The 72,089-nt window shown below is 43.0% G+C and overlaps 1 protein-coding gene across 3 annotated transcripts; it reads left to right on the forward strand.

The window, feature by feature from the left end:
• The first annotated feature begins 19,632 nt into the window (after window positions 1-19,632).
• On the forward strand, window positions 19,633-56,713 carry LHX9 (LIM homeobox 9). Of its 3 annotated transcripts, none has more exons than XM_087719185.1 (5): window positions 19,633-20,385; window positions 23,605-23,807; window positions 28,192-28,562; window positions 47,906-48,108; window positions 49,412-49,745. In XM_087719185.1, the coding sequence occupies exons 1-5, from the start codon at window positions 20,212-20,214 to the stop codon at window positions 49,667-49,669; spliced, it is 1,209 nt and encodes a 402-aa protein (XP_087575311.1). In that variant the 5' UTR covers window positions 19,633-20,211; the 3' UTR covers window positions 49,670-49,745. The 3 variants fall into 3 exon arrangements, with proteins under 3 accessions (XP_087575311.1, XP_087575312.1, XP_087575313.1); XM_087719186.1 differs by having other exon boundaries at window positions 28,195-28,562; XM_087719187.1 differs by lacking the exon at window positions 49,412-49,745 and adding an exon at window positions 55,230-56,713 and having other exon boundaries at window positions 19,637-20,385.
• The last annotated feature ends 15,376 nt before the right edge of the window (window positions 56,714-72,089 follow it).

Here is a 72,089-nt window from a genome sequence, read left to right on the forward strand (position 1 = left end):
CAGGCTGCTGCCTTCTTTGTTGGGTGGCAGCTATGGGTGATTTTTTAAAAATAATCTTGAGGATGATCCAACATTGGCCTATTTTAAAAAAACGAACTATCCTCAGCCTAGAAACTGAGGGTCCATTCAACTTACTAGCCTTGCAGTGGACGTCCTTTTGATTTCTGCCCAGAATGGGAAAAACGTGCTTCCTTTGCTTTCCCAGCCCACAGTATATTACAAAGCTTCTCTCCCATTTTCTCCAGCTTTTTAAAACATCTTTACCTAGAAAACAGCAAATAGAAATATTGCTGTTGAGTTTTGGTGAAGTTTCCATTGACCTAGAGAGGGAAGAACAAGATCTCTATATCTTAGATTGCTGTAGCCTTGTTCCTTTTTCCCTGGTGCCATTAAGGAAAAAGAACAAAATAAAAAATGCATGCAAGGAGAGAAGGGAAAGGAGAGGAGGAAGGAAGGAAGGAAGGATAGAAGAAAGAGAAGAAAGGGGGGTAGGAAGGAGGGAGGGAAGGAGGGAGGGAAGCAAGGAGGGAAGGAAGGAGGGAAGGAAGGAGAGAAGGAAGGAGGGAAGGAAGGAGAGAAGGAGAGAAGAAAGGAGGGAAGGAAGGAGGGTATGTAGGAGAGAAGGAAAGGGGGAAGGAAGGAGGAAAAGAAGGGGGAAAGGAAGGAGAGAAGAAAGGAGGGAAGGAAGGAAGGAAGGAGGGAAGGAAGGAGAGGAGGGAAGGGGGAAGGAGGGAGGGAAGGAAGGAGGGAAGGAAGGAGAGTAGGAGAGAAGAAACGAGGGAAGGAAAGAGGGAGGGAGGGAAGAAGAAGTAGGGCCGTTGTAAGATAAGATGGATCTATGGGATGGTAAGAAAGCAATCTTCAAGTATATTGTCAACTGTAGGGAAAAAATTGTTATAAATACATATTACGAATAACAGTTATGAGATCATATAATTGTGAATGCATATATGAAATTGATAAAATAAAAAAAAATGCATGTTGGCAAAGACCTTCATGTGCTCAAACATTGTTTGAAAGCAAAAGGAAGTCACAGGGGCCAGGAGAAAGGGAGCAGCCCCTACAGAGGAAAGGTTGGTACTAGACCCAGCTGGTGATGCCTTCCTTGCGTGGATGGGAAGGGCAAGAAGCAGAAGAACGAACCTCTCAGGGCCTGCAGTATTTAGAGTACAGCTCCACTGCCAGCCCCCTGAAGTCCAGGTTGGAGTTTCTGAAGTTTCTTTAGCAACAGCTGGATGGAGCTTGACAGTTTAGAGTTGCCTTCAGACACTGACCGAACCCATGAAGGGGAAGTGCTTGCTGCCTGCTTAAAGTGGGAAACCATGGCTTCTCATTAGAGCAGTGTTTCTCAACCTTGGCAAGTTGAAGATGTCCGGACTTCAACTCCCAGAATTCCCCAGCCAGCATTCGCTGGCTGGGGAAATCTGGGAGTTGAAGTCCGGACATCTTCAACTTGCCAAGGTTGAGAAACACTGCATTAGGGCACCTTGGCTTGGCTTGAAACCACAACAGGTGTGGTTTGGACCAAGGATGAGATGAAGGCAACATCAGGAGAATGTGACAGAAACAAAAAGGCTTTCCAGGGCATGCTCAGGCCAGAATAAGGATTGAGAGCGGAATGGCTTTTCGAAGGCTCTTCCTTGTGGCTGCAGACATTCGCATTCTTCCAATGAGCCGAGGTGGCGCAGTGGTTAGGGGTGCAGTACCGCAGGCCACTTCAGCTGACTGTTATCTGCAGCTCAGCGGTTCTAATCTCACCGGCTCAGGGTTGACTCAGCCTTCCATCCTTCTGAGGTGGGTAAAATGAGGACCCGGATTGTTGTTGGGGGCAATATGCTGACTCTGTAAACCGCTTAGAGAGGGCTGAAAGCCCTATGAAGCGGTATATAAGTCTAACTGCTATTGCTATTGCTATTCCATCCTTCCGAGGTGGGTGAAATGAGGACCCGGATTGTTGTTGGGGGCAACATGCTGACTCTGTAAACCACTTAGAGAGGGCTGAAAGCCCTATGAAGCGGTATATAAGTCTAACTGCTATTGCTATTGCTATTCCAATCTTTTGAGTTGGCAGGAAAGGATGCAGACACGAAGTCAACTGCCCCAACTACTCAGCTCTATTCCGCTTTAACAGCAAGGCGGGGAAATGATGCGGCCCTCACAGTTTTGATGAAAGTGGTTGGTGGGTTATCTGGCTTCATTTTCCCACCTCCATCCCCTCCCCCTTATCACCTGGCAGCAGACGAAGAAACAGCCTCCTAATAAATAGGGCAGAGCCAGGGCTGAGCCACAAGGTTAGCCCTCTGCCTGAATCTGCTAGGCCTCTGCTCAGGGGCCTGCAGATATTAAAAAGGAGCCCATTCATTTCATTTTCATTTCATTTTATTTGTCTTGTATGCCGCCCACTCCCGGAGGACTCCGGGCGGCTCACAACAGACAAGGGAAAGGGGATAAATAGACAAGACGACACTTTAAAAAAAAAGACGCAACATTCACAGTTTCCGTGGGGCTGGATGTTTCACAAGCCCCGCGGCCTGCTGGAGCAGCCACGACTTGGTGGCTTTGCGGAAGGCCAGGAGGGTAGTGAGGGTCCGGATCTCCACGGGGAGCTCATTCCAGAGGGCTGGAGCTGCAACAGAGAAGGCTCTCCCCCCGGGGGGTCGCCAGCCGACATCTGGAGGATTCTCTAACCTGTGAGATCTTATCGGTCTGAGGGAGGTAATCGGCAGGAGGCGGTCTCTCAGGTACCTAGGTCCGATGCCATGATGTCTCAGCCCAGATGAGTTCCCTTTTGACCCAGGGGGTTGGCAGCATTCTGGGATCATTGTGTTCTGAACAAAGCTGGCATCTTAAGGTGAGGCAGTGGCAAAGTCCACTAGGAAGCTTTCCTACTTCGCCTCACAACCAGCATCTGTTTCTTAAACCACTCTGGGTTTGGCACTGATGGGTGGGGTAGGTAAAGTCTCTCCACATCATCAGATACCTGGTAGGTAAAGAATCCAACTGCTACCTCTTGCTATCTTCTACACACACACACACACACACCTCAAAAACCTTGGCAGTAGTATGTGGCTAGAAAAGCAAGAGAAGTGAAAAGTGGATGGTTTAGCTTTGATCACATTGGAGAAACTGTGGTGAGATTGGGGAGTGGAGCAAGACAGCCCAGTTAGAAAGCTGGCTGGATTCCCTTGTTGCACAAACCAGAATCGCCCTGGAAAATGTTGCCCAGGGATTGAATAGAAGTGTCTGTTTCCTAAAAGTGGGGGAAGGAAGGAAGGAAGGAAGGAAGGAAGCCAAACTCTTCCTGCCAAGGGCTGAGCATGATCAAAAGCATTAGAAGTTATGTCCTTGTAAAATTGTCAGTGGCGCATCTCCCTCCGCCTGCCATTGTCTCTTCACACGGTCAAGAACTCGCAGGCCTATCCCCCCCCCCATCCACCCACCCACCCATCCTGCCGCCACGCGATCCTAATTGGGTTTGGCAGACCCTGGGCTGCTGCTCTACGAGGCGACTTCAGAGCCTCAGCCTCGACCGCAACGGGAGATCCCTTTCCCTGCCAGTATGCAGGAATACCGGGGCTCCTGGGCAGATCCTGGGCGGTGATTTGCAGCCGCAGAGCCTGAAATGCCTTTCCCCGCCACTCTTGGCCCCCAGCCCCCCCCCCCGGCTCCCTCGAAGGCAGCGGAATTGCTGGGAGGGGAGGGGGGGAGAGCGGGGCGCTTTCGATCCTCGGCACGTCTAAGTTTGTTGGGATGAATTCTCTTCGGGGGGGGGGACGTTTCTGGGCCTGGTGCCCGGCTGGGGCAACTTTGCTTCTCGGACCCGGTTCGCGTGGGGGGGAAACGCCGGACTTTTGTTGGAGGTGAGCGGTCAGCCCTCTGCTCTGGGGAAGGTCAACGCAGCCCCCGGCCTTTCTGGGACCGCCGGAGCGCCTGTTGGCTCTGCCGAGCCTTCTTCCTCTGGTCGCCGGACAGGAGGGGAGGAGCGCGGCGGCAAGCGCGGCCCGGAGTTAAGACAAATGCGGGCCACGGAGGCTCCCAGCCCCATCCTTAAAGCCACCATCCACCCCAAGACGTAGTTATCGAACTAATCGAATTTTCCGGGAGGAGAAAACCAACCAAAGGGATTGAGGCCCAGCCGCCCACCGGGCTAAAAAGGCCATTCGCTGATTTGTGCGGAAGAGCAGAAATTAAGCGCGTGCTGCAAAGGGAACCAACCAAATTTACCTGCCCCCCCCTAAAAGCAAGTAGTTGGGTCCAACTGGTCCTCCGGTCACTCAGACATGGAGATCGGCTGAACCAAAGTCTGGAGGGAAGAGGGGGGCTTCCTCGGCTCCAGCCGCGATCGCGCGTGCAGCGGCCAAGTTGCCGCAGAGGCCGAAACGGATTGGAATGAATTGGCCTTAAGTGTTCCGGAGTTCTTAGCAGTGGGAAACGCCGTTTTCGTTCAGTCTTAAGTAAAACCCCAGAGGCATCCATTGCATTTAGCTTTGGTTTATTCTGGCCAGGCGTGGAATAAACTTTATAGCCGCCCTAAGCCAACCACGCTCTGTTCATGTCAAATCAACCGTCCTGAATGGGCTCACACAGAAAGACTGAGCCATAAACCTTTACTTAAAACCCAAAACGGCTGGATCAGTGGTGGGAGTGAAACTTTCTAACTACCGGTTCCGTGGGCCTGGCTTAGCGGGCGTGGCTCGGCAGGGGAAGGTTACTGCAAAATCCCCATTCCCTCCAGATCAGCTGGGACTCGGGAGGCAGAAAATAGATGCGGCCAAGACCAGCCAGAGGGGGTATTTACCAGTTGTCCGAACTACTCAAAATTTCCGCTAAGGCTTCTCCAGAACTAGTCAGAACTTGCTGAATACCGTCTCTTGGCTGGATTCATTCTTTACATTAAGTCACACACAATCTGTCTACCTTTTTGCACAAGGAGTTAACCTAGCCATTAATGAGTAAATCTACTAAAGGTAGAAGCCCTTCCCTTTGAAAAGGCATGAAGATAGCTGTGAACGTGTGGCTGTCACCCAATATGGGCCCCAGCTCCTGTCATCATTAGCAGCCTGTGATCATTCTGACTGAGAATGAAGGAATTCCGGCCAGGCGCATTCGGCTGGCCCAAATGGTAAATTAATACACACACTATTTATAGCACAGTTTTGCATATGTCATTTCATGTTAATAAGACATTTCAGGCAAGTGGTAGAAGATGGTGGTGTAGCTGAATTCATACAGCATATTAAGTCAAATTATAGTATGTTGTGTGGATCTACAACATAAACTAACAACTTAATGGGTTGTGTGAATCCTTCCAATTTACTCTTTAAAGCATAGTTAAGTCCTTATTGGGTCAGGAGGAGAATCTATTTACCATATCAACTAACTTTGTCTTAGCATGCTGTTTTTTTAACTATGGGGTTGTCTTTTCAATAAGAAAGGGAAGTGTATAAAGTCCGAGGTGGCGCAGTGGGTAGAGTACTGCAGCCACTTCAGCTGACTGCTATCTGCAGTTCGGCGGTTCAAATCTCACCGGCTCAAGGTTGACTCAGCCTTCCATCCTTCCGAGGTGGGTGAAATGAGGACCCAGACTGTGGGGGCGATATGCTGACTCTGTAAACTGCTTAGTAGAGGGCTGAAAACCCTATGAAGCGGTATATAAGTCTAACTGCTATTGCTATTGCTAAGTCCAATGAAAAACTTCTTGAGATCAGTCTGCAAACATCTGCCAAATTAATTTCCGTTCTAAAAGCTTGCCTGTGCCCTGGAACAATCAATTTGTATGCCCAAAGATATCCAGCTCGCTATTAGTAGGGGTGACTTACCTAGTAAGCCTCATAGGTGTTACTGTCCCATAGGGGTTGTGCCTCAGATTTTGCTGCAAGGACGTTGAACCTGAAGTTAAGCTTTTGCATGCCGGTTATTACTCTTTCAATACTGATTTTTACTTATCTTTCATCGTACGCTGAAATCTATGGGCATGGAGCTACCCACTTTCCCTAGAAAAGACTCTATTCGCAGTGTTTCTCAACCTTAGCAACTTGAAGATGTCCGGACTTCAACTCCCAGAATTCCCCAGCCAGCGAATGCTGGCTGGGGAATTCTGGGAGTTGAAGTCCGGACATCTTCAAGTTGCCAAGGTTGAGAAACACTGCTCTACTGCATCATTTTCCATTCATAATTGTAGATCTGTTTTGCTCACCCTCTCCACATCTGCAAGGCTCTATGTTAATTTTATCATTTGATAAGTGCGGTTGAGAATCGACGTTGTCCAAAGTAACTCAGAAAGCTTTGACAAAAGAAAGAACAAGGTTGGGAATTCTAGCACCGTTTTCCACACAGTTAAGAACACATTTGGATTAAAGCAATTCCCCAGGTTTAAAGTAGCTTAGATTCTCATAAACATACCTAGGAAAATGAAAATATCCACTGAAGTACTTCGGCGTACTGTACTTTCTGGTGAGTAGTAGCACACAGTAGAATGTGTCACCACCAAGTCCTTTGATGAGAGGTAAATTTTTCCTGTAGCTGGAAAAAGAATTTAAATAAATAAATTCCATGTGTTAATAATATTCCTGTAATGACATTCTGAAATCCAAAATGACAATAACTGAACATCGGAGAAAGGTGAAAGTCTCCTTGAAGAAATACAAAAAGTTAAATTGAAATTTATGTATGTATTTTTCTCCTGCCTTTAAATTATTTTTATAAAGGTTCGTGGGCTCACTATTTCTAACAAAGCAAATGGATCTGGAACCCTTGGTGGCTCCCAAGGCCATAGGTTTCTCACCTGAGTAAGATGAGAGGCATGGAGATCTGAGGCCTTCCCGACTGTCCGTTTATGAAACGTGACTTTTCTCTACAGGAAAAGACCAGCTTTTTACGAGTTGAAATCGTGGGGAAACTCTCTGGGATGGAGATTTGGCTGGTTATAAATATTGTTGGATATTGAAGGCAGCAAAGACCTGGCTAGAATCATAACTAGATTGTGAACCATAGGAGTTGTTACAAAGCAGAGTGTTTCTGTAGGGAGTGGACCAACATACTTGCATTGCCTTTTATCCTTCGGAAAAGATGGCCAAAAGCCTTCACGGAGGACATGGGCCAGGATTTAATCTCAATGTACATGTCAGCAAACTGAATGACTAGCCAACCCGATTTAAGGATTGTCCATTGGGGTGAATTCCGCAGCAAGCCCAAAGCAATGCTCAGTGAACCAAGATGGGGTAAGCGTGCCATAAAACCACAGAGGATGGCTTATCCTTCCCATTGGACTCCATTCTTGTCGCTTCTTAAAATGATATTTCCTTGAGGGTATCTTTGTGGTGTTAAAGTGCTTCACTTTGCATCAGTTGGGGAGTTCACTGTGTGTCTTCTGCACAGCCCCATCTGGTTGGAGGTGATAGAATTATGGTATGTGTAACGTATATTCCATTGCTTGAAATATGGAGAAATACATAGAGAAGCACTGTGAGTGCTTCCTATTAGCAAATGCAGCATGTTAGAAAATATTTACTACCTTCCAATTAAGCATGGGAATATTTCCAACCCATGAAGGTATTTACTACCCCCCAATTAAGCATGCAAATACTCCAGTCCATGAACCCAGCCCTAAGCATACTTGCAAATGAAGCCCAGAAGATCCAGATCCTAGCAGGGTTTTATGCATTTCTCAAAGGAGCAATATCATAGATCTGTTGGATCCTATTGGCAGACTGAGGTCTGACACATAGATTATGGCTCAAGCTATCCAGAACTGCAGTTTGTGCTACCAGTGGCACTTGGCTCCAGGCATGCTCAATTGCACCTAAGCCACAGTTGTCTCCCATTGGAAAAGATCCTGATATTGGGGGAAATTGAAGGCAAAAGGAGAAGGGGGTGGCAGAGGATGAGATGGTCAGGTAGTGCCATCCGTGCAATGAATACCAATGGGACCGAGCTCCAAGAGACAGTCAAGGGGGACTCGGCTGTGGTCCATGGAGTCTTAAAGAATCGGATATGATTTGATGACATAACAACAAACAACTTGCCTTACTCTTCAATTTAATCCAAGAATGAGATAAAGCCTGTCTTCCTAATCAGATGCTTCACAGCAACAACGACAAAGCCTCCATGTGTGGAAATACTATTGTGGTAACCCACTGCCTTCTGCACAAAGCTGCCACGGATTGCTCTTAAAGCACCACCAGCAGTGGTGGGTTTTCTGCTTGCTTCGCCTGGGCTGACAACCGCAGTTAAGTGGGAATGTCCTCGAAAAGGGAGAGGGACGCACAAGGATTTGTCTGTCCAGAGAGCTCCAAGAAGAGATTTTTTTTTCTAGAAGAAAGTTTAAGGTTCTTCTTGGAATCTAAAAAGCCCAAATGCCCTTGTGATTTTTTTCTTATCCTATTCAAAAGAGGCGCCCATCACCTAACCCTGCAGGGTTTCCAGCAAGCGCCCCGCTTTTATTTCACAGAAGGCATCCACTTCCACCGTTCCCTTTTCAATGCTTTCTCTATTGCCTTCCCTCTCAGTTCCTCTACTCAGAGCGAGAAAACGTAAAATATTGCAGGGTGAAATCTGTAACCCCCCTCCCTCACTGTCCCAGGATGCTGTCCAATCTTGTCTCCTTAACAATATCTTCCAGGGGAGAAACAATGAGAAATAGATTTCTGCTTCCCCTCTAATGCCAACTTTACCTTAGACAGCGATCTCAAGCGATTAGCTGGTTAAATGTAAGATGGGACATTTAGTAACAGGAAGGTGGTTTAGTCTGTGTGTGTGTGTGTGTGTGTGTGTGTGTGTGTGTGTGAGAGAGAGAGAGAGAGAGAGAAGGTAAAACCTCCTTCTCAAAAGGTTTTTGATCTATTTTTTTAAAAAGCCAATAATAATAAAGCATTGCAAATATGGGCATAATCTTCCTTTTATTTTTAAAGGCGCCGAGGATCGCCAGTGGGGAGTCGGTTCCCACAAAGAAGCCAGAACCGGGGAAATGGGGCAGAGTGGAGGCGCGACCTCCCGGGGGGGGGACCGCTCGGGGCTCCCACGGGAGTTCGAGGACGCCACGTGACGAAGGAGCCGAGCCAGCAGGAGCGGGAAGCGGTGGGTTTGAGCGGTGGTGTCATCTGAGAACGTACCACTTCAGGCTGCAGGTGAGGGGTTGCCTTGGAGAAAGCCCCCTTCTCCCCACACCCCTCTTTCCTACCGGCCCCTCTGCTGCCTAAAACAGAGGTCTGTGAAGAGTGAAGTGATGCACCCTGGAAAGGGGACGATGCTCGGTGGGGCTGTTTGTTTTATTTTCTGGTTTTTAAATTTTAGGAACTGTCTAAGAGATGGGATTCCCCGGCCCACCTGGGAGCGAACGGAAGTAGTACAACCCGCAGCCGACTCCCTTATTCTGGCTGGTGGGTCGAATTCATTAGGCGGGAGGGGAGGGGGCGCCGAGAGGAGGGGGAGGGAGAACCTAGCCTGATTCTTCAGATATTCTGACTAAGGAGAAGAGCGACGGAGTCTCAAGGCGGCTTTATTTTCGCTCGGCCTCTGACTCTGCGTGCGTACATTTCTCTGTGGAACGCAAACGCTGGGGCTTTGGAAATGGTTTGGAAATGGTCCCGGCCTTTCCTTCCTCTTCTCGGTCTGTAGGGGTTTGTCCTCAGTGACCAAGAGGACCACTAATTTGGGGGCTGGTGGGGAGAAGAGAAGAGACTTTGGAGGAATAGAGCGAGGGGAGGGGCGGAGGTCTTTTCTTGTTTTACTTAGTATACACCAAATCGTTACCAAAATAATTAGATGCCTTTGAGCATTTATTTGGGTTGAAGGAGCGGGCTTTTTTTAGAATGACGGCCGTTCCATTTCTTATGTCGCCCCCGGAGGTTCTAAGAGTCATCAGATGCGATCCTGGCAAAGTCAAGACCCCTCAATCCCGCCCCTTTAAAATTTAATGAGATACCACAGTGCTAGGTCAAGGCTACACCTGGCCTTTTGATTCTGACATCGGTGAAGTAGGGTGACTGCAAACGGCAAGAATATCTGGAATATGGATTTAGGAAGGTTGAAAATAAACAGGCCACTTAATTATATTGACAAGTTTCCCAAGAAATGTGCTTCTCCCACAAAACCAGAAGAGACCCCTCTCTCTAATCCCCATGAATACATTCCCTACTTTTAATTTTATTTTTTCTGAACAAGCTGCTTGAGGAAAACCGAAATATAAATGAATTTTTAGAAAACGAAGCTGCAGGCGGAACTCTTGAGTGCGATCTCTTTCATATTCACTTGGGAATTATTTCCCCTCAGTATTAATCATTTATCCTCTCCCACCATCCCTCAATCGTGTTCGGGCAAAAAGCCCGTATTTTTCAAACCGATACCAAATGGGAAGCGGGTTGCTTTGACATTTGTACTTGTTTCAGGGTTAATCCTATACACCCATGAAAAACCGAAGTTTCAAATTAGCGTCCACGCGAGGCCCACGCAGAAGGAAATCAGCTGGGCTGACGCCTGGGTGAATGGCTAGGATTGTTGCCTTAAAATCAGGACACCCACTCGTTGCGAGATTGATAAGGAAGAATGAAGTGGGGCTGTCGCAACCTAACCAATTCTTTCACCGGGGTTTTGCGCAGTCGATTTTCTCCACCGCCCGGCAGAAAGGATTTCCCCTTGGGTGGTTTTAGGGGTCTCTGTCAAGAGGGAAATCTCTTGGCTTTTTCACGGCGTTCATCCCTGTTGTTTTGCCACAATCAACGGTGTCTGTAGCCCTAAAGAAAAGGCCGCCGCTCCCTCCACGGAGCTCGGGGGGGACTCGCTGTAAACGAGGTCTGCCGGGGGCGCGTGTGTAGGCGAACAACGACCCCATAAATAAGTTGCGCTTTAGTTGGCCGGCGAGGTCTCCTCCGCGCATCAATAGATCAGCCCGTATTAGACTGACGGCAGCGGGCGAGAGGTGTGGCTCGCTTTAGACACCCCGCGATGCTTCCCCCTGGTTGCCCCATAACGCCCGCACCCTCTCCGTCCAAAAAGGCAACGGCCGGGAATCGAAGCCGCGGTTCTTCCGTCAAGGACCTCAGTCAGATCTCGATCCTGGCAAACTGAAGGAGAGACCCCCCCTTCCCCCCCCAAGGAATCCCTCGATCCCTCCCTTCGATCCCTCCGTGGGAGGGGGAAGCGGGCTGGGGGAGAGCGAGAGCGAGATTTGTCATTTCCATTCATCCGTGGACTCCGACCATGGTGGCGGCTCCGCTGTTCCCCTTCGCCGGCAGGGCTGCCTTAACACCCGGTAGCTGACTGCGGACTGATCCTTCCAGGTAGGACGCCGCCTCTCTACCGCGGGTTTTATTTCCTTTCTGACGGCTCTGAATGGGATACAGGATAATAATAGGACTGTGAACAAGGAAGAAGCTGGGAAGGGATGGAAAACTGGCCCCAGTTTAACGCGGAGGAGAAGCATCTAAGGGGAGGGAGGGGGGGGAGAGGAAGGCTGCCCCCTATTTTGTACCGCTCTCCAATTGTTGATTTTAATTAGCAGAGGAATCCTTCGCGAGAGACGAGGACCAGCCTCCATCTCCCGGTTACATCACCGCTTCCTGCCCTCCCCTCCCTTCCACGCCACCCCAAACCCTCCCCTTTATTCCTCGTTAAGAAAGAGCCGGCTGGGGGTGGCGGGGGGGGGGGCGTGAGAGTTGCCAAAATCAGCCCCTCTCTTGAGTCGCTCCAAGTAAGTCTTGGCTGCTGTTCTGGAAACCTAGGAAGAAATCCTAAGGAGCAGCGCATAGTGCAATCACCCAGGCAGGAATCTGTCCGGTGCGGTTCGCGTGTAGATAATGAAGCTCATCTCCTTGATCTGAACCCGGCTGCGGAACTTCAACAAGGTTGCGATTAGGCGCCGTCTGCCAGGGGAAGGGTCTCAGCCCCCCCCTCCCCCTCCCGCTCCTCCTTGGGGTTGGGAGATTTTGCTCCCCCCTCCGGTTCCCCAACCGGGCGCTTCCTCAGACTTGCGCCAAGAGAGAAGCAGATTCTCTTCGGCTGATCCGTTCTGGCTCCTCGGGAAGACTCCCTGGAGAGGCGCTGCTCACGCTCCCCCCTCCCCCCATTTCTCCTCCAGCCCTTTTCTCTTTTCTTCCCCACTCTTTCCCCCCCGAGCCCTTCTCCCTTCCTCCCTCCCCCACTTTTCTCCTCCAGCCCTTTCCTTTTAGCGGGCGGGGCGCTCGAGACGCGCTCTGGGCACCGCGGACTTTCGCCTCCGGTGGGCAACAGGCGCCCCTCCGCTCAGGCGCATCCCCGCTGCGAGGGGGGAAGCGTGGGGGGGTGCTGGGAGACACAGGCTTGGACGGCCCCCCCCTTCCTTTCTCTGAAGCTGGCAGCCGCGGACGGCTCCCTTTCGGCCGCTTGGGGTTAGCGCTCCCGAGCGAGCCCCCTTCTAGCCTGGGCCAGCTCCCCTCCGCCAAAGGGGGAGGCGAAGTAAGCGAAAGGCGGGCAGGGCGGGATGTGGCGGCCTGAATCCCTCAGGATCCCTTCCTCAGGATCTGCCCAGAGGCGGCGGGTGGAAAGGAGACTTCGGCCGCCTCTGCTCCGCGTGGAAAGCGCACGGGAGGGAAAGGAACCGCGGAGTCCCATCTTCTCCAACCGGCTCCCTCCTTCAGGACGCCGGGAGCCAAAGGGGTTCCCAATAAGAGCGCGGACGGGGCTCTGGAAATAACTTCTCGGCCAGCCAAACTAGGACCGTCGGGAGGAAAAAACCCGACCTCGGGATCGCTTCTTCCTGCGCGCTTTGGAGCCCCGTTGGGCGAGCCCCGGTGGCCAAGGGGGAAGCGGGGGCTCCTCGGGGCGCCCCTCGAGGCCTTCCAAGCGGCTCCCCTCGAGGGGAGAGAAAGGCCGAGAGCCGCCAAGACAAAGCAGCGGAGAAAGAAAGCTCCAATTGGACCGAGAACAACTGGGAAAGAACCGCTCGGATCCCGATGAAATCGCTGCGCCCCCGAAGTCCTTCTGGGCCCCTTTCAAGAAGGCGAGGAGGGCCGCAGCCGAGCCCCTCGCTCCCCGCCCTTGCCTCAGTCTCGGGTGGGGAAAGGGAGACTTGGGCGGGATCCCCGCGTGTAAATACCACGAGTGAGAGAGGGAAACTCTTCTCCCGCCTCTCCTCTCCTTCTCTTATTGTTATCATTGTTATTTTTGGCGGCTCTTAATCCACTCGCGAATATTCCTCCCCCCCACCCAGCAAAATGAAGCTGCCGCTAGATCCGCCCGCGGCTCAGCCCTTTGTGTCCCCGACAATCTTCCCGATCTGTCTGTCTGTCCACTCGGAGCAAATGTCTTTCCACCCCCACGGCTGGCTGCCAAGTGTTTTGTTCCGACGGTCGCTGTGAGGCTCACCGTCCGCGGCCCCCGAGCTGCCGCCCGTCTAGGGATTTGCCCCTCGCTGTGGCGACCCCCTCGCCCCGCCTGGAAAGACCATTTCTCCCCTCCCTCCCCTCCCCTCCCCCGCCTTGATGCAACGCCTCTTCCCTGCCGAGCTCAAGTCCAGCGATTTCGCCGAGACCTCCGCGCCACACGGCTCTCCGTGCCAGCGGTTCTCCCGTCTCCACCGGTTCCTCCTACAACGCCGAGACTTCGGAAGGTCTCTGACCCCCAAAACTGACCCGTCTGCTAACTTGGGAAGCCCAACAGGGGCAGCTGGGGCTACCACCAGCTGAGATGCCTGCTGTGCCATAACTGCCCAACTGGACGTTTGAAAAGCCCCTGGTGACCCTCTGCTCCCTTTCGCCCTTTTAACGCGGCCTCTTTGTAGAACACTTGATCCGGACCTTCTAACGGTGTCCAGAAAAGGTCCCCATCCCTCCCCACCTGAGACTAATTGCAACCAGCGGCCCCCATGTATCTATGGCAGTGTTTCTCAACCTTGTCAACTTGAAGATGTCTGGACTTCCACTCCCAGAATTCCCCAGCCAGCGAATGCTGGCTGGGGAATTCTGGGAGTGGAAGTCCAGACATCTTCAAGTTGACAAGGTTGAGAAACACTGCTCTATGGTGACCAGGGAAGCTGCGTTTCCTGTAAGAGCCTCGTCCTTTCTGCATCCACCTGTCTTTTGCCTCTCTACACTCCGCGGTAGGGGAGGGAAGGCCTCCCCGTTGGTCTCTGGCCTCCCTTTCAGGCAACCTTTTTCTGTTTCTTGCCACCACGCACGCACACGCGCTCTCTGTCTCTGTCTCTCTCTGGCCATTTGGGCCGCTTTTCTTCAGAGGCGGCTCCTCCACCACCACCACCACCACCACCTCCTCCTCCACCTCCTCCTCCTCCTCCTCCTCTTCCTTCCCAAGGAGAGAAAAAGAGGAGGCGAACGAAGGGTTTAGAGAAGAGGAAAGGTGAGCAGGGGGGAGTTGCTTTTAGCTGTCAACAAAGGCAGTTGGAAACTCCGCCCCGGAGGCAGGGAAGTTTTGGAGTCGTGGGGGGGGGGGGCTGGAAACCAATCTGCGTGGTCCCAAAGGCGGGTTTACCTGCGGACAAGCTGTACCTCCCAATCGGCTCCGTGGGGGCCAGGCAGCCTCCTGCTCGCTCCCGCCCAAGTTCTGTCCGGGGCTTCCCGAGGAACCGATCGCACCCAGTATGCCCAAAGTGGAAGTGACTATAAGCGTCCCGTCTTCTCCCGATGTTCACAACGACCCTGCCAGGAAGGCTGAATACTCCAGACGTCCCAGAAAGAAGTTGTGTAGTCGTAAAAACCGACCCACAATTATTCGATATAGCGAAATATGGATATTCGGTTCGATGTGAATAGCTACAATACATTAAGGGAGAAGTCTGTTCTGTTCTGGGGGAAATGGACTTGAACGCTTTTGTCCCCCATTCTCGGGCAACATTTACGGCGTAATCCAGACAAAGGGATCCCATAAACCCCCCTAAAACTGGCGGTGTTTTTTTTGAAAGCTTTTCCTTCTGCTCTTGCCATTGTGTTAGTTTTACTTTAACGCGTTTCTTCTTCTTCTTCGAGGGGGGGGCAAAGAGGGGAAAAGAGAAGAAAAGAGGAAGCAAGAGAGATACGTTCCGTGTTCCTACTGTGTTCTTGGGGGGAGGGGGACGGGGGGCGCACAAGGCATCTAGAGAAGGAGCGGGGTAGCTTAGTCCATTAGACCGATTTAGAATCTGGGTATTCGCGACCTTTGAAAGACGCCCCGTTGTTTACAGGGATGTGGCCCACAGTCAGAGGAAATGCTCAGCCAGTCCTCTCCAAGGCTGAGTTGCTACTCTTGTTTGAGTAATCGTTCTGGATCGGTGTGTTGGGTGAACTGGGCCCGCTTGCTCTGTGCATGGTTCAACATAGTCAGTGCGGCTCATTGTCAGTGCGGCTCATTGTCAGTGCGGCTCATTGTATACAGCTGGGTCACCCTTTGTCCTTAAATCAGGTAAGCATGTTGTACCACATACGTTCTTTGCTGGCACAACATGCTTAATCAAGTAAGCATGTTGTGCAAGCAAAGCTACAATGGATGCCGTTCATTTCCCCCATTTCTCCCAGCCTGTTCCATTAGGGAGCCTCCTGCAGCTTCCGCTGGGAAGGGGGGGAGGGGCTCGCAGTTTCCTCCTAAGGTTTTGCCCTGATGACACCGCCAAGTTTCCATAACTGACAACTGGTATTGATAGGGAACCATCTCCCATTACTGGTGTCTAATTGGCTATACCGAAGGCGAACAGGCTCTGACCACTAATGCTCTCAGTGTGGGGGCTTTGGGCCTTTGTATGAGCAGCGAGTGAGGCCCTTCCTCTGATCCCGCGCATTCCTTCTGGTGGGTTTTGAGGCCCTTTTCTGATTATTTGCCTCGCAGGCAGAGAGTCTGCAGGGGTTGAAAACGACGGAGTCCCTTATGAAGAGAGGTTCCCTTTGGGCTAAATCTTCCCAAGGGAAAGGAGAGAGAGAGAGAAAACTATAGAAGAAAGATTAGCTGAGAATTGATTAGCACAAGGGCAGACAATTAGTTTAGTCTCGGTTTCGGGTTGCCCTTCATTCACATCAGCACATTTGCTAGCCGGGACCCGATGTTCAAACGGGATGTTGGTTTCAGTAGAAGTTCAGATATGGGGCTGCTTTCTTCTTACTTCTGCAAGCCAGGAAGGTTTACACTTAAAAATAATAAGCGTTGGGTTTGTGTTTCTTGGGCTACTTTCTCTCCCGGTTCAGATGGGTAGAGGAACATTCCTCATGGGGGGGGGGAGCCCTTTGTAGCACAGATCCAGTTAAGAATCTGGTTTCCAATGGTGCTCAATCAGGACAGCCTTGCATGCACCGTACGATTAATATTGATGGAAAAGAATCTTTGGATGGACAAAAACAATGATAAAAATCAGTAAACCGACTGAGCCATTAATTCCACTTCACAACAAAATTCCTTCAATACTATACATTCGTTTTTACTTTTTATTATGCAAGAAGGAGGTGTCTAACCAGATGTGGCTTGTCCAACTCTTAAATTTTGCTTGGCCTAGCTTTATACTTCAGCTAAAAAAAAATAAAATAAGCACCTTTAACTTCTCTTGCATAAAGTCTTTATGTTCTCCCCAAACTCTAACCTGGCTTTCCCAGCCTGGACTCTTCCAGCTGGCTTGGTCTACTATTCCATCATCACTGGTCCAGTAGTTAGTGACCCAGTAGCCGCTGACCAGTAGCTCAGAAAAACTGGAGGGCAGGAAATGACAGAAGGCCGCCAATTTCTCTTTCCCTGCTCCTGCCCTTCATTCTACTGAGTCTTAGTCGCAAGGCCTTGACCAACTCTTCTCCAAGCTCACTAAAAGAAAAACAATCTGATTTAATGCTCTAACTTGCATGTACAAAATCCGGCATAGATAATTGTAGATCACATCACCCAATTATCTGGGGATGGAAGTCATAAAAACAAGTTGGACTTACTCCTGAACAGTCAAGAACAGAATGGCACTCCGATAAGATAGGATTGCGCCTACCAGCACATTCACCGTACTTGCATTGAAGCCCATTAATTCTCACCAAGCACATTGGACTTCATAATTAGCATGCACTAAAATTAAACCGAACGCATTTCTGAGCAGGTGTGCCCAAGTTGACAAGGTAAGGTCGCTTTAGTTGAGCACATTCACTTGGACACAATTAGAGTCCATTACTGTGTAGACCAGCCAGGGTAGGACTTGGGGGCAGAAGCCCCAAATCCCGCTGAGCAAAATGAGCAGGAAGGGGCCAAAACAGAGCAGCCCTTGATTGTTGCGCGTTGAAAACAATTAAGTGATTTCATGCAAGCCAAGCACATTTTTAGCCTGTTTATGATTCCACAGAGAAGCCTGAACATTGAATTAATTCAGTCACCCACGGTAAAGCTAACTGGGGGTAAGCAAGCCCTGCAAACACAATCTCTGACATTTAATTGGGGGGTAGGAGTTAAGATAATTAAGCCCGGTTACCCAACTTTCCTGCAGCTGGGTGACAATTTCTGCTCTGTTCAATCAGTGCAAATTCTGTTCGGAAGTTCAAGAGGAGCAGAGTCGTGACCCTTCCGCCATTTCATTCTTGCAGCTGACTCCTTCTTGGCCATTCATTTTGGGGGGATATTGATGTAGATGGTGGGCAAAGGATCAGATCTGTATTCTTAATTTCCCCCACAGTACTTCCTAGGACAGTGTTTCTCAACCTTGTCAACTTGAAGATGTCTGGACTTCAACTCCCAGAATTCCCCAGCCAGCATTCGCTGGCTGGGGAATTCTGGGAGTTGAAGTCCAGACATCTTCAAGTTGACAAGGTTGAGAAACACCTAGAACATTTCCTTGGGATTCCTTTTCCCCCCAACTCAACCTTTATCTCTTGATTCCATGAAGTCAACTTGAGTTTTCATTGACTTTGAGTCTTCATTTTTGGTGACTTCGTGGACATGTCCGTACAGTTTTTAAAGGAACAATAAGGAGATTATTTGCTACTGTCTCCCTCTGGGGTGCTTTTTCAACTTCTCAGACTAATCTGAGTTAACATCAGCAGACAGTCCTGCTGTCCTGGGCTTTGAGTTCCAATAGAAAGAAAGAAAAGGAAGAGGCACCAGTAAGTTCACACCTGCAGGTTTATTTCACTTGCTCGGATTTCCCTGCCCCGTAGTTCTTTCAGGTTCTCCTTAAATGACGAAAGAGAGACTTAAAGAACTAAAAGAACACTTTCCCTGACTCTCTCTTGCTTTTGAACTTGGATGTGTGATGGACAGGTGCATAAAGGAGTTTCTTTTCCTTCATCCCTAAGTCAAAAGTAATGTTTTATTTTTAAAGCAACAAGAAAGAAAAAAGTTCCACCTCCTGTCCTCCTGGGCAGAAAAAATAGCCATGGAAAAATGTAGGCAACCAATGGTGTGGTTTCCTGGAATGGTGATTTCCAAAATCTGGATTCCATCCAAGGGGGTGGTGTGTTGGTCCAAGCCTCAAAGGGACAAAAAGACAGCAACCCAAAAACAGAAGGGGCGGAGTCTCTCCCTCCCCGCCCCCTCTCTGCGCCTGCCTGGAGATCATCAATGCTTTGTGATTCTCAGGTTGAGTATCAGAACCATCCATCCAGCTCCTCCAATGAGCAGGCCCACCTCAACCTCAAGAGATTACGAGCTGAAGCAAAGCACTTCCTACTCAATCCCTCCTGTCTTTATGGATTGATATTCTTCAATCTTTTGCTAAGAGATTACAGCCCTGAGTCTCTTTTGGGGTTAGCTCTCAGTTAACTTTCTTCTGATTAGTTCCGTCTCCCATCCTTCTAGCATCTTCAAATATTGTACCCGTTTGCTGGGTTCTTTTTGGAGCTGGGTAAAATCGATTAAACGGGGAGATTCTAGAGAACGTTTCTCCCTAGAAGAAAGGGGAAAGGCCACCTCAGTCCATCTGCCAAGGGTTCTTCCAAAATGACAGGAATTGGTGCAACGGCTGTTTTCTCTCATTCTCGCTTCTTAGGTGGAATTCTTTGCCCTAAAACACTTCAGAGATATTAGGACTAGGAAAAGAGCTGGCACTTTAAAATAAAATATTAATATAAAACAGCATTGGCTTCTTTCTGAAAAGTAAACTTAACGGAGTTCCTTCAGCAAGTCTAGAAATAAAAGCTTTGCCTAAGTTTAAGTCTCCTGTAGTCCTTGTCTTACGGAGAAAGTCCGTCTACCGCTTCATATCTGTCCGTTTCTCCATCCCATCCACTAAATCTTCTCCCTTCGGCCACGGACAGCTTTCCAACCAAGTTCCATTCAAAAATCCGCCTGGCCTAATCCCCCCCCCCACTTTTCATTGTTAAAAATTATTTGAACTTGAGGTCTATATGGCGGGGGGGGGGGAGGAGGGAGAGAAGCTGGAGAATGGGCGGATGGGGCACGGAGTACAGAGTCTAGACCCCCCACCCCCAGCATCCACTTCTCTGAAAGATCCCCGGAGGTGCCTCTTATCCCCTCCCTGCCGTCGGTAGAAAGAAGGAGTCTAAACCCTCTCCCACCCACTCCTCCTCCGGAGTATTTGTCACCGCTTGCCCATCGCAGTGGGGGCTGGCGAAGTTTGACAGCTCTTTGTTGTCTGTAGAGCAGGAGGAGGAGGAGGAGGAGGAGGAGGAGGAGGAGGAGGAGGAGGAGGAGGAGGAGGAGGAGGAGGAGGAGGAGGAGGAGGAGGAGGAGGAGGGGGCTGGTGGCAGCTCTTGGGCGAGGACTCCTCCTCCTGAATTATCCAAACTGGGTTGGCTTCTGTCTCCAACAAATTGGACGGAGCTCCGGCAAGCAGCAGCCCCACAGCCAAGCAAGAGCAACTGGAACTTTCTAGCAAACGGAGATCCCTGTTTTAACCTGCCCCCCCCCCCTCCACTCATTCCCCTTCCTCGTTTGCCTTTTCTTTGTCTTTTAACCTCCCCCCCTCATCCTCCCCCCCTTTTTTTGCGTTAACCGTTTTTTCGTTATTGTTGTTGTCTCTATTTGCTGAAGCCTCAACTTCGTGTCCCCTTCTCTTCCTTTCTCTCCCCCTCCCCGCTTCCCCTTCTCTCCCCCCTTTGGGTCCGTCCCGTCCCCTGCCCGCCCTTTCTTCAGGAAGCAGCCCAGCCTTTTGCACGGGCCAGGCGGGGGAAAGACCCCCCACCCCCCAAGATCATTCCCGCCAGCCGCCACTCGGCAGCCTCCCCCCGGTTTTCGGCTGCTACCTGCCTTCTCTCCGGAGCCACGAAGCTTCTCCTGCGGGCTCGTCCCGTCGCCCGGCGATTCGGATGCTCTAAACCGAGACTCTGGGGCCTGTATATGGAAATAGTGGGGTGCCGAGCCGAAGGAAACGCGTGTCCCTTCCGTCCCCCAGCCATGCTTTTCCACGGCATCTCCGGAGGCCACATCCAGGGGATCATGGAGGAGATGGAGAGGCGGACCAAGACCGAATCCCGCCTGGCTAAAGCGGGACAGATGAATGGCCGGGAAGCGGTAAGAAGCGGCGGGAAAAGTCGGGGTTTTCACAGGAGAGATGAAGGGGGTGGATTTTGTGTGTGTGTGAGAGAGAGAAAGACCCCCACCCTCCCAATGCTAGAAGTAAGGTAACTGGAACCTCCCGGGGACACTGGAATGTCTGGTGTGTGTGTGTGCGCGCGCGTATATGAGAACGCCCAGCGAGGCGCCCCTCAAGTCTTATTTCCAGGTATCCTTTTCAAAGGAGCAGTTTCCGCTTGTCTTTTAAAAAAGGTGTTAACCACCGCCGCCCCATTTTAAAATCACAATTGTTTCTTTGCATCTGGGTTATTTTTGTTTAAAAAAAGACAACAAACAAGCTCAGATGGGCATCACAGCGCGGTCATAAAGATATTTTATTCAGGAGTAAATTCTATTGAGTTTTTAGGGCCAGGCTTTCAAGTCCCAATCTATTTTGTAAAAGCGGGGGTGTTTTGTGTGTGCGCGCGCGCGGGCGGGCAGGAGCCAGGCGCAAGATCTCCCAAAACTTCCCCAGGGAAAGGGAGGTGTTGCTCCCGAATGAAACGGATTAAAGTCGATTTGCCATCCTCCCCCCTCTAGTTTTCCCTAGCTAGCTTTCCTCTTGAAAAGTGTTTATAAGGTGACTGGATTCTACCCAATTGCTTGAATATCAAGTTTTGGTTCTTTCAAGTCCGTCCCCTGTCCAGATTGGGAAGCAAGTTCAGGAAAGTTCGCCTAGTCGAGGATTGAAGCCGCGATTTGCCATCTTGAAAACGAGGCATTTGGAAGCTGGCGAAAGGAGAAATGAACCTCGCGAGGCTCCACGTCGTTTGCTTTCTGCGTTAAGTTTGGAAGAAAGGCTTTTAAGAAGAATCCTTCAGAAGAAAGGGCTCTCAAGGGCCAAGAGACTCTCAACCCAACAGGCTTAAGAACGAAAATGTTTAGAGGATTTGGGGGCTACCAAATTGACTCCCGAATAAGTTCAATAGCGTTTGGGAAGACTCCGATGTCTTTTATCTTCCAAAAAAAAGTGCAGCAGATGAGAATTAGGCATTTTGATGACTTTCGAACACATTAATTTTAGTTATATTGTTCAGGTGCTGCTGAAGATTCATTCTAACTTCTTGTGTTGGAAAGAAACGAAGGTTTATCATCGCTTCACTTCTCTGTGTGCTCTGAAGGCTACAACTAGTAAAAAGTAGCACTGAGGCTGAGCCAAATCGACAAAACGGAACCAACAATTGGGACTCAGTCTCCCTCCCACCCCCACCCTCCGATTTATTTCTCTCTTTTAAAAGGCCCAATAATTGGAGTCGTTCTGAGCGTTAAGCAGAAAAGCAGAAGAGTTTCTTACTAGATTTCAAAACTCTTAAATTAAGTTTTGGAACCCCAGCGGCAAGAAAAGGGACTTGGTATGTGTGTTTGTGTGTGTGTGTGTGATGGGTAAACAAGGACATTTATTTCCTTTGCTCAGAAATCCCAGGAGCTCCGGTGCATTCACGAAGAATACAAGTTAAGGTTCTACCGAAAGTTATAATTCTTTCAACTGGACTCTCCCTTCAAGCAAAGCAGAGACCAAATTCATTAAGGCAACAGTTTCGTTATCATTTCAGTTTCTTTGTCTTATGGGGGGGGGGGGAGAGGAAGAGAAAAGCCCCAATAATGAAGAAGACAAGCGTGGGGGGGGGGGGAGACCAAAACCATTGGTTTCATTTGTGATTCTGCCACTATTCCTTGTGCTTGATAGGTTCAAACCTTTATATTTTTAATCTGTGGGGAAAAAAATTAATTGTTTCCCAAGTGGTTTAAATCTTCCTCTTTCCTCTCTTAAATTCAAAGATAATCTGGAAAAGATCTTTTTCTTTTTTTGAAAATAATGATTAGTTCCTGAGCCCAAATAACAAACTTACAACCTGTTTTAATAGGCCACGTGCTTGAACTGTCTTTCTACCCGTTGGCCTTCCTAGTGGGCATTCCCAAAATCCAGGTAGTAAGGACTTTATATGGATTATATTCCTTCCCCCCCCATTTTCTTATTAAGTAAACAACACCCTGAAGGAAGAAAAAGATGAAACGAGGCTTCCTACTTTCCTTCAGGAGCCTGACGCTTTTTCAAAATGTGTCCTGGAGTTGAACCAGGTCAGGAAAATGAAAGTGAATGGCTGGGCAGTAGATCTCCCCCCCCGCCCGCCCTCAAGCACCCTGCTTCAAGCTCACATCTCAATCTGTCCCGGGGAGGTTTGCTCGGAGATAAATCCCCGAAGCGCGCTTTGAAGAGGAACCAACTGGAACGCGGCCTTTGCGTTTCCAGGAAGCGAAAGCAGCGGAGTCGCCCCCGCTAGATTTTCTGCCTTGCTTTCGGGCGCATCCCTCGGCTGCCCGAAGGCCGGAAAGGGGATTTTGGTCCGGGACGAAGGAGCCGAATGTAAACCCCACAGTTGAAACTCAGCCCTAGGATTCAGGCCGCCATCATCACCCTCCAGCAACCAGCATCTTCCGCGTCAAAACGCCGGCTTCTCGCAGAAGCGACTCTCTACAACGTGCGGGAGTGAAAGGCGAGCGAAGGAGCCAGCGGGCGCTCCTGCTTGAGGGAGAGTCTGTTTTAGGCTTGGGAAAATCCAACCGTTTCTTCCAGCAAAGGTTCTTTATGGGAAGCCAACCTAAGCCAGGAATATTGACTGCTAGGGCGGTCCTCGGTATCCGGAGGGTTAGGCTTAGGGTTAAGCAGCCTTGTGTGAACCCGGCTATCGCGCTTTGCCAACGGAGGGGGGGGGGAAGATGATTGAGCCCGAACAATTGTGGTGCATTCGGTAAACCAGAGAGCTGAACGTTGGATAAATCCAGTCGACGGAGGGGATCCGGATTTATTGTGCAGCAAAAACGGCTTATATCTTTTTTTCGAACTTCCTATCCTATAATAACTTCAACAGGACTTACTCGCAGGTACAAGGAACGAAGGCAGCGCCCGTTAAAATCTAGGGAACGGAGATAATAATTCCTAGTCTCCTTAGGTCTCCACAGAAATGAAGCGGCACTAAATACTAAATCCAGGAGGTTTGTGTCGGATCGCGTTGTAAACCTTCAGCTAAGGCCAGTTACGCTGCCTCCCGAATTTGGTTAGAAATATATCTGCTATTGGTTGTTTTTTTTAAAAAAAAGCCGAAATAGTCCCCCTAATTGAGATGTTGAGCTTGCAAGATTTTTGCCCGGCCCGCTGACGTTTCCTTCCCTCCGCAGAACATGCCTCCGCTGAGCCCCGAGAAGCCGGCCCTGTGCGCAGGATGCGGGGGCAAAATCTCCGACCGCTACTACTTGCTGGCTGTGGACAAGCAGTGGCACCTCCGCTGCCTGAAGTGCTGTGAATGTAAACTGGCTTTGGAGTCCGAACTCACCTGCTTTGCGAAGGACGGCAGCATTTACTGCAAGGAGGATTATTACAGGTAACAGCTCGCCGGTGGGGGGTGGGGTGAATAAAATGGGGTGATTTAGTCGCGTGAAGGTCTCTGGGCTCTGGACTTCCTTGAGAAAAATCATCTCCTAGGGAGCGGAGCATTCAGACATAATTTGCAGGACATAATATACTTTCCTCTCTTGGTTACCTGAGGTTAAGTTTATGCAGGTATGAACGTCCTTGGCACTTAACTAGATGCACTGCGCCTTTTTTTGGGGTGGTAAATTAAACACTATAAGGGGATATCAGGGTCTTATCTCCCACTAAAAAACATGCATCCAGCGTGGACTCAATGGCCTTGTTGGAAATTGTGGTAAAGGCAAAAATGCACAGAGGTGCTCTCCTCCCCCCCCCCCCGCATGCTTCAAGACCAAATGTGTGAATTGCCTCCATCAGAAAAACAAACAAACATTTTCCCCCTATTGGAAGAAAGGGAGGGGGTGCTATCAAGTGATTTAAAATCCTGCCCCAGATGCGGTACTAAATCTGTTCCCCCCATCATTTCTCACCACTTCTTCCCAGAGAAGCCTAGATTATGGTGCGTGTTTTACGGAAGAACATTTGAACACGAGCACATCCCCCTTTGAATTGGGTGCGTGTGAAAAGGCCCTCAGAGGCACGGGGCGGGGGAGGGCGGGGGGGGGAACCCAGGGCAGAGATCGCTACTGGGCTTCAGGGATGCAAACATTTTACTTACTGCTGGGAAGTAACTGACAAGCAAGGCCTTCTCTGCCCCATCAAGCTTTACAAAGCGCCCCCTTCCTAGACGAAGACCCCGTTGTTTGGAACAGCGACGGGGGCAAAAGTCAAACCGCCAGGAAAGCCAAAGCTTGCCAAATCCTTTCCCCAAGAACCAGCGCAGCGTCTCTGCAACACGAGTGACCTCTTCCTTGCGCGGCACCTGTAAACTCTTACAGATTGTGTGTTCATGCAGTTCGCTTAATCGGGTCAGGAATGCGTGAGCGGAGGGATTCGCACAACCTGTTAAACTGGATTAGTGTTAACGTTAGTCAAGGCTGGGTGAAGAGCGCACACAAAGAGCGCAGGGCGTTTTGAATAGGGGGCGTTTCAACGTATTTTTTCCTATTCAGGAAAAAAAGGGTTAACTAGGTAACCAGGTTAAGAGTCGGTTTTCCTACCGTGTCCTCCGCAGCTCCTCCTCCTCTCCGCAGAGGGGCCCCTGCTGGGGTCTTTCCCGAGTTATAGTTGGAGCGCTGTTGATCTACCCATCCCTCAACTAGGGCCTCGAAGGAAAGGCTTGGCACGGAATCTCTCCCGCTGGGCACTCCGCTCTGCTTGTTAATGAGAAACTGCCCTTTGAGTAGCCTGGCTATATAGCCTATCCGTTAAAGCAGCGTTTCTCAACCTTGGCAACTTGAAGATGTCCGGATTTCAACTCCCAGAATTCCCCAGCAGTGGTTAGGACAGTGTTTCTCAACCTTGGCAACTTGAAGATGTCCGGATTTCAACTCCCAGAATTCCCCAGCAGTGGTTAGGACAGTGTTTCTCAACCTTGGCAACTTGAAGATGTCCGGATTTCAACTCCCAGAATTCCCCAGCAGTGGTTAGGACAGTGTTTCTCAACCTTGGCAACTTGAAGATGTCCGGACTTCAACTCCCAGAATTCCCCAGCCAGCATTCGCTGGCTGGGGAATTCTGGGAGTTGGAGTCCGGACATCTTCAAGTTGCTAAGGTTGAGAAACACTGCGTTAAAGGGATATATTCAAAGTTTTATCAGCCTCCCTTCCCAATGTGCTGAATGAGTATTCCCACAGCCTCAAGGGTCCTTGGAACCATTTCCTATTGATTTCACAAAAGCCTCTAAGGTGCCCACAGAATGGGACATGCTCCTTATTTACTCAGCACTAAAATACCCCTGAACTCTGTGGAATCTATTTCCAAGCAAGGTTGGGTTAGAGCTGCCAATTTTATCTTAGACCTACTGAAAATAAGGAAGGAGCCAAGGTACACTTCGTTTCAGCTTTATTTCTGATATTTTCAAAAAGATACTCTTAGAACTAACCTCAAGCTTTATTTCCAGTGTTGTCTTTTTTTCAAACAACCAAAGAGTGACTTTGTGTATGTATAGACACCCCACACAGATCTCTTTCAAAGATCACCCGTTCATTTGAATGGGGCTCCTCTGCCAAGAAGATCCCCAAGGTTTGTCTGGGCCCAGAATAGCTTAGGGTCCATATTTCGTACCCCCGGGCCAAATGCCTTGTTGTGGTAATAAATGCCACACTGGGGAAGGAGCAAACTCTGTATGCAGCCCTCTTTCGCCCGGAGGGGACCAAGGCTAAGCCGGTGGGTAGAGAGGCCCGGTTTCTTTACTCTTCTTTGATTTTACGCTGCAGGAAAGGAGCTTTGCCTCTCTCTGGCTTCTGGGCATGCCGGGTGAATGCGCTCTCTCCCCACCTGAGAAATCCCGAAGGAGCTTAGTTATATCGAGCCAGGAAGAGCATCCCCAAGCGCACACAGAGAGCATATGCGCAGACCTTGGACTGCAGCTAATAGGGATATTTGGGGAGGTCAGTTTGGGAGTGGAGAGAATGGGATGCTGAGCTTCCTCGTGTGCCTGAAGCTCTGGCCTCCTCCCTCATTTATTCCGGGATGCTACTTTGGGGGACCCAGCTGACATTTCTGGGCACCACCTTCCATTATAAAAGAACCCAGCCTCACCGCAAACTTCATTAGACTCAGTGGGTTCAATTATTGCATAGGATGGTTTGTCCAGGCAAAGGTGACCGAAAGATGGTTTCCCCCCATCAGCACAGTGCAGGACATTTGGGTGTGTGTGTGTGTGTGCAGAGAGGAAACTATGGCATGATGGGCGTAGCCTAAATATGAGATCCTAACTCCATCCCGCCACAGTCAAATGCTAATTTATTTTCAATTTCTGGAGTGGTTCAGCCTTAAAAATTAATTCGTTGATTTCCTTAATAAAAAGTCATTGCTTCACAATATACACTATACAAACTTCACTACGCAAAACGGTTTGTGTTGAAGGTTGCCATCTTGCTTAATTTTTTCGGTAGATGGAAAAGGCACCTACTTATAGTGAGAATTATCCTTGATTGTAATAGTAGAATCCTAATCCTTGTAAATTCAAATGTGGCCCCACTGAGTCCCACAGGTAAGTGGGAATAACTCTGCAAGACCCACTACGGAGTCCCCCATTAACCCAATTTTCTGGGTTATTGGAGTACAGAGAGGCAGCATTTACAAGGCAAACTGAACCATCAATTAACCACGCGGGATGGGTGTGCACAATATGCTTGGCCGACTGGTAAATTGAGGCTATGTGATATCCCAAGAAAACAGAACTTCCCCCCAGGGGAAATTAATGGGACTTATAGGGTTTATCCCAAGCAGATTTCAAAAGTAAATTTTATAAAATCCAGTGGGATCAATTCACAAAGAAGGTTCAGTTGAGCCCAGTTTAATTTCCATCACGCAACGGTCTTTTTCTTCTGCCCCCCACATATGTGGAAGTTCTCTTAGTCTTTTTTGTGTACCAGATTATGAATATAAAAGAAAAGAATTTAACGTTTAAGAAACAGCCACAGCACTTAAATCCAGGGATCATCTTGTTCTCATCCTCTTATTTATTTATTTATTTGTTTGTTTGTTTATTTATTTATTTATTTATTTACTTACTTACTTATTTGTTTATTGATTCATTCATTCATTCATTCATTCATTCATTCATTCATTTATTTATTTATTTATTTATTTATTTATTTATTTATTTATTTATTTATTTATTTATTTATTTATTTATTTATTTATTTATTTATTTATTTATTATTTATTTATCCCTCCCTTTGAGTCAGTTTCGACTCTTCTGGCTGTCTGACCCAGTCCTTGACGTTTCCTGGGAACTGTTTTGCCACTGCCTGCTTCCTAGGGCCAAGTGAGAGTGGCTGGTTAAGATCACCCAGCTGGCTTTGGGCCTAAGCTGGGACTAGAACTCGGGGTTTCCTGGTTTCTTGCCTGGCACCTTAGCCACAACATCAAACTGGGTGCCCATGCAGCTTTTAAGCCATGGGCTACATCCTCCCTTTGTCTGCCCAACTTTAGACAGCCTTTCCTGTCTGATCTGTATGGAAATTGGAGTTCAGGGATAGAACTTACCCGGAAGGCCACTTCCCCCTCACTTCCTCTGGATTTAAAGAGTCTTGCAGATGCTTTCTGAGGCAATTGTGCCACCCTCACCTGATCTCTAACGGCTGTGTTACTTTTCCTTGGCCCAAACTCAACCAGGCTCAAGTAACCTTCACCCTAAGTCAATCAGGCCTGAGGGGCTGAGGTGCCAGGAGTCCCCCACCCTCCTTGGCCAGTCTCCACTAACCCCCGTGCTCTTTCCCCAGAAGGTTCTCCGTGCAGCGCTGTGCCCGCTGCCATCTGGGCATCTCTGCTTCGGAGATGGTGATGCGGGCCCGGGACTCGGTCTATCACCTCAGCTGCTTCACCTGCACCACCTGCAACAAGACGTTGACCACAGGCGACCATTTCGGCATGAAGGACAACGTGGTCTATTGCCGGGCACATTTTGAGAGCCTGCTCCAGGGCACCGACCCAGCCTCCTACCCGCCGGCCTCACTCAGCTACACCGAGCTGGCAGCCAAGGGTGGCGGCCTGGCCCTGCCTTACTTCAATGGCACCGGCACAGTCCAGAAAGGACGGCCCAGGAAAAGGAAGAGCCCGGCTCTGGGTGTTGATCTGGTCACCTACAGTTCAGGTGGGTTGATCCTCTTTGAAAGACCCTCTCGAGGGCTGCTCCCCCACCAGGGGTCTTAAAGGTACACCGGGAGGGGCGCTTGCTGTTTTCCTGAGGGATGCTGGACACCAGTTGTTTTTTTTCCCCCTTGCAACCCAGTTTATGAGCAGGATTTTTGTTACATCATTTCAGAGTTTCTAAGCTCCCCCCCCCAAACAATCTTTTTACTTTAACATTTAACAAATATCTTGGCAGAAATTACTGTCGGCAAGAGGCTATTGAATTAGAGGAAGAAAAAGAACATATTGTCTGTAAAATTGGCCTTCAAGCCAGAAACGAACATGACTTTTGAAGAATAGGAGTACACATTGCACAGAAGAAAGTTCCCTTAAGGTTAAGGGGAACATAGGTTATGTACGTACACACACACACACACACACACACACACACACACACACACACAGAGGGAGGGAAGAAGGGAGGGGGACGGAGGGTGGTTGGTTGGTTGATTTTCTCAATCAATGAAATTTCCTTCGTTCAGAAACACATGGAAATATGAAATGAGCACAGGGCCAATCTCACACGGTTTATTAGGTCAAAATGTGGTTGGTTTGTTTTGCTAACCCGGTTTTTGCAATTTAGGGGATGGTGTGAATCCATCCATTATGTTTAGGATTGCAACCTGCCACTGAATTCAAACCATATTTTAGATAAATATTGCATGTATGGCTTGTATCAGTTTTATGTTTGAAAGAGTTCTTTAGGAAAGTTGGAAATGCAAATGTTTTCCTTGCTTTCCTCAGCAACATCTTCCTACCTTTCATATAGAGTTTGGTCTATTTTACAATAAACGTATTTCCAGGCAAGTATATCACTTTATGCCTGTAAAGTGTCAAGTTAAAACAAGTTAAAGTATGCCCATAAAGTTAAAACAACTTTGCAAGGTAGGACAGTCTGATCTGCCTTCTCTACTAAATGACAAGTTGCTGAAAAATAAGGTGTTTCTTTAGACTTTAAATGTTTGTGATGACATGGTTTGGATCTGGGACTTCTTAAATCAGAATTTTTTTTGCTTAGAATTTGCTTAAAATGCAAATCTAACCATTGGTTACTTTGAATCCAGTGGTTCAATAGAGCCTCCTTTCTTATAGGAAAAATAAAACTACATTTGTTTATTTACAAATACATTTGGTTATCTGTTTCTAAGAAGAAATATTTTTTTAAAAAAGTTTTTCTGGGGGTATTTAAGTTTCTGCTACTGATTTTCCCCTGTAAGAAAATACTTGATGTTTTGGAATTATACAATCAATTTATCATAATTACTAAAACAATCGGAAGGATTATTACGTTGGTACAATCTGGAAACCTTAGGAGTGCAATGCTATCGCTGTGGTGGGATAAAACCTTTTTTTCAGTCCATCCCCAGAGTGATCACGCTAGAGATGGCTAGTCTGGCGCTCTACAGAAAAGTTGAAATGCTAATTGTGGGGATAAGAATCGCGACCGCACTAGATTTAAACAGAGCAGAAATTCGTTCCCGTCGGAAGCCGCCAGCACAATCTGATCCTTAGGGACTCCGCAGTCGGTCCCAATGAATTTCTTGGCGCTGATGCTCAGGGAAACCGGTGTGTGTGTGTGTGTGTGTGTGTGTGTGTGTCTGTGTTCCCTTGCTATTGTTGCGAAAGCACCTTTTCCAGAACCGACGTCCCTGGTTCCGAGAGAGCCTGAAGATTGCGGAAAACCGTAGGGATTCCGCGGGACCTTCCCTTCGTGAAGCGTCGAAGGCTTTTTGCCCGAAGAGGGGCCTGTTCGGTCCTCTTCACCCACGGTCAACTCGGCCTCCTCCCAAAGGATGCCGTGGTTCCATCTGTGCGCAAATTTGAACTTCTGCAAAGGCGGGAAGGGAGCCCGGGGCGAGAGAGACAGAACCGGCTGCGTTGGATCGGAGCCTCGTGCAGGGAAGGGCGTGAAGCGAGGTTCCTTTGGGGAAACGGGGATGTCCGAGGCTCTGGACTTGTTCCTCCTCTCTCTCCGGCGCATCGCATTAGGGCCGGCTTAGGCAGGTCCGAGATGCGCCTTAGATGCGCCTTCGACCGTCTGGAGGAAAGAAGCGAACCGGAGTCGGTGGAAGGCCTGGCGGCTGCCTTCCCAGCTCCAACCCGCGAGGCTCGAAGGGGCTGGGTCCTCGAGGGCTGCGCAAACCCGCTCTTCGCCCCCTTTGAAAGCCGGAGGTCCTGCGCCAACCCAGAAAATGGGTTAATCCAGTCCCCAGTCGAGGCTTTGTCTGGGAGCCCCTCTGCGCTGCGGGACCCAGGGCTCTCAGGCGGGGGGGGGCAGGGCAGAAGGAAGCCGAGCTGTTTTTAATTGTTCGCTGTTAATTGGAGCTGGCACCGGCACCTCTGCCAGCGGAGCCGCTTGGAGGCCAGGCGAGCGGCCAAGGGAGCGCTGGGGCGCCTCTTCCCGCCGAGGGAGGCTGGAGTGCATCCAGCGGGGGGGCGGGGGGGGCGGCTCGGGGCGTGTCGTCCCTGGCGGCGGGGGAGGAAAAGTTGCGCCTGGGACCAGCCGGGCTTTGAAGCGGGCAGCCCCCACTTCCTTCTCAGCTAGGAATGCGGATGGGGGGGAGGGGGCTTCTCTGGGAGGGGCTCAGGCGGAGGGCTCGGTTGGCTCTGGAGGGAAGCGGCCTTTCCTCGCCCCGCCGGCCCAGCCGCCTTTCAGGGCCAAAGGAAGGGATCCGAGGTCACCCCGCTGCTTCTGAACAGCCGGACCTTTCCCCGTCGCAAAGTGGCCCTTCGCGGGGCAATTGGATTGGTTTGCGCTGTTTTCTGCAGAAACAAAAGTTTATAAGGAGCAAAAGTGTAAGGAAAATTCGGGAGAGATTTCTGAGTCCGTTTATTTCACTGGGCTGCAGGCGCGAGTTGCTTAAATTTCAGGGCACACATATATTAACTGCATTTAAGGTTTATTTAAGGTTTATTTAAGGTTTATTTAAGGTTTATTTAAGGTTTATTTAAGGTTTATTTAAGGTTTATTTAAGGTTTATTTAAGGTTTATTTAAGGTTTATTTAAGGTTTATTTAAGGTTTATTTAAGGTTTATTTAAGGGCGGGCTTGGTACCTTCGACTTGTTGCAGAGTCTTTCATTTCTGCCTCGGAGCGACTCCGTTTTAGGAGCCAAAGGCTCCCCCCGAGAGGCGGCGTTCATCACCCGGCCCTTCCCGAGAAGAGGGAGGCGAAAGTGAACGCAAAACCATTGAGGAAACAGGGCGGCGCCGGCCCAGAATCGAGCAAAAGTGACGCCTGGCGGCTCCCGACTTTCTCCCAATTCCCCCCTAAACCCGCTCCGGTTCCTTTCTGGGACGGGGGGCTGTGCGGGAGGATTTCCAAGTCGATCCCTCCAGAATCTATTCAAGGAGAAGCAGTTCGAGAGCCGCCTGAGTGGAGTCTGACTGGAAGCGCTCAGTCGTTTATAATCCCACTGAAGAAGGAAGACAAAACCGAACGGGCCGCTTTCCCCGGCGACTGGACGGATTCGCTGGGTGGCTGAGAGCAAAATGATGTGGCAGTAAATAATGGGCCGAAATAGTCCCATGCAGATAAATGTATTTTAATAAGATGGTGCTAAATAAATTTTAGAGAATTAAATGCTAATCATATAATCTCTCACCCCCCCCCCCCCAATTTAGCATAGCCTGAAGTCCATGAGTTTAGGGCCAGTAAAGGCACTAAAGGGGAATCCTGCATTTTAGCCCCCCCTTTAGCCACGAAAGCCAGCTGGGAGACCTTGAGCCAGTCGGAGTGTTGTTGTTGTTGTTGTTGTTGTTGTGGGGAAAATAGGAGGAGGAAGGTGTGTTGGGTATGTTCACTGCCTTGAATGATTGGTAAAATAATACAAGTGGGGCACACGCACAAACACACACACACAGACACACACGGTTCCATTATTCAATTCCTATGGTTTTCTCCAGGAGAGTCCAATGCCCCTTTAAATCTTTCCTAGTTTCCTAGAACATGGTGCCAATAATTCTGAGACTGGCTGGATTGTGCCCCAAATTAGTTTGGCCAATGTCATTATTTGTGGTTGTAGAAGTACACAGATTTTATCATCATCACAAGTAAATGATCAGGCCAATCAGATTATCTACACATGGCTATTTTCTATTCTGTTTCTGATCAAAGTTACTATGGTGGGACCTGGACCTTAATTGTGATCCAAGAAAGACTGGTACCCAAAGGCATAGTGTTGTTTTCCTGCTTTATCGGCACTCTAAAGGTTAAGGGAAAAAAATGTTTTAATTCATATTCATCCAGTGACAGTGTAATGCTATACATTTATGGGAAGAGTAAAAAAAACCTGTTATAGTTAAAGAGAATATCATCTTTTTATCTATCTATCTATCTATCTATCTATCTATCTATCTATCTATCTATCTATCTATCTATCTATCTATCTATCTATCTATCTATCATCTATCTATCTATCTATCTATCTATCTATCTATCTATCTATCTATCTATCTATCTATCTACTATCTATGTAATTTGCTTTCTGTCACCAAAATTTCTAAGAAGTGCTTGTCATAATTTGATGTTGAAGTAAGATTGCTTCTTTATTTCCCCTCATCCCAATATACATGAATCATTTTTTTGGTAATATTTCTGATAAGCAACCATTTTAATCTGGAATCCTATTGATGTTTGAATAAAGTAGGACATATTTCTTGGCTATAGATCAGTTCTCTTCTCATATCACCAAATGTAATGACATATTTCAGACAACTAGAGTTATTCCCCCAAATGAAGGTCTCCCTTCCACAAACAAAATTAGATAAAAAAGAATTTCCAGAGGGAAAAAGAATGGCTATATCTTAGATTAGGGAATCCCGGTAGCTACATCCAGTGTTACCTTGACAAGGATATATCTCTGTTTTGAAGCTGGCTTTTATTTGACTTTTCCTCTGCATTTGTAGTGTAGACAGTTTGGGAAATTGGGTGGGTGGGGGAAGCTTAGCAAATAACTTCCATAATCAAGAAAACTATATGGTTAAGTCCATGAAATAACCAAGAATTAAGCTTGGCTCAAGGGAGAAATGACCATCACTCTGTATGGTACTCTGAAAGAAATGTGTCAATTTCTGGAGAAATTTAGTCTTTCATATGCCCCGAATAGAATCTAATTCTTCTTGCATACAATTCCATACTCCTCGGGGGTAGTATCCCAATTCCAAGTCACTAGTTTAATATCTGAAAGTCCAAAAAGACCAAACACAAGTATGTGTAACTATTGTTAATATGTTAACTTTAATAGTTAAAATACCTTAATAGTTCTGAAGGTATCAATACCTTTTCATGTCCACATTCGGCAGATCTTTGGGGACAAGCCCACATAGGTGGAGTTTCAGAAATGCAACAGTTAACTCAGCTGCACCTTACAAAATCCTTTCATTTGGCAAAGTGGCTCGAAACATCTTTTTTCCCATGACAGATGCTTTGTGCAAGAAAGACAAAGTTTGGGGTATGATGAATTAGAGTGTTTAAGGGAGGGTAGAAAATCAGATGCCTCACAGTAGAACAGAGATTGGAACGGATAATGGAATTGCATTGTCTTTTCTTCTTTCATAAAGCTGGCAGAATAGAATCTATGTAGCACTTGGCTGCCCCCCCCCTTTGCCCCACCTCCATTTGAGTTCTGCAGCTAAAATAAGAGGCTTCGCATTATCCACCAGTAAAAAAGAAAAAAGAAATCATAAAATGTTAGCTCTCAACATCTTTGAACTGCCAAACAAATGTAGCAGTGACCTCTGGTGGCTTTTGAACAGAGGAGAAGGCCTCCTCGTGGAGTGGGGGGGGGAGTTTTTGTGTACTGTTTAATTTGGATGGGCTCCTGGCTATTGTGCCAGCCTCAAAATGTGACAAATTGAGAGAAAAATAAATCTGACATATTTTAGTAGGATTACTTCTCACCTGCCAAGTTTTCTTTCATTTTAGATTAAAAGCAGAAGTAAATAGAAACTTATTTTCTTTCTCCCACTTCAGGAATCTTTAAGATTAATAAATAACTTCTATCTATTATTGACAATACTGACTGAAGAGGGTGGTAAATTGTACTTTGGGAAATCTGTTGTTCTATCAGCTGGGAAGGCTGCTTATCGGATGTGAATCCTGACAATTTGCAGCCTAGATTAGAAAGAAAGATTTAGCATATATGTGTCCTGTTTCCTATGTTGCAGTAGTAAAGCAAAGTGATTTTTCTAACTCCCATTTAAAACCCTCGTCCTTCGTTGGACGTAAGGCATTTTTCCTTTTCCAACCGATTGAAGCTTGGTTTAGATCTGGTTTCAATATGCATGTTTATAAAAATCTGATGAGGATCTGGCCTGCCAGTGGAAGGTCTGCCAATGGGAAACTCAAGGGGTGGGCAACATATGGCAACAGTGCTAGGATATATAAAATGTACAATTATGTTTCTGTGTGACTCTCAGTTAATTATTAGCTATCAGTTAAAAACCAGAGGCAGATATAGGTATTCGCTTCTTTGTGATGGAGTACGTTATCCTGGGCTTGGGGAAAATATATGTTGCTTCTGACAACATGTCCAATACATTCTGTTAAACTACCAGTCATGGTTACCAGTTAATCAGGATTTTCATGACTAGGGAATTTGTCTTGCCAAGGTTTTGTGAGGGTGATTTTTATATTTTCTCTGGCTTTTGGGGGGTATTTTCACATAGATTGTTATGTCTATCAAGTGCCTTGCCTAATTTTTGCTTTTATCAGAAATGTGATCTGCAGGAAACAGAAGGTTTCCACTATATGGAGATATATAGATATAAATATAGATATTTTATTTGTATGCCGCCCTTTTCCCTGGGGGGACTCAGGGCGGCTCACAGTTCAGGGGGAGGGAGGACAAACCATGTTAAACACATAAAACAATACATCGTTAAAATAATAAACATTGCCAGGTAGCTGCTATAGATGAAACCTCTTTATGAAGGAACATCTAAGTGATAAGGTAGTTTAATTCAAACACTGGCAAACCTGCTTAATGCTCATAGAAATTTACTTTGCTTTTACTAACATGTGCATAAACCCATATTACAGTAGCTTTAATGTTCATTTGGATTTTACAAATGATTTTCTTTTCTTTTTTTTTCTTTTCTAGCAGGCATATATTTATAATATATTTACACACATTATTACCTAATTCATTCATAAGACTCTGGGTGGCTATTATCTATGAAAGGAAATCATGGGTGCTTTCATAAATGAAAGTGTCATGCCTATGAATAAACCCTCTAATTGCGCTGTCCTCTCCACCTCTAGTCAGAAGCAGACCCCACTGTATTGATTGTGACTTTCCTCCAAACTAGTGAGTTTAGGAACTCACTGCCTCTTTGCTAGCAGTAGTTCATGAAAAGTTCATAAATTTCCTGCTACAAAGGGGCAAAGGAGCAGTTCTACTGATACTTTTATAACAAGTAAGGAGTCACCTTATGGGGGAGATGGACAGCATAAAAATAATAAGTTGATAAATGCTGACTCGAGCTACTGGCTGAAGATATGATTTCTAAAGATCCCACTTCCCTTTCCATTTTGAAAGATGACGGTGGGGATATCACTGGAAAAATACTGTTTTGCAATGAGCCAGCAGTTTCGGAAGCAGCAGTCCTCCGTGCTCTATTGCAAGTCCATCAACGAAAAAAACAAATGTTTTCTCTCAATGTTCATTTGTGTGACAACAACTTGGGTGGCTGCATGCCAACAATAAGGGTCTGCTTTAAGCTGTAGCCTTTGGCTCACTTGCTCAAGACCCCTGTGACCCAAGGGATGAAAAAATGATCCTCGTTCTTGGTACATAAAATTGTATTTTTGGTTTTTCTTAAAGCAACGAGACCAACTGGGCTGGGGGTGGGAAAAGTAACCCTAGATTATTATAAACCAGTGTTTCTCAACCTTGGCAACTTGAAGATGTCTGGACTTCAACTCCCAGAATTCCCCAGCCAGCATTTGCTGGCTGGGGAATTCTGGGAGTTGAAGTCCAGACATCTTCAAGCTGCCAAGGTTGAGAAACACTGTTATAAACCATCTCTGGGAAAACTGTTTATATAATGGACAACAAGCAAAACATGAGCAGCAATGTTGATACCTTTATGGAAGACCTTCTATGTTTGACTATGCTTTTATCTTGATGGCAGAAATTGAGTAAAACAGGTGTCCTTTTACATGGAGTCCACCCAAGGATTACCAGTATGGAGAAGTTACTCTAATTAATCTCAAAACTGAAAGAAAAATAAATGAGTGGCAACGTTCTCTTTCTGAAACCAAAGGAATTTGGATTATATTCTCAGTAAGTGAATGCACTCTTATGCATTACAGAAAAGAATTAATGAGGCTGAATGCCCCAAAACAGCATGATCATCCTTAGCAAGTGTAGTCTGTTAACTGTTTGGAAGGAAGCAAAATAATGTAGTGAAAGAGGAATAGCTGGGTATTGGAATCTGGGACCCTGAAGAAGAGCATTCAGCACTGTTCATTTTGTTGCAGACCCATCATGTAGAACTTAATTCCAAGTATATTTTGTTGTGTAGGTGGAAAATGATTAATATAAGTCTAGTTTGTTCTGATTCATTTTTTAAAATCAACATATCTTCTAGTGATGGAAAAATAATTATCTGCTCTATTTGATTATCAACTTGTAACTAAGGAAATATGAAAGGATTTGCATGACCTAGTTCCGGATAAATGAAAACCAGGCGTTTTTTTAAAGATTTCAGTCCAATTAAGCCAGTTGGTACTAAAGGAAAACATATATGGTTTACATTAGTGATAGTGGGCAGGAAAAGTGTTGAGCACAAAAATCTAGTAATCATGTGAGGTTTTTAAAAAAAGAAATTGGTATTTGTGTAATGATGGAAAATATCCAGGATTAAATAAAGTGATATAATATGTGAATTCAGTGGAGAAAGCAAGAGATGGAACATTTTGAACCCCAAAACCTTCCCCAAGATAAACTTTCATTAATTTTTCTAGTGAATATAATAGGATTGCAGCAGCAGGCTAATAGATACTGTACTTTAGAGCTGAAACGAATGAAAAAGGGTTTAAACAAGTGATTTTGTATGGCTTTTTCTAGCAACATTCCAGCTTTTTCTGATCTGCTGGTCATCTAGTTGCAGGTGGAAATATACATGAAGAAAATCCAGTCTGCACACAAAATCAATGTGCTCAGTTATGACAGTCTTTGGATTGTTGTCCACTTCTGTAACCCCAGAGTTCATCTTTATGGTCAGTGCTAATGCTTGATAGAGTAAGGAGAGGATGGAGTAATATATTTACGTGCAGTCTAACCCTGTAGCAGATATTCGGTGTACTGTGATTTGGCACGCTTCAGAAATGATTCAGAAGAAGCTCTTCAGAATACACCCGAGCCCAGCTCCTTCCTGGTGTTTCTTAAAGCAGCTCCTTTATTTCAGGTTTGTGTGAAAACCCCAAAAATGACAGGCTGCTTTAGTGAATAGAGGAGAAGTGTTGTGCTCATGTGAGAGCCAAAGTGCTTCTTCTGAATCATTTCTGAAGCATACATAGCCCTACTGTGCACCATATCTAGTATTTACTTTCAAATGATTACTGACAAGTAATTGCCGAGGGCTGAGAAACATCACAAAGACAAATATATGTAAGGATTGCTCCAAAGTCCGTGCCAGTTCTTTTCTTGTGAATTTGTTACATTAGAATTACTTTAGAAGTCCATTTTGAACTATGCATAAAATAATTCACTAGCTTAAAGCTGAGAAGAAAACGAAATTATTAAAAGAATACATAATGCAGAAATGCTGTAAAATAATTTGGGGGAAGAGAATTCTAACCATCTGGGATAGCAGATATTAAAGATTGTGGGCACCTGGTCCCAAACTATCTGAGATATTTTCAGGAGAAGATGGAGAGAAAAAAATCTTTTGCTAAGGATAGACTTCAGGGAGGTCAATGGGTCAAGAGCCTGAAGTTTGAGCTGTTAATAGGAAAATTTGTCAACATATTGTGAACATTTTGTTTTTAAAATTTGGTTAGCCTCCATTTTTACCAGAAAGGGTGGTAAAAATCAAATCAATGATTAAATAAGCAAGATAGCAGAATACGGCAATGCGTTGTGAAAAATACTTGTTTTAAAAGCTTATAGAAATTATTTTTCCTTTGGTGGCCTTCGGGGAGCACCGAGGTCATTTCCTATTCTGTAAGCCCTCACAAGTCCTGTGAAATTGTTGTCCGTGATCAATGGACTGTCAGCTGTTGGAGGATTTCAAATAAGCAAAGCACAGTCCTGGGTCATTGAACAGGAATTATATGAGTTAAGCTGTTATTGTTATGTTTTATGGATGGCCAAATGGGGCTGAGAGTCTATTGCTTGCTTACCTATTCTCTAGAGAAATGGGAAGTATTTCGCCCAGGCAGTTAGATGGTGGCTTACCGTATACAGACCACATTCCTATTTTGTGAGACATGATATTTGCACACCAGGACTGAACATTGTTGGACTGGATTTAGGGAAATCCAGAGAAAAGTTCACTTTCTAATGTGGTAGAAGTTAAAGTATCTGCAACTTCTCTTGTTTGTTCTGTATGTTGATGGGAATGTTCAAGGCCCAAGGGCTCCCACATAAAAAGAAGGGAGGTAACTCCGGGATCAAAGATGAAATGTGCAGTTGATTTCTCACCCATTTGGAGAATTGAAGGATATTCAAACTTTCTTCCATTTTGAAATTCTATTTCTTATACCAACCATTTTTTTCCATTGCGCTGAAACAATTAGACTAGCGCGTTGCTGGGGGAGGTTGTTCAATCAAGGCCGATCTTATCATTTGGTAGATTGAGGGAACCGTCTCAGAAGGCAGATGCCAGATGCCAGGATCCAAGGTCATCAGCTGCATCATCTGCCATAGGCCTTACACCAGCCTGCCATCCTTAGGTAGAGTGGAGAGTGGTGGTCCTTGGCTACAGGTAAAGTAGGACAGAAGGTGACATCTTCGTATTTTGTTCCTGCTAATATCTAATGCCTGTAATAATTATGGCAAATGACTGGAAATATCTAGTGTTCTCGCTCTGTTAGATCTTCTCTAAGTGGCTTTGGAAGCACAGGTGGTCCTCGTTTACTGACTGTCTCATAGAGCGACCTTTCCCAGTTATGTGGTGATGAAAAGGTAATTTTGTGACCAATCCTTGCATTTGTGACCTTTGCAGATCTGTAAAGCAAAGGGAAGCTGAAGTAAGACCATAAGTACAGTCATGGTTCCCTGTAGAAAAGTGATCGTTTCGCTTAAAGACTGAGTGGCTGGTCCCAATTGTGGTCGCTAAATGAGGCTTACCTGCTCAATGGAGGTGATTTAGGAAAAGAGCAAAGGGTTCATTTTTTCCCCTGTTCATCTGCTGCTAATGGAAATATAACCAGCTATTTCTCATTCTCTTGATGTGAGTCGCATTGGTATTACAGCAGCTGCTGATCCTCTGGAGAGGAAAAAAGCAATCTCACCCTAACTAGCATTTTTGTAAACCTTTGCTGTTATAAAAATATGGCCTGTCCATTCCTTCCTCTTTGCAAACCACTATATCACTGATCTTCCTTCTCTGGAGAAATGAAATGATTTGTGTTCTCCTGACTGTATCTTAAAAGTCAATCTGTAAGGTTTTCTTCCCTTAGCCTTCGTAGTGGATTGTGCTACCGTTTCAAATCAAAACAAAACACACCGTTGGCACCAATGTATTTGCAAGTAAACCTCCATCAAATTATTGCAGTCTGAAATGCATCTGATCAAGTCAGCTAGACAGTTGAGCAGTCCCTTTGATACGTAATTCCATTTCCCTTTCCACCCATTTTTCCCATTTTATTTTCCATATGTCAATATTCTTTGGACAATCAAGCTTCATTAGCCTGTTCTGAGACTTATTGCTTTATATTTGCCCTTCTCTGAAGAGATGTTTTATTCTATAAATCAGCTTGCAAAAATACCCCCCCCCAATACAAGGTAATTGAGGAATATCAAAATTTAGAACTTTTCAGCAACAAAAGTGATGAACAAATTAATGATAGATCAGAAGGATGCTATATAGCAGTAGATGAAGAAGTTGCTATAGGTAGTCCTTGGCTTACAGTCCATTTAGTGACCATTCAAAGCTACAACAGTACTGAAAGTGACTTATGACCATTTTTCACACTTGTATCCTTTGTAGAATCCCCATGACCATGTGATCAAAATTCAGATGCTTGGCAACTGACTCGCACTAATGATATTTGTTGTGTCCCAAGATTATGGGAGCCAAGATTATGGGAGCCAAGATTATGGGAGTCGAGGTGGCTCAGTGGTTAGGGTGCAGTACTTCAGCCACTTCAGCTGACTGCTATCTGCAGTTCAGCGGTTCTAATCTCACCGGCTCAGGGTTGACTCAGCCTTCCATCCTTCCGAGGTGGGTGAAATGAGGACCCGGATTGTTGTTGGGGGCGATATGCTGACTCTGTAAACCGCTTAGAGAGGGCTGAAAGCCCTATGAAGCGGTATATAAGTCTAACTGCTATTGCTATTGCTATGGGATCATATTTTGCAACCTTCTGACAAGCGAAGTCAGTGGGGAATGCCAGATTCACTTAAGAACCATGTAACTAACTTATCAATTGCGGTGATTCATGTAACTAACATAAAATAGGGCCCAACTCACTGTCATAGAATAATAGAAATGTTGCTCTCAATTGTGGTCGTAAGTGGTGGGATTCAAATAATTTAACAACCGGTTCTCTGCCCTAATGATTTTTCCCAATAACCAGTTCACCAAACTGCTCAGAAAGTTAACAACTGGTTCTCCTGAAGTGGTGCGAACTGCTTGAATCCCACCACTGGTTGTAAGTCAGTACCTGTACATATTTTTCTGATTGACCCTCATTGGTAATTCTTCCTCATGTAATTAGGAACATCACAACACAACACAATGCACATTATATAAAAGAGAACTTTGGCAGTTTGGTCCAGGTTAAGGTACTGAACAGGGAGTTGCGAAATCTGGGTTCTGGCCCTGCCTTAACCACAGAAATGTCTTTAGGCTAGTAACCTCTTCCTAGCCTTGGGAAAAAGGATAATGGCAAGATTTCCAAGAACACTGCACGGATTTCTCCATATACTTGCCAGAAGTCAATAATGATTTGAAGACCACCTGAGAACAGATGTTCTGTACAGAGTATAGAAGAACCACATTTGATTCAGGTTCAGAACAAATTGATGCCTAAACCATGGGCATCTTCCAAAAATTAATGAACTAAAACAGCTTTTTTCATCTGGCATCTTCTTAAATGTAATTGGTATTACAATGTAATGTCAATAATTCCCAGTAAGCATGAAATTAAATACTAGAAATACCAGCAACTGTAGAGTTGTAATCCAAATGTATTTGGTGGGTATAACTATTTTTATATTTAGTTTTCTCTTTGAGGACCATGCTTTTGGCCTTCAGATGAGAAAATATGTCAAATACTAAAAACCATTCCACCACTTAATAGAGTTATCTTTTAAAAATCATTCTCACGTGTCTTTAAATATCTCTTTCTGCTGTTGAAAAAAAAAAGGCTGCCTTATACAAAAACATCTGTTATTTCTGGCTCCCTAGCTCTTCTGGCTCCAAATTATTTTTATTATATTCACCGAAAATACTTGTTAGGTGGGAGCGGTGAAATAAGTTTAGAAAACCATTAAACCAGCATTTGTTGAACATTCTTTTACAAACTAGTGGAGAAAACAGCCTTTCAGTTCTGTTTTTTTTCCTTTTAATAGAAGGCGATTGCAGTTGCTGTCTACTCCCTCCCTCTCCCCCCACCCAATCTCTCTATCACACACACACACCAATCTATCTCCATGGGCTGATGTCAGGTATATCATATAATCTATATTTTCCATCAATGGCAATGGCTATACTTTGTGAAAGAATTCCAGCCACCTGTTGGGGAATTTATTCTGTTCCTGCATGATGGTAGTTTTGTTAAATCATTCCTGAAAAGTGATATAATGTTTCATGCTTAATAGTTAAAACAAATTCACTTCCATATTCTGGTATGGAATGTATTGATGGTTCTGAGTCCAGTTGATCTCTACAGGGATTCTTTCCACATAATAGAATCAGGATTATTTTTTTTAGGTAACTGACTCATTTTAGTTACACAGCTAGAACTGCAATGTTAGTGACAGCTAGAAAGCCAAGCGTCAGTGCTCTACTATTTACACTTTTCTCAATGATCTAATCCTGCTGAGGATTCGTGGCAATGGTACAGCTAATAGTAGAACATAAATCTATATAAAAGTGGGTTTATCCAGAGCTGTGTCATATAACATCTATACTTACTGAAGCACGAAACAAAAAGAACCAACACTTGCTGCTAAAGGTGGTTCCTAAAATGTGATTAGTGGATTCATACATTCTTCTGTCCTTTTTTTCTAGCAGGAACTGCATATGTATATATGTCTCTTCATCATATATGACCTCTTAATTTGTTGTTCTTAATGGTCTAACAGTTAGAATTCATCACTTCAGGCCCAGGCTTGAGTCAGAAGGCAGAAAGGATTCCTTCTACGTGAGAAAACAAAATCCTAGGGCTCTATCCAGAATGGAGTTGTTTCTCATTACAAACACCTGGGGGTTGGTGATCATCCTGGATCAGGTCAGGCTTTCCCTGAAGGAGGCCTGTGACGGAAAGGTCTTCCTGGACTTGTGACTATTGCTCAGGCAGCAAATAGAAGCCACGACTAGGGGGGTTTCAAGCCAAGACTAGGGGGGGTAAGAGCCAAGGTGGCGCAGTGGTTAAATGCAGCACTGCAGGCTACTGCTAGATCAGCAGGTCAGCGGTTCAAATCTCACCGGCTCAGGGTTGACTCAGCCTTCCATCCTTCCGAGGTGGGTAAAATGAGGACCCAGATTGTTGGGGGCAATATGCTGGCTCTATGTAAACCGCTTAGAGAGGGCTGAGAGCCCTATGAAGCGGTATATAAGTCTACTGCTATTGCTATTGCTATTGCTATTTCATCCAGGTTCAACTGGTGTGTTGGTTATGGTCCAGATAATTATGATTCAGGATGTTCTGGCAATGTTAATTTATGTCTGCCTAGAGACTGGATTACAGGAATGTGGTCTCTGTGGGCTGCTTTTGGGGGTGATCCAGAAGCTGTGGCTAGAACAAAACGCTGCAGTTAGACTACTGATGGGACAGCCAGTGTGAGTTTACACCTAATTTGAAAGCACTGCGCTGGTTACTTGTAGTTTCCATACTCAATTCAAAGTGCTAGTCATAACCTCTCGGGTTCTGCTCAGAGAAGCTCTGACACATATCAGGCTCCTTGCCCAGGTCAAATCTTCATGCCACGCCTGGTGATTGAGAAGATCTCTGTTGAATACCCCACCTCCTTTTGTGGGAGATCCAGCATGGGACAACTTGATGGAACTTTCTATGGTGGATCTTCCTCTTTGCTTTATGGAAACAAATCAAGACGATACATACCATTGTGCCTTTGGTCCAAACTGATTAAAGATGTAGTCTAAATATCTAATAAGAACATGCTTTATTGCTCTATTCAGGCTGGGCTGCTTCAGCTTTGATTTTTCTTCATGTGTGTAGGTGAAAAGAAAGTGTTAGCGCTCTCCAGTAATGCACAATTGTAGGCCTAGTATCTTTTCTATGGAGAAATTAGACTGATGACAATTACAGAAGAAAAGTGATGATGAAGAAAAAAAAAACAGAAGTTGATTCCTTTTTTAGCAAGCTTTTCTCTGCTGCACAGCATCCACACCTATTAATTTGGGTAAAGGAAGCAGCTAGTAGGCAGTAGCTTTAATAATCTCCTCAGAGTTGGCTTAGCAAAGTGTCAGAAGTACAATAAATAACATTTGAAAGGCTTCCTTATCGTCCTGGAGAAATGTGTCTTAAAAATAAAGTAAGAGGAGTAAAAATTGGCAGGGACCCTTAGCAGATGGTGCATTAATGTATGTTTTAAGGAAACAGCCATGTGGCTGCATTTTTACTGAATCATCATTCATCCCATTATTTGGTTTATCATTTGGAGCTAATGCTGAATGGAGCAGTAGATTTTCAGACCATTCCACTTCCAATCCAGCATTGTGCTGGTGAAGAATATTTATCCATACCAACTTCAATACTCCTGCATGTCAAAAAATATTCTATGCTAAATAAATGCATCAGGCAAAGTATATTATTATTATTATGTGGTTAATCCTTGGTGAGATTCACAGCCTTTGGGGCTGGTTGGTAGCTCAACAGCTCGAGTCCTAACCAAGGACCTAGGAACTGTTAAGGTAACGTCGGAGGATATCAGCTGTTCCAAGTAGGGTGGTTTTTTGTAGAGTCAGAATGTTCAAGTCTGATAAATTTAGAATTTCCAAATAGCGAGGTAGCCCTTTGAGTGTTGCTCCAAGGGCTCCAATTACAATTGGGATAACACATGATTTCTTTTTCCACAGTCACTCAACCTCAATTTGCAAGTCCTGGTATTTTGTGATATTTTTCTTGCTGTTTATCTTCAATTTGTGCATCACCAGGTATTGCAATGTCAATGAACCATACTATTACACCCATACAATGAACCATATTATTATTATTATTGTTATACAATTGTATCCCAGCGGCCAGTTGTTTCGCCGGATTTGGCATTGGTTACTAGTCAGGCCCCACCCAGGGGCCTAGGACGTCATAACGTATTTTCGTAATATGCGTGCAGATCCAAGCAGTGCGGCTTTTTGCATTTGACTGATGGTGATTTTGTCAATTTTTAACTGTTTTAAATGTAATTCCAGTGCTTTTGGAATAGCACCCAGTGTGCCAATTACCACTGGAATTACCACTGCTGGTTTGTGCCATAGTCGTTGAATTTCGATTTTTATTATTTTATTTTATTAAATAATATTTTATTATTATTATTATTATCATCATCATCATCATCATCATCATCATCATCATCATCATCATCATCATCATCTGAGTCCCCTTCGGGGAAAAGGGCGGCATAGAAATATAATAAATTCGATATAATAAATTCAATCATCTTTTCTGATGGCCACTAGTAAGAGGTAATGGAAGTTTAGTCAAAAAGATCTGGAGGGGGCTAGATGGCCTTCTCCTGTATTAATTCAATTCAGAAAGAAATGCTGTGGATTTGCTGGCTCATGTGTCTGGAATTGGGTGAGTATCATCTTTGGATGGACTTCTGTTCTTCCTGGAGGAGCAGAAGTGTAAATACTCAAAGATCCAAGTGGCCTTAATGGACCATAATATATTTGGCCGGTTGTGGCTGAACTATTAACTGACACTTTTCTTCGGTAGGGATGGCCTTGTGCCTCTATTGGTAATCCTTGGTGAAGGACAGTCATTGGGATTGGCAATCATGTTGCTAAATGATGCGGTTGTAAAGCACAGTGTCATGTGGCTGTGCCAACTTATGACAGTTCCGTTGTTAGGGAAATCCATGTGGCCTTGTGATTGCTGTTTGGAACCTCCTGCTGGTTTCCCCATTGGCCTTGTTTGTTGGAAGCTGGTAGAGAAGGCTAAAAATAGTGATCACATGACCACAGGATGCTGTGATCATTGTCATTACAAGCTAGTTGTCAAGCACTCAAATCACGACCACGTGACTGCAACAACCAAAAAGGAATAGTCTTAAATCCCTTTGTTCCGCATTGTCATAACTTTGAATGGTTGCTGAGTGAGTAGTTCATTGCTGCATAAGGACTGCCTGTAATTCATTTTCTGGTAATTTTCTGGTTAGGTGATTGCAATCTGGGTTTCTCCTTGAACTTTTTGAAAGCTTCAGCTAACACTGAGTAGAATGGCCGGACTGCTAAGGGAGCTTTAATAGCTGCCTGGGCTTCTAAAACGAAGTTTAATGATTACATTCGAAGTGGGAAACCCTGATACTTGGGCACCAGAACCCCTCTCCTAGCCTGTATTTGCCTACCCATGTTTTGCCATTAGAGCTTTCACACGGGGACCTTCTCTGTCATGGCCCCTCAGCTCTGAAAACCCCTTTCCTGAGAATCTAGGAAGAAATCAGCTTTGTTTGCTTTACAGTGCCAAGGTTAATGGAGAAAATAAATATAACATACAAAATTGAGATTTCACCCATTTCTTCACAAAGGGAAAGCCCATATGAGGAAATTGCAACATAGGGAACCCACAACATTCCACCTTCTATTAGTTCAGTGTTTCTCAACCTTGGTGACTTTAAGTCCTGTGGACTTCAACTCCCAGACTCCCCCAGCCAGCGTAGCTGGCTGGGGGAGTCTGGGAGTTGAAGTCCACAGGACTTAAAGTCGCCAAGGTTGAGAAACACTGTATTAGTTGATGATCTCAACATTCACTCTCCTTCACAAAGGGCGTCCCAAACTCTGCTGCCTACCACCAGATCTCATTCCAGATACACAACCAGAGCCTTAGGATTTTCTATCTTGTAACTCTCACTTTCTATAAAACTTTTGCCTTTTCATGGCTGAGGTCTCTCTTCCTGGTAAAGCATGCACCAAAATAAAGTGTGGTTCTTTCTCCTCCAACTTGTGCCCCCTTTCCAGACTGTTCCTACGACGCGTTTAACGCTCTGCTTTTTATTTATTTTTTATTCTTTGGATCTCAGCAAGTGACTCAGGGTTACTATTATTTTAAAAATCCTATGCTTTTTACTGTGTCATGTTCATTTTTGTTTCTTAATTGTACTTTTTTTTATTTTACACTAGGGTATCTTCCAGATTATATTCTATTTTCACATTTTTAGAAATAAATAGGTAGACTTGACTTGACTTGACTTGACGCCTCTTCACCCAACGTGGGTATAGGCGACTTCCATGGAAATTTGACGCCACTGTAATGGATACGGCGATCCATGGAAGCTGTTTCGGCTGGATATACCCAAGGGGACGCCAGTCCCAAGGGTCGACAGAGCCCGATTGGTGGGAACGGGGGGCACCACGTGAAGGCCGGGTTGTCGTTTGATAGTTGAGAGGCTTTGCAATAAGCGTTGCAATGTATATTTTGCGCATCGACTATCCTTGCCCACCCCAAATAGGTAGCAGGGATCAATTTAAAAATGGAAGGACATGAAAACACCCAGTCCTTCCACTTGTCTGGAATATGTCCAGGACTGAACCATCTCATTTTGTTCATATGATGCATCTAGTACATTACGTGATGTTAATTTGTAATCTCATGCAACGGAAGGAAATACGTTAATATTACATCTTGGGAGTTGTTTTTTTGTCCATGGACACAGAGGTAGAACACATTGCTTATTTTCAGCTGTCCAATGTTGTTGTTGTTGTTGTTTGTTGTTTTCCCAAACAGGTTGTAATGAAAACGAGGCAGACCATCTGGACAGAGACCAGCAGCCTTATCCCCCGTCTCAGAAGACTAAGCGAATGCGCACCTCCTTTAAACACCACCAGCTCCGAACCATGAAGTCCTACTTTGCCATTAATCACAACCCGGATGCTAAGGACCTCAAGCAGTTAGCCCAAAAGACTGGACTAACTAAGCGAGTTCTGCAGGTAAGAAGCCTCTGCTATAAACACCTTCCTCCCGTTCCTTTCTCTCTACTTAAAAATTGCATTTCCCCTTACATTTCCCTTCTGCTACCTTAAATTAGCTGGCTCCCCCAATAGATAAATAGGTTTTCATTTCCATATTCAGATCTTACCCTCCAAGGGCCCTGAAGGTATATTTAAGTGGACAGTTATGCTTCCCTCCAGAGCTACCGCTCTCAGGGCTGAAGGAGAATCAATTTTGCTTCCTCTGATTGGGATGGGAAAATTCGTAAAATATACTGGTATCCTTTCTAATTAAAACAGTAATAGGATATTGAATTTAAGGCAAATAATCTATTTTACTGCATTTCTCCATTTTTATTAGCCAGGAGTAACCTCAAGAGTCCTCTGTGTCTACCTGAACTGAGTTTTGTTATATACAGTCAACAATCCTATGGGAGTATTTGTTGCTATACTGCATTATATTAGAATACTAAGATGATATGAAGGAAGACATTTTGGCCTAATAGCGTCACTAGCAAACTGATTTTCCACTATGCATTGAAGATTTTCCGGAGGACTCTATAGAGAACTTTCATAGATTTAATTCTCACCACTGAATTCTGAAGCAGTGCAGTGCAGCAATTAATACATCACATGGGATTTGTGTGGCATGTAAAGGTGCTTTAATCTGTTATTTTGGGATTGCTCTGTGATGCTCTCAAATCTGACTCTTTCATAACATAGTTGAACACCCCCCCCCAAATAATTTTGGAAGAAGTTATATTTTTAACAGAGACAGGGTTCTGGCCATAATATTTCATACCTATAAATGATTTAAATCATTACTTGTGGGCCAATTCCACAGAAGCTAACAAATGAGGGGAAGGAATTTAAGTGCAACTCTGTATATGAGAGACCAGTCATCTTAACATAACTAGCTCAGCTTTGGAATAGGACACACGGAAACGACACAAGGAAAAATCGTGCATGAATTCTTTCGTCCTGCATTTAATACTCTCCATGTTTTTAAATGATCACAAGAATTTTAGTGGAATATTTATTTTGCTAAGATGTTACGGCACAAGTGAAAAACAAAAACAACCATAAGTGCCCACGAAAAGGATTATTTGATAGTCTGAGCGAATTATCATCGAAAAGGTCCCCAGATAACATAGTAGCAAGTGTGCATGTGGGGGAAGGAGGAGAAGGGTAAAGCAAGAAATCCGCCATCCTTAAAAATGCAAAACAGAAAGAAAAAAAAAATAAGGTTAGTCGAAAGCAAAAGATAACGTTGGTAAAGAAATCAATTGGGATTGGTTTACAGGTTTGGTTCCAAAACGCGAGAGCCAAATTCAGAAGGAACCTTTTGCGGCAGGAGAATGGGGGTGTTGATAAAGCTGATGGCACGTCACTTCCGGCACCGCCCTCAGCAGACAGCGGCGCTCTCACTCCACCCGGCACTGCGACCACTTTAACAGACCTGACCAATCCCACAATCACTGTAGTCTCATCAGTGACGTCTAACATGGACAGCCACGATTCCGCCAGCCCCTCACAAACTACCTTAACAAACATTTTCTAACATTTGATTTTCAAAACAATTCTTCTTCGTTACTTCTGCTTCCTCTTCTTCTTTCTCCATTATATGACTATAATTACTATTATTTGCAACATTTTTTTCTAAAAAAATAAAACAACACCACCACAATATATTTGGGAAAAAAACAACTTGGTGTCTAGCACCCACAACCACTTGGCAAATGAGTTTGCAGTAATAGAATTCTATTATAATGCAACGTGAACTTGTCTATAAATTGTTGTTGGATTTTCTTTTTAATCATTGCCTAATTAAAGGGAAGGTTTAAGTGCCTCTTAAAATTGTATGTTCCTTATTTCCAGAATTTACTGGGGGCAAAACGGTTGATATATTAATCAGAGAGAACTGTATTTCCAAATAAATAGATCAGTGTTTGTTTTCTTCAAATGATTGGCATCTGAATCATAAAAAACATACATGTAAGGAAATCCCACTGACCAAGCTCTTTTGGTATCTTATGCGGAAAATCTAAAAACATTTACCACCCTAAAATCTGCCACTTGAGGTAACTGAGTTCCCTTTCCATATCACTTAACCTTTGAGTGCAGTGGACTACATTTCTAAATCAAGCTAGACTTATAACTTTAAAAGCAGGTTTTGGCCAGTCGCCAAATTTGGATCAGTAAGGATGTTTGTTCTAAGTCAGGTGAACTCTGTGACTTGCTTTCTTTATTCTGTGGTGGTTCCCTGCAATTTGGAAGCTGTCTTTATGATACGTTTGCCATGTACAAAACCTCCTCAATTTGCATTCTACCGTGTCATGATGTGACTTGGGTTGGCATGCCAAGCTAGTGGTAGTTGCTTTTGGCATCAAATTATATGACTGACCTGCCACTTAGAAGGAACCAGCATAGCCTGAAGAAGAAAGTTGTAAAAACACAAAATTCAAATAATATACACATTGGGATACATAGAAGAAACCACTGGGTAGGAAGAGCCCCCACAGAATCAAACTATCATGCTCTGAGGTCAGTTCTTATAATGTTATTGCACATCAGCTACAGATGTGTGCTAAGACAGTTGTTTGTGTTCGTCCTGAGACATGGCATACTTCATGTCCCGTAGAGGAGTCTCACTCGTATACAGGTCACCTAATTAAATCTCGCGTGGGTTGAGTATTAACAGAATTATGTCAGAGATATTTGTGGTCTGCCTAACCCCAGCTCTCTGCGACTGTTTCCTCAGTTAATTTTTAGATGCCAACATGCTCTGACCATTTTTAACCAATGCCGGTATTTCATACTGAAAGGCTGCCCAGGAATAATTTGCATTTCAGATTTTTAATCCTCAGTTTGCATTCAGATACTTTATACATTTTGTATTTTCCTTCATGTTCTATGCACACCAAAAAGTTGTAAAAGTTTTGTTTGGGAACTGAGGTTTGCCCAGTTTTTTATTAGGCTTAATATGGGTGGGGAAAAACAAGAGAGGGATTAGTGAGGCCTGGAAATAATAGGCTTCAGCTCTAGAAACATGTGAATTCTTCATTTATTAACTGGCTTCTGTATGAAGCTTTATGCTATCATGTTTAGAAGCCTCTTAAGATATATAAAAACTGATAGCCTAAACGTGAAATCCTATTTTCTTTCTAGGCCATCAACATCCTCTAAAACAAAAGGCAATTTGTTTCTGAAAATGTATTATATACAGGTAGTCCTTGATTTATGACCACAGTTGAGCCCAACATTTCTGTTGTTAAGTGAGACATTTGTTAAGTGAGTTTTGCCACACTTTATGACTTTTCTTGCCACAGTTGTTAAGTGAATCACTGCAGTTGATAAATTAGTAACCTGGTGGTTAAGTGGATCGGGCTTCCCATTGGCTACCACCCCATCCCCCCCCCCCCGAGATCAAACACAACCTTGATACGGCCCTCAATGAAATTGAGCTTGACACCCCCGGTTTAGTCAACAGATCGTAACTTATTGGGTTTAAATTAGTTAAGTGACAACCTCTTCATTTACAAACTATCGCAGCAAACCTCACATATCACATGAACTCCAAATTAAACAGCGTGGCTTAACGTGGTATAGGAACCGTATCACTTATTCCACGTTTGAGCTATATTATTTTTCAGGATTTGTAATTCCCCAACTATGTCTACATACATATGATGGATAACATTTAGACTACATTAACTTTTCAGCTAACTTAGGCCATTTATGAATGTCAATCGTTCACTTTCTGTCCTGCAGGCCTAGAAACTGTGCTGGAAAATAGAACAGCCTCAGACAGTATGAATGTTGGTTATGTGTATCTAACACAAACCTTTTTCTAAAACACATTGGTCCTAGAAACGTTTCCTTGGGGCTAATCCCTATTCAACTGAACAAACAGATCTAGTTTCCATCTGGTTTGCAGTGGGGCTGACAGCAAAACACGAACATACCCAAGATTAAATTAGATAGCAATCCTGTTGATTTAAAGGTAATAATTAAATGCCTACTCAATGTTGTCCCATGGAAATAAAAAGGATCTCAAAGTACATAATTTTTGCTAGATATTATCAGTAGTTCGAGGCTAAAATTTTTGTCCTATTAAAATGGTAATGTTTTCTGCTCTATATTAATTATATCTAAACAAGAGGGTTTATTCTGAGCCGAGTGGTTTAGGGATTGCAGCCGTTACAGTATCCTTCTTGGATATTATTTTTCCCCTTAATAAGTGTAAAATCCAGCATGTGAATATGAAGCACTTTTACATTTCAATAGGACAAATGGAGAACTATGAGTCTAGAAAAATAATCATAATCTTTACAAAATTACCAACCTTTGTCTTTAAAACATGAATTTCCATTATTAAAGTAACCGTTCAGATTTTCAATCATTTTCAGAAGAAGATGGAAATAGGCAAAATATAATTTCTTAAAATGTTTGAACCATTACTTAAATATATTTATTCTTGGATGTTTTGAACATACTTGCATTTTTTTCTAACATGGGTAAATGCTGGCCATTTTAATGTATTAACTTCAAAAGACAAGTTCAGCAAATATGTGAATAATACTGTGCTTCTGTCATATTGTAAGTCTGCCTGTTTTAACTCACTGGGAGCTTATTTCCAAGTAAATATATATATATTGTACTGCCGAAGCTACATGGAATTTCACCTAGGGTTAATTTGTGTGTATGAATTTATAATTAATACACAAAACAACACACACATGCTGCCCTAGCAGACTCACAGCCACATTTGGCCACTCTAGCATCATTCAGTGGGGTTTAAAAATGTAGTCTTAATGTGATTGAAAATCAGCCCCACTGAACCCAATGGAATTAATTTTTGATTAGACATTATTTGGATTGCCCTGTATACAAGTTTAATTCCATGGTGGATGGTGACTGCTCCCCCTGCCCCCATTTTTTTTTCATTAAAAAAGGCAAGCAAAAGCTCTCTTCTATTCCAATATGAGGAAACACTTTACACTAAAAACAAAATCCTTTTAAAAATCGAAATCCTCAGAAGCTGCCAAACTCAGAAGCCTTGTGGATGTACTGCTGATTGGAAACACCTTTCCTAGTTTACATTTGCAAGTGGTTCATTATTATTATTTTTTATAATTTAAGCTAAAGTCTGAATGGTCTGGGCAGTGGTGAATGTTCATTTGTATCCTTTCTTCTGATAAAACACTAATTAAACAGGGGAGACTTTCCAAACAGTGTCAAAATCATGTTTTGGATAGATTGTTAAGAATAACGTTTGCACAATGTTTTATATTTTATCCATCTTCTCTTTGTCCTCTTCCCTTTTCCTTCCAATCATACCTCTCTCATTTTATTTAAAATCTTGATTATTTGAAAGTGGGGGAGTTTGATCTCCAGTAATGAGTGGATACATACTGACAGTTCACTGCCCATATTAAAGTGCATTATTCTAACTTTTGCTCAGGGTTTTTAGAAAATTAGCACAGAAAAGTAGCTTATTTTTTAAAGAAAAAACAATGGAAGAGATGTTAACACTGTAATGGAGAAAATGTGTCTTTGTTGTTATATATTTAGCCAGTGTGGTCATGATCTTCTTGAAGGCTGAAGGCTGCTGACCTAAAGCACATTTAGAAGGAAGGAAGTTCAATTGACATGAGTGGAATTTACTTCCAAGTTGATATAGTTAGGATTGAGGTGCCAATCTTGGACTTTTCCTGTTAACTATTACCTTATGGGCATTTACCACTAACCAGACCAAACAACCTTGGAAAGGCTGAGATCTTTATTAATACACTTTTACAGGTACAAAAATCGATACATATAAATTTTGTTCTTTGACAGAACAACTATATGGTACTATAGATCTACTTTATTAAGTAGACTTCTTATAACTCAGTTCTACAATGTGCCTTATGCTATAACTTGGGAGTAAGCTTGTGGAAAAAAAAATCAGGATATATATGTGTTGTTTGTTAAATTAACTGTTTTAACCCTTTTGACACCTCACTAGTTTTGTACTGTTTTACCTCTTATTTCTGAAACTCTTTTTATGGTGTAACCTGGTAGAGGGGGACAAACATGTCATAGAAAGCAGTTGTGCACTCCTTCAGATATAGTTGATAAATTCAATAATCTTATATATTGAGCTTCGTGTTTATAGTACAGTTAAGTGGTCTAGCAGAGTTGTCCATGTTTTCTTTGTTTTATTGAAAAATGCATTGTATAGAAACTATTTCCCCTAAATATTTATGGACCAAACAATTGTGATATATCCTATTAAATTTGTGTGAATAAACCATTTTGAATCAAAGGAGTTTTATTTACCATCAGTTTTCTTTTTTAAAAAAAATTGGAGTCTTTCCTGACTGTGGCAGTGTGTTGTGTTGCTTTACAGTATGTGTGAATTTGTGTGAAGTACTTAACACATTAATGGGAAACTTACAGCAATTACAAAATAAGATTACTTCTAGTTTTTGTTTAATAACAATATACCTGGTGTAATTTAAGCTTTCTATTTAAAAAAAAATTGAAAATAATGCTCCACTGATTGATATTCCAACCCAATCTTAGGTTGCCGTGTTTAACAATATAGCTTTGATTCAATGAGCTCCAGTTGTACTTAAGGCCAATGAAAAGTTGGACAAGTTAATTGTAATTAATTTGAGTCCCATTGAACACAAATTCAGCTAGCTTGAGGTGGCTTAGAATGGGAATTCCCTTCAAGTCATAGAAAGCAAAATTAAAAATTTTAAACCATATTAAGTCTCATTAAATGGAATGTGACTTAAATTAATATGGATTCAGTGCATTTCATTGCATTTAATGAGGCTTAATCACAAAAAACATTTCTGGGTTGCATCTGTTTGTGTTTTAAGAACAGGTATTTCTTTTAAAATCATTAAAAAAATTAAAACAATTCCATCCCCAAACAAATAAATCTAAACCCCAAAGCCCAGAGAACATAGGAATGGAAGAGTAATTGCATGAAAAAATAATAAATAATGATGGAGAAATGCATCACAATTTAGTTGTTAGGTTTATTGAACACAATCTAAAAGTACAGACCCCTAAAAGCCAGGTTGCTCTGTAGTTTAATAAATTGTCACTATGATTTCTTTCAGGGAGAACAAATCTTGGGGCATTACAGCCAAACATCCCGACGTTTGAAAATTCCCTAAAGTATTAAAAGGAGGGGAAAGTTTGATCGGAAATCCACTGCAGTGAAGACAAAGACAATATTAGGTTATGATAAACCATACATTTAAAATTTATTGAGCCAAAAATAATTCTTTAAAGACAGACTCAATGTCATTTCCTGAATGTTAACACGACATATGTGATTTGATGGTGTCTAATTAAACACTTGGAGGCTGTGTGTGACATCAGAGCAACCTGGCAGAACTACCCAGTCCAATTTGAGAAGATTTTTTCCTTTTTTTACGACTCTATTTAAACTCACATTTGTCAAGCAAAAATGCCTGTAAAATAAGATCTAAAACCTGAATTCATTCATACTGCTTGCCAATGTGTATTAGTCATATATATGTTCCATGGCATTTTTGGTAAATTTAGAGAAGTTTCTCATTTAAGATGTTAGGGATCAACATTAGTATTATTTGTTTCTGACTTAAAATTTAAAGCAACCTGCATGCACTTTTCCATCTGTCACCTAGAGTGTACTTTTTTCTGTATGATGCATTTCGCTTTGGTGTTTCCTGTACAGTAGTTTCATTAATAAATATTTTACTTGATGCAAACTTAGTAAACCCAGACATAACTGCTGGAATTATTATTATTATTATTTTTTACAAAATCTTGTAAAAAGATTTTTTTTTTTTACAAAATCCATGCAGTAGACACATTCTGCACTTTCACAAAGGTTTTTGGAGCATATGAAACAAAAGTGGCTGTTCAGCAACACAAAATTACTTCCTTGATATCCTTCCGATTTCCTTTTCATTCCACCACCCCCCTGCACTATTAATATAATTCATCTCAGTCACAAGAGCACGATCCAGCAAATTTTCAATTGGCATTTCTGTTTCTGACATCAAGTAAACTTTAGAATGTTTAAATTTGATTAAAATGTATTTTGATTGCTTAAATATTTAAACAAGATATTCCTGATCAACGGCTACTAACTACCTGCAGTCCTATTAAATTATTTGATCCATTATTTGAATAAAACTGAAGCAAATCAATATGTGTTACTATGAATAATGTTAATTCTTAATAAGTTTACATATTCACTATGCAAAGAACAAAATCATTTAAGACTTTTTAAAAGATTAGTCTCAGCAACATTAACCTGTGCCCCATTCAAATGATTGGTGAATTTCAGCTATCATGGGTGTTATTTCTTTATGAATAAAAAAGCCTTGTAATCATTAAAAGGCATAATTTCCTGTGAAATTTTAAAAGATCAATATTCCTGTCAAGCTGTACATCCAAAGCACATGTTAATTTGTTTAATAGGATTGCCAGCATAAGAAAAATAATTCTTTTCATTTAAAACATTTTTTTCCTAAGTACAAATGAACCCTATGTAAACAATGTAACTTTTACGAATATGATCTGACATTAAAATATTTCATTTATGTGTGCATGCTGAGCATTTTGAATGTTTTCTTAAACTCCTTCATTTTTATAAATAATGGGAAACAAAACAACACATTACTAAACAAGCCAGAACATAAATTACATCCATAACACAATGTTATATTTCTGATGGTCATAACATGAAAATTGTTTGCAAACATGATGTCTATAAAAAACCTCTGGGAATTTAAAACAGACTTTGAAGACAATTGTATGAATATATACACACATTATACTATTTATATATTTTCTTCTTAACATCATTAAAAACTTCTGTTGCATAGAATTTTTGTAAACTGTTACGGTAGGGGCTTCATATTGTTTATAATATTTTCTAAAATCCTAAGTGTTGCTTTTACAATACTGATGAATTTATTTCCATTGTCATATAACGGAGACAAGGGCTGGTCTTGCTTTTTACTTGATGGGCGCTTCAGATGCATATTGTTATAAAGGAAAGAAAATCTTGCATTTTCTGTTTTTAAAAAACCAATGATATCATGGTACACTGTTTCCCCTAAATCTATTATTTTTAATCCCTTTATCTTAACATGCACAGCTTCTCTTGTTAAGAATATAAATAAGGCTCTCTGGATTTTTTTAAAATCTAGTATTGGTTATTATATTGCTCAAGTTGAACCTTTTGCTGACTTAAAGGGTGAACTCTTAAGTTATTTTGTGCAATGGTGAGGTGGTAATGAATTCCAGTAATGAACCCCATAGTAAAGTGGGTCTAGCAGCTACAGCTTTGAAGAGACCCCAATAAAGTAAATTCAGGTGGTGGCTTTTTTCTGCTTCAGGTTTGCCCAATAGCAGCAATAGAATTTTGGATAGCAGTGTGAAAAATTGCAGCAATAATGAATAGCCACCACTGACAATACAGTGCTATGTCAATGACATTGTGAAAAAGTTAATGTGTTAGCTACCCTCGACCGTCCAATAGTCTGCAGGTCTGGAGTTTTTTTTTTAAGAGAGAGGCAGGGCGGATGAGATACTAAAAGTGAGCCTTCTTGAGACTGAAGTGTCCTCATTTTGGTAATCCAAGGATCCTAGATCTGGATAGCTTTTCTAGACTGACAAATTACCCCTGGGAGATTGAGCAAAAATTTGAGGCTGTGCTCTATTACGTTACACAAAATGATTTTCAATGAGATTTTTTTCCAGAAGATCTGAGGTAAGTGTTCCTTTGATATGGAGACATTGCACTGAAGAACTGAAGTCAAGTCACAATGTAGTTTTATATTTGACACAACAGACTTTCCTATTACCTTAACTGTATCCTTGACTCATTCATATGCTACATAATGCTTCCTGAGGTGATAGTAGATGGCAAAATACTAATTTTCTAAAACAGACAATACTACCCCTTGAGGGCTGAGAAAATATGGTATCTCTGCAACATACAACATCCATAGTTTGGATAAAACTGCCTCAGATCACCTAAATGTCAATTATGCACGAAATTTTAATATGGAACAACAAGAATGTATGAGAAATGGAGGTGATCTCAATATGTTTATCATACATTACACAAAGCGATAACTTATCCCGCAATTGAATGGTACCCAAGGAGGGCAGATCCTCCTAGATCTGGGGTGTCAAACTGACGGCCTCCGGGCTAGATGGATCAGAGACAGGCCACACCCTCCCCATCTCCATGAATGGGAAAAACATTGCAAAACATCACCTGATGGCAACACGATGCAGTCAAGTGTCCTGAAAGTATATTTCTATCTTTTCTTGGGGAGCTCAAAGGAGTATACAAAGGTAGTTGTTAATTTTTTACCCACAATAGTCCGCTTAAGGCAGTTAGCTAAAGGCTAATAAGCAGCACAAAGGCATCTGGTGGGCTTTCTGTTGACAAATGATTTGTTCCTGGCTTTCTTCAATTCTAGGACAACATTTTCAACACTACAGTATACTCATTTTTATGTCAAAGCAAGCTTTAAAAATCTGTTCTTAAAAAAAAGGCAAACACAATATATTAAATGAAAATTATTTTATCAACTTCAAGTGGGAAATTCGGTGAAAGAACAGGTTGAAGATATAATAAGAATGTTGTCTTTTATCGTTATATTCTCTTCTATCTGAATTTAAATTTACTTGGGTACAGGGGGATAATTGATTCAGAAGCAAACAAGGATAAAATATATGATACAGTGGCTGGAAGCATATTCAAATTTCAGCTCATGGTAAAATCATGAGAAACCCTCCTCGTCTTTTAAGGAATTTTACTCCTTGAAACGAAACCATTACTGTGTGTTGCCTTAAACCAGCCTTCTTGACACTGAATCCAGGATTTCAAGCAAGGGCTTTTTCAGTCTAATTGTAAATGACAAGAATTGAATTTGAAACTTTTGGTATGCAAAGCACATGTTGTATAATGGAAGCAGAGCTTTCTATTTTGGACTGGAACTTCTGGTAATTATGAGAGGTTTTATGAGAGCCAGCCTGGTGCAGTGACTGAGTTGATGTAGAAACTAGGAGACCGCGAGGTCTCCATTTTAGAAACGAATGCCAGCTGGTTTGGACCAGTTCCTCTTTCTCAGCCCAACCTACCTCGCAGGGTAGTTGTTGTATGAAAAATAGGAGGCGGAAGGAATATTTAGATATGTTTGCCACCTTGAGTTACTTATAAATTGATAAAGGTGGGATAAAAATCTAATAAATTAAGTATTGTCCAACGTATCTGAAGAAGTGCCAGGTTGAAAAAAGCTGCCACAACTGTGAAACTATTTGCATCCTACCTCTCCCCTTTCATGCCATAACCTGATGTGATTGCAATATTCTAGTTTTCTACTAGCAGCAAGCCATAATGATCTGTTTTCCAAATCCAGCAAGAGTCGCATTACTAAAACGATCGTAAGATCAGTCAGGGTCAATGAATGTTCTTACAATCAAATGTATACTGAGAAATAGTGCACCGATTAATTTTCATGTATTCACTTTCATGTTGTAGAAACAGCCTGAATATGCAGAACATTTTCACATTATAGGAATTTTGGGAATGCCTTGTCAAAGAGGAGATTTATCACTGGGGAAATATAAGAACAACCGAGGATAGATACTTTATACAGATAAAGAGTGCGTGTAATAATTATTCATACAATTGAAGAAACAAATATTGTAATTTGGATATCCTACATCTCACTATAGTGAGGAAGATGGTGACCAGGTTCCCTTCCCATTGAAAATAAAGTAGGACTGGGTGATTTGTTCAATCTGAGGATGTTATTAAGTACATCAGATTTGCATTGTGGTAACGAATACTTCGAATGAGCCAAGTAGAAGCCATTGTTTTAATCTACTTCCGTTCCTGCAACCTGCTCTCTTATCATCTAAAGACTTGGAAAACATTCGTTTGTTTTATTTCTTTGGAAGAAAGAAATAATTTGGCAACATTTCCTTTTCTTGCTGAGATTGTGGCTTTTCATTTATGATCGGCACCTGAAATGTGGGCCTTCTAATTCCTTTTTCTAATGAACTTTCTCCTCTTATCTCCAATTTTCTCAGTCTGTTTACTTCTTTTAACATCTCTAAATATTCGGTACTTGGCTGATTGTACATTTCTTTTCCTTTACCAACTCTGTAAAAAAGCCTCTTTTCCCAATGTTTTTCAACAGTAACAATCTCCTTCATCCCTCACGGATTCCCTCAAACAGCCTGGGCCCCACATTGTTTTCTTAAGGCAGCTTTGCTGGAATTTGGCAGTAATTTCTGTTTACAGTATTGTTTTGTCTTCTTTTTTTCTTTGTTAATTATCTCTTATGTATTTCCTCTGTTGTTTTTAAATTTCTTTAGCCCCTTTTAAAAGACTTTTTCCCTCAGATTTTCTTCTTTGCTCTGATTCCCGCCCCATCTTCTTTGCTTCAAATATTTTCTGTCAGGGAAATTCCTTCTTCTGAAAGCCATAGTCCATCAGCTAAGTCGCGATATTTCTTTTTTAGGAATTCCTATCAACAACAGCAATGTTGAATGTTTAATAAGCAGAGGAAACAAGAAGGGAAGACAAGTATTTTCTGGTTTAAATGCCAAGTAAAACTTCAAGTGAAGCAGAATATAAAAAAAACATGGATAGGCTCTAACACAGTGTTTCTCAACCTTGGCAACTTGAAGATGTCTGGGACTTCAACTCCCAGAATTCCCCAGCCAGCAAATGCTGGCTGGGGAATTCTGGGAGTTGAAGTCCGGACATCTTCAAGTTGCCAAGGTTGAGAAACACTGCTCTAACATGAAGGAGGAAAAGAGCGTAGATAAAGGCCTTGTCAGCCATTTGTAGCCACATAGGCTGGATCGACATGCTCCACTAGACCAATGGCTCTCTGACTGTGCCACATTATCCTTTCTGGCGGCTCTGGGGGTTATTTTTAGGGTTGGGTACCACATAGAGATGCATCACTGGATAGCTCAGAAAATGATGATCTGACTGAACACACAGCTGGATGTTTGAACTTTGCTTGGTTGAAAAGTACTACATTATGACTGATTCATCTTCCTTAATCCCACAATGGCCTGTTTGACAGGTCCATTTATCTAGCCACATCCTCACTCAGAACTGCATTACTTCTTCCCAACCATATGTGTGTTAGAAGGAGATTTCCTTTGTTCAAAAACAGAGGTGAGGCAATTCCCCTCAACAACTTCGCTTCCTATAACGTCTGATCTCCAGTCTGAGAAACCTGTTGGAAATGAAGACCGATTAGGAAATCCCTTTTGTGGGGAAGAGATTACTTTGGCAAAAGAATGCAAGAACTATTAGCAGATTAAAAAATTACCTATTGGCTTACAGCAATGCTACTACTTTCAAGGCTTATTGTTTTCAATTAAACAAAACATCCCTGCTCTGAAAATATTTTCTGTTGTGCACTTTTCTTGCTAGTAAACTTCCAATGTTACATAGACTTGTGTGCAGCCAAGGAATATCCAGGCGATGGCCCACAGAGCATTCTTCAGCATTCTTGTGTCTCTAACCCTTTAGCTTCCATTAAACAGCTAAAACAGTGTTTCTCAACCTTGGCAACTTGAAGATGTCCGGACTTCAACTCCCAGAATTCCCCAGCCAGCGAATGCTGGCTGGGGGATTCTGGGAGTTGAAGTCCGGACATCTTCAAGTTGCCAAGGTTGAGAAACACTGAGCTAAAGTAAATCAGGGATGGTTCAAGAGGAAATGCATGTCCACGAAGTCACCAAAAATGAAGACTGAAAGTCAATGAAAACTCAAGTTGACTTCATGGAATCAAGAGATAAAGGCTGAGTTGGGGGAAAAAAAGAATCCCAAGCAAATGTTCTAGGACAGTGTTTCTCAACCTTGTCAACTTGAAGATGTCCGGACTTCAACTCCCAGAATTCCCCAGCCAGCATTCGCTGGCTGGGGAATTCTGGGAGTTGAAGTCCGGACATCTTCAAGTTGCCAAGGTTGAGAAACACTGAGCTAAAGTAAATCAGGGATGGTTCAAGAGGAAATGCAATGAGTGGGAAGTGCCATGTTTATCACCTCTCTCAAAGAGTCCGAAATGAAGCAGGATCCGCAGGTCGGGGGGAGATCATTATTATTTTATAGCACCACCACACACCTGATTATATGAGGCACTTGAACTTCTGCCCACCGGATGGTGGAATAGCGTTTATCTGGCTGCCCAACAGACCTTCTGCATTGATGGTGCTTTAGGATGCTCAGGGAGGCTGTTTTCAAATTGCTCTGGGTGAGATTATTTTGGAGAGTTAGCAAGATGGTTTGTGCCATATTGAGGTTGACTCTTGTGTGACAAGTTGAATGTATTTGGTAGTCAAGATAACAATAGACCTCAATAGGACTTCTGTGCTGTTTTCATACCTTTCTAAGGTTAACAATAAGGAGAACGCCTTCAAATTGATTTTAAACTGTTTCACTCTGCTTGATAGGTCAGAATGATGGTGGCATGGAAATGCCTTCGTGACCCGTCAAAACCACGGTCCATAAAAGCGCGCTCGACGAAAGCGCGCATTTGACGTCATCACAGCGCGACGAAAAAAATTAAAAATTGAAATAAAAATAAAATTAAAGCAAGCCGATTCACATAAAGGTAAGGGTTAGGTTTAGGTTTAGGTTTAGGGTTAGAGCGTTAGGGTTACGTTTAGCGTTAGGTTAAGGGTTAGTGTTAGGTTTAGCGTTAGGTTAAGGGTTAGGTTTAGGGTTAGATTTAGGGTTAGGTTAAGGGTTAGGTTTAGGGTTTAGGGTTAGGTTTGGGGGGGTTAGGGTAAGGTTTTCGCTTTATTTTTACATTTATCGATCACAGCGCGATGTTTTCGTTGCGCTGTGATGACGTCACGTACGCGCTTTCGTCGAGCGCGATTTTGTCGTCCGCGGTTTTGTGGTGGAACCAATTGGTGAAACCAATGCCTTTCGTTAGCAATAATCTGACACCATGCTCATTTTTTAAACAAAGTTGATGTGCCATCAGGATTAGAGTCCGAGGCAGCTGTTCAGACTGCCAATCAAAAGAAGGAACAGGAGAACTCCCAAAAGCAGCAACACCCATTTACTAAATGTTGAAATAAACTCAGTAATACACATTGCTATAGTTTAAACCATCCTGTCTTAATCTTTATTGCAGCAACCCGAGAACAAGATATTAATGAACAACAAGTTAGGGACAGTTGATTTATAGGAAGGGGATCATTTAAGGTGCATCCCTGAAATGTAGTGGTAATGCCCATTCAGAGGATAGTCTTTTTTGCATCACATATTTTCTCTTTATTGCCAGGGTTGACTTAAGACATTTTGTTGTCCAAGATGAAAGGAGTAAATAACATGATTCGTCACATTCAATCTATATAGAAAGCAAAATAAGCAGTAACTGAAACATTTCTTTCCCCACCACTTAAGAAAATAGTACTATTGGATGTATTATATGGAATGAAGAGGTCTGTTCTCAATTTCCTTATACTGTGTCCAAATATCTGTCTCCAGAGACAAATTCTTTACTCTGTTACTAGTAGGGTTACCCCAATATATTTTAGTGATTATTTTTTAGTCCTGTTGCAGGAAAAAGAAGCACATGGAAGTGAAATATTAAAATGTAGAGCAACATAAGCTTCTGTAAGGAAGTAGAATATAACACTAAATGAAAGTAGCAACACCATGCAGAAAATTCATTTAGAAAATTCATTTATAATTTCACTGAATTATAATTTGAAAGGAGAATTGAAAAACTGGACTTCCTCTCCTTTTTCCTGCCCAATTTTGTAACTGATGGACAGTAATCTTTTTGAAAAAGTATTGTTGTTAGTGTTTTAGTTCCTTTTTTAGAATAGCACAAAGGTGACTTTACGGTTTTATTGCGTGAAAAGCATAATCTCCTGTTATAGGGAGTCCACACAGGACGTTAATTGTGACTGGAACGTCTGTTGCTAAGCAATGCGATTGTAAAGTGCAATGTCACATGATCACATCATTTTGTGTTGACAATCCTGACAGTTCTCTTGCGGTAATTAAGTGAGAATCGTGGATCATTAAGCAAGGAGTTGCTCACAACTTCCTGCCAGCTTCCAATAACCAAAGTCAGTGCGGAAGCAGGCAGGAAGTTGCGAGTCCTAGATGGGTCACAAGCAGCTGGCAGGCAGGGGGAGAGTGCACAGGTGACTGCATCAGCATGCACAGGTGAGTTGCGGCTTAGTAGTGCCTACTACCTATTGGCTTTGCTTGTGAAAAGCTGTCAGGGAAGGTTGCAAATTGTCATCACATGACTGCAGTATGTTACAATTGTCATAAGTGCAGACTGGTTGTCAAACAGCCCAATCCCAATCAAATGACTGGAGGTGGTGCAAGGACCAGAAATTCGAGAACCAGTCAAAAGTACTACTAATTCAGTACTGTTGAAACTTCGAACATTTACTGAATGAGTAGTAGGTAAGTGAAGACTAGCTATATATTATTATGCACTGGGACCAGTTGTTTAACATGAAGTATAGCTGATGATAAGCAAGTGTTTTAAAAGATGCATATTGGAATTGGATGCCAGGCCCTGCCAAATACAGCTAGTAGTTGAACCTACGGAAATTCCTATAGCTAAATGCAGCATCAGGAAACATGTGGTTCCTTTAAGGTACTGCTAACAGCTACATCATGCATTCCAATACCAGATCTGAAACACCTTTCCCACTTCAGATGCAAATACCACACACCTCTAGTTATGTTCAGCGTATCAAACACAGAGCTTGAGGTCATCTTCCTTAAAGCTAGCAAGGAAATTTTCCAGCCATCATGCTGAAGGGATACATCATGTACAGGCGTGCTCCATTTAGGATTAGCTTTAATTCTATCTTAAAAGTTGCTTATACTCTTCCCAGAATAATAATTTCACTCCTGCTCCTTGCACCATTCAGAAAACACTTTGATGTTTTTTTTGTTGCTGATAGCATTCTGTGCCATGCTAACATTTTCTTTGTTGCTTCCTCAAAGCATGTTTTCTCCCAGAGACGAATGACATGTTTTCTAAATGTCATGCCAGCCAAAAGATAGCTGAGCTTCAGAATATGTTAGAAGCATTTAAAAGAAACAGTACTGCTTGTAGTGGATAAAAGGAATAAGGTGAGGGCCAACTTTCTCCTTGATGAAATTTTGTTTAAGGGAACATCCTCAGAATTGACAGAAATATGAGAAATCACATTATGAATAGCCAGAAGCCACACTGTGGATAGTTACAAGTCAGCTTTATATCTCTTCTATGAATCAGAAATAACATCAATATAACTATTTCTGAGATGTGGAGACATTCACATGTGGCATTTTGTTATATTCTGAGAACAGAATATCAATCGTTTTCCATAAGTCGGATCTGAAATGGAAGCACAAAGGTTGCACTTATTTGATAACACATAATCTAACGTACTTTTCTTAGCAGACAATGGATAACAATGGAAAACTTGCTGGTGAATACCCAAAGGTGTGACTAGAAGAATATATTTCATCAGCTTCCCAAAATCTGATGTTCTCCAGATGAGAATTAAAAATCTGTTAATCCTGAAGAACATGGCACAAATTAACAGTCCCAATTCAGATCAGGCCACAGCAGGAGGAAAAAGCATATAAGTGCCAGTATCCCACCCTGCTTCAGAGTCAGTGTCCTGGGCATGTCTGGCATTTCCTTCTTTGGGGTTTGATGTTACATTATATTAGTAAGGAGTAGAAATTGATTATTAAGTTGGGAGGGAGGGAGGGAGGGGAGGGAGAGGGAGAGGGAGAGGGAGAGAGAGAGAGAGAGAGAGAGAGAGAGAGAAACAGTCCATTTGATCAAAAACTAGATATAGTAGAAATAGAAACTTTTTCACATTAATTTTAAAATTTCTTTACTTTCAAAATACCTATTGTCACAATGGAGTTTCACTGCTCAAAGTAGTACCAACGTAGCTAGTCCACACGTGGCCGTTATCTTAATTTCAATCCTTCTAAACAAGAGATAAATTTTAACATCTGATTAGAATTACTTCTACTATCTCTGCAGCCTTCTACTTAAATCATAACAACGTGCGAAGGTAAAAAAGTGGAGTTAAAGATAGTATAGGTGAGATGAAGCTATAGGCATTCCATGCTTAGTGATGATTCACAGTTAAAACAGGTGTTTCCAGAGTTACTTGTAATCTGTTTTCAGAGTTCTGACAACCGGATCCTTCTTCCTGACTTGTGGATTACATTTTGGGCTCTTAGCAACTAGCTTGCATTTTCATCCTGCAGTCATACAATCGTGGTTTTTGGAACCTATTTTTTTTGGTTTCCAATGTTTACTTCTGGTTTCCAGCAAAAAATGCCCATTGGAGAAAACAGGTTCACTTAACAACTGACACATTCACTTAATGACTACGGTGTTTGCTTAACAACCATGGCATTTGTTTAATGGCTGCTGCAAAAAAGACCATGGTGACTAGCTTAATGACTGCCATGACTTACAATTGTAATTTGGCCTCAATCATGTCAGGTAGAATACAGGTAGACTACCTGTATACTAATTTTGGCATCTGTTGATCTAACTCCCTTCTGTGCACCCTCCAAGCAACTATCTCTGAAATTGCTACCCAGAATAAGAAGAAGAAAAATAATGCTTATTTAGAAAAATAGCATGACATTATCTTCAAGCAAGGAATGAAGATTATTTTTATTGAATCATTTTTGTTTTTTAACTTGCTGGAATGTAAATTATCTATTGCATAGTAATTCTCAATCCAAGTAAAACACGGCTAGACGATGTTTCTATTTGCATACCTGTCAGTAAACTGCATGGCTGCTTTCTTGTTTGACCTCAGTCCTGATACATGGCAGGAAGAATTGTTATTGTTTAATCTCAGGCAAATTAGAGTTTAACTCCTTTATTCCCATGGTCCTTATCTTTTTCCCACATGATCAAACCATATGGCTATCTCCTGACCTTGTTGAGCAAATGCTTGCTTTCTGCAGCCTAAGCCATTCTCCCTGAAAAAGCTTTTCCAGGAGATTCTTCTTCCAAACTACAAATGCAGAGCTGTGATTCACAAAGTAAAAGCCTGGGAAGAGACATTGCAGATACAAGTCTTCAAGTTACAGGACATGCTGGAGGAAGCTGTTGGAGTCAAAGCACCTCTCCGAGATGAATGCTACTACTGTGACAAGATGCACTTTGTTGACACAAATGAAGGGCTTTGCACAGTCCTAATAGCGAGTATTCTAAATTGGACCCAGAAAGCAACTAACAATCAGTATAGATGTTCAGCATGGGGTTGATAGGTACCTCCAAACACTTGCTACTTACTCTGGCACAGTTTGGGCCTACATGCCAGCCTTCTTCTTGTCCCATATCCATCATCGGACGTTGGCAACCATGTTGGCGATCGTGTTTTTATCAACAGCCATACCAGTAGCTTGCTGAAATACAAGTCTATGCTTGTTTGAAAACGTAAAACATCCAAGGAGTATTTCAGGGTAATGAATTGTGGCCTCTGCAGTCCATATTTCATTTCTCACCCAGTGACTGATTAAGGTGACACTCAATGCAAGCCAAACTCAGAACTTCTGGTCACGTTATTTTCAATTGTTAGGCAATGTTAAAACTTAACTACTAAGCTCTACATTCTCCTTGTCTTTGGTCCAGAGTAATCGTTACAGATGATGCAATTCCTAGGCTAAGAATATAATGTATTGTTAGTTAACTAAAGCTATGTTTTGTTCAGACTAGAGAACATACATGGTTATTTTATGCATAGATTTTTACAGTGAAGTATCACAATGATAAGAGCATAAGAAAAAGGGTTTTTAAAAATGATCTTATGTTGCGAGTCAATAAAATCAAGTCATAACCAGAATTAGCAAAACTGTCAAAATTAAAATAGGTAGCCACCATCCTGCCTCTCTTCTATACTGCCCAATGCTTCATAAAATTGTACCACCAAAATTTAGTGGCAAACTGTTTAGTGGCAATGTAATTGGCTGCCGATTTTTTTTATTTGGAAATAGAGTAGGAGTGTTACGTTAAATTAAGGATTCTATAAAAACATTATTCTGAAAATATATATAGAAAAAAGGTGAAAATCCTGACTTCTAATGAGATCACATCATCATCACCATTATCTATTGTGGACCTTGGCAGACAAAATAATAATTTAAAAAAATAAAGGCTGGCTTAAAAAAAGGTTCTATCCTAAAGGAATGCATTTTAAGGTTAACATTTTTTTATTTCTTTCTGTGACGTTCATTTTGCAAAGTTTTTTTCCAGCACCTACCTAAGCAGATGCAGTGTGATACAAATTCCTATGGTTTGCAGCATTCTCTACCCATTTTAGACACAACAGTCCACAAAGTGACAAGCTATATAAAACTTCAGGTGAAGAGGACTGCTTTGGATAAGCAACAACGGCACACATAATATGAACATAAAAGCAACATCAGGATTATCAAAGAATTCTACCCGTTTGCAAGAGTAACATACGTTGTATCATAAAATTCATATTGTTATGGCACAATGAAAAATAAAATGCATAAACTGTATTATGCTGGACTTTTCTGGGATGGGCTATGCATGGAAAAACAGAAACTGATTTCGAAAGGTTCTGACTTGAACCCAGGGTGGATAAAAATCAACGATTCAAATTTTTTTTAAATAAAAAAAAATGGATTTTTAAATTTTAAATTGGATTTTTTAAATCAAATTTATTTTAATAAAATGCTTTGGGGTAAAAATTTATATAAAGATAATTTTCTATTTAAGATAGATTAATAATTTAGTTTATTCAGCATGAAATGGAGCGTAGTTATGTAGCATGAGGAGGCTACAATATTCTGCAATATTGGGACTGTCGGTGAGTCAGAGGACTGCATGACAGAGATGACAGTTGCTCTTTAAAAATTATGATTTAAATCAAGTTGATTTAAATCAAGCCTTTTTACCAGTGATTTAAATAAAATTCACCCAGCTTGAACCTTACCTATAATCTCCTCAAATCTGGAGGGGCCCCTTGTATTTTTTCTTGGGGGTGCAGTCAGCTCAGAATGGTGGTTTAATAAAGCTGAAGATGTATTTTAATGTTTTATTTTATTTCCGTGTGTTGTCTTAGCATTCTTCCCTTCAGTCACCAGGTCAATATAAACGCAAAAACCACTCACCTAGAGTCATGATATCTCCAGAACCATAAAGCCTACAAACTTTAAATTTGGCACTTTGGTTCCTCTTGCATTCTAGGTGTTTGCTAAGAAAGGATTTTTCGAGATGACTATCAGATGATTAGTATTTCTTATATTATTATTATTAACACACTCTGATGCTAATTAGTTAGATGTTCTACTCTCCCTCCCAACTTGAAAGTAACTCTGGAGAGAAGGGGATAGGAGAGGTTTCTGTGGGGCAAGCCTGAGGGAGAGAAGGGGATAGGAAAGGCCAATCGTAACTACTCATTGATTTTCAAGCTGTAAGCGTCATAGTTTCGTAGCGGAGCACGGGTATTCAGCTAGTATTAAAATATTTGTTTTAATCATGCTCAACAACTGCCTATTTAGAATACAGCATTGCAGTGTATTCAACCCTGCAATCCCTCCTAACCAGTCCAAGATCATTTGAGATAAATTGCTGCCTGGAACCCTTTTCTATCACTTGGCTAACTCCAAGTTGTGAAATACTACTGGTTTTTCTTATTGAATGATTCTAGAGCAGTGTTTCTCAACCTTGGCAACTTGAAGATGTCCGGACTTCAACTCCCAGAATTCCCCAGCCAGCATTCGCTGGCTGGGGAATTCTGGGAGTTGAAGTCCGGACATCTTCAAGTTGCCAAGGTTGAGAAACACTGCTCTAGAGATATGGCAAAATGCACAGCTCTGAGAATGGAACATTTCTCAATCCCAGTTTTGAGACAGTTTTGAGGATGGTTCAATAATGGAAGCAAATTCTCCCAAACAGGAGTAAGTCACATGTTACAGATAACAATGCTAGATTTGGCACACACTAAACAAGCTGTAATGTAGGACCTCCCATTACACTGATTCTGACTGAACTTTTATGTTTTACATAATTGGTTTGAAAAAAAAACAAAAAAAGAAGAAAGCAACATTTTTTTCAGGAACTGTTGAGACACAGCATTAATAATTAATTACTGATTTGAAATTTTTAGAAATTAAGGGAACCATGAAAGTGGATATCAGAAAAAAAAAAGAAACAGCAGATTGAAGGCAAGTGAAAACATTATGAAGAGTTGTCAGTGATTTCATTACAACTCTGGATACACAGAATAGTCAGTGAAGCTTATAGCAGCCACATAGACAATACTTATCCCTCCTTATAGTATAGATTACACAAATATGATTACGTCATAAGAGTGAAATTCCCTTAGACAGCATACATGCATTGCAGTAAGTCTCAAAAAGATCTTCACATACCAGCTGAATGAATGTGTAAAATTTATGATAAAAAAATATTCTAATGATAATGTTAATTTTGTGGGAAAATAAAGTTCTTCCCTGTTTACATCAAGCACAATTATTGAAATAAAGTACATTGATTCGACCAGAATCTGCATCGTTATTACCAAAGAGAAAATCCAATGTATAAATGAAGAAGACACATTCCAAGCCGTTTTTGAGCCCCGATAGCAACAGGCTCAGAAGAAAGAGGTCATTTTCATAGCTCAAACTGGTCAAGGAAAAAACTGCAAGCAATTCTAAAAAGAGAGGAAAAGGCTTTCTGCAACAGGCATTGTGGGTTGCAGAAAGTCATTTTTGCAAAGTACCGTGACTGTTTCTGTAACAGCTCCTGGAATGGCACCGTCTGGAAAAGGGTTTCGTCCAAAGAGAAATGGAAGATTGTCAAGTTATCTGGAAGGCTGGATGGAAGGATTTTGTACTGTTCTAAATTTCTGCCTGCAATGAACCAGCGAGGTAAGTAAATCAGTGTTCCCCCCCCCCAATGGAGTACATTTCTTGCATCCTTTCACTGTAAAAAGAGCATTGATCCTACTACCTAATCATACATGGGTTTACTTTGTGTTTGGCTTGTCTTCCTAATAAATTACCTGGTTGGCAGATCTTCCTAATTCTGTTTCTCTCTGAAGTCACAGACCTGTAACTTTTCCCATGACTGCTGGCTTTCATCAATAATTAAGGGATCCGTGTTCCTCCTGGTTGCAACAGCCACTCCCTCTCTTCTCTCTCAGTAAGACTTTCCTCATTTAGCAACTGCCTCATACAGCAACTGTTTGCAGTTAGGCTATGATGGAAATAGATTTATAACAAATTCTTGCATTTATGGCCTTTGCAAGTCAGTAAAGCAGAAGGAAGCTGAAGAAGATCATAACAAGCACAGCCATTGCTTCAATCACTGACCTTTAATGACCAAGTTGCTAATTCCCATTGTGGTCTCTAAATGAAGACTATCTGTGTTTTTCTGGGTTCCTAGATTCCTTCCCTCCAAAGTACCAGAGTCTCCCATTGGCTGGCGCACATTCTCACTGCATTCTGGGTAAATAAAGTCTGCTGGGAATTGTAGTTCATGTAGAGTATAAAGCACATCTGGAGATAGAACTGCATTTAAAGTTAGATTAAACTGAGAAGGTATATAATAATTAAAGCAGTAGCATTTTGAATATAATTACAGTATAGCTACATATATTTAAACTGATATGTAATATATAATTAAAGAATACTTAGTTGCTTTTAATTTGCTTTTAATGTCGCACTTTTAAAGCATTTTAAAATTAGGCAATTGAGGTGATGGTGAAAAGGGGATTATGCAAACTTTTAATGATAAGAACACAATCAGTCATGCCATTAGAACCATAAATCAGCTACCGGTAACTCTTGGACTATATTTCAAAGGCATGTATGGCCATTCCCTATCCTGGTAAATTACATGATTTCTCTGTGCTGGCAACTCAAAATTTCAGATGACTCTTTT

The sequence above is a fragment of the Thamnophis sirtalis genome, unplaced genomic scaffold, assembly GCF_051295495.1.
Source record: "Thamnophis sirtalis isolate CommonGarterSnake01/CBP01778 unplaced genomic scaffold, rThaSir2_p1.2 scaffold_7, whole genome shotgun sequence".
NCBI lineage: Eukaryota > Metazoa > Chordata > Lepidosauria > Squamata > Natricidae > Thamnophis > Thamnophis sirtalis.

Coding starts and splice junctions, on each gene's coding strand:
- LHX9 (XM_087719185.1), top strand. CDS start 20,212: ATGGAAATAGTGGGGTGCCGAGCCGAAGGAAACGCGTGTCCCTTCCGT. Junction 20,386..23,604: donor AGATGAATGGCCGGGAAGCG/GTAAGAAGCGGC, acceptor TTCCCTCCGCAG/AACATGCCTCCGCTGAGCCC. Junction 28,563..47,905: donor TCTGGTCACCTACAGTTCAG/GTGGGTTGATCC, acceptor TTTCCCAAACAG/GTTGTAATGAAAACGAGGCA.